This window comes from Ailuropoda melanoleuca, chromosome 1 (genome assembly GCF_002007445.2).
Source record: "Ailuropoda melanoleuca isolate Jingjing chromosome 1, ASM200744v2, whole genome shotgun sequence".
Classification (NCBI taxonomy): domain Eukaryota; kingdom Metazoa; phylum Chordata; class Mammalia; order Carnivora; family Ursidae; genus Ailuropoda; species Ailuropoda melanoleuca.
Window position 1 is genome coordinate 126430475 of NC_048218.1, and position 55888 is coordinate 126486362.

Consider the following 55888-nt stretch of genomic DNA (forward strand, 5'->3'; position numbering starts at 1 on the left):
GAATAAAATGTCTAAAGTAGGTGTAAATAGTAAATTCTATGGCTTACAGTTTTAAAAGGAAAGAACAAACATGTATCTCTTGATACTGCCATGGTTCAGCACCAGGCCTGGAGACATTCTCCAGTGAGCGATTGTACTTTTTTTTTNTTTTTTTTTTTTTTTTTTTTTTTTTTTTTTTTTTTTTTTTTTTGGTAACATGGCTTTGTAAATAAAATAATTTATATGTTTGTAAAACAAAGTCTTCGGGTTTTTATAAAATTTAGATTTTCTGCTATTTCTTTTTTTCTTCTGGGTGAAAGTGTTTCCACCTGATGAGCCTTCCTGCTAGAACACACATCGAGAGAAGAGAGTGGATTCATTCAACAAAGATTTATGGAGCCTCCTGCAGTGACGGCCCCTGAGCTGGGCACTCTGTGCTCAGTGAGGAGAAACAGACACAGTCCCAGCTACTTTCTGGAAGCCACCCAGGGGGGAAGACAGTAAATAAATAAACACACGATCAAATGTGTAATTACAGATTGTGGCAAAGGCTGTGGTGGAAAGAATTGAATTCTGTGAGAGAGAAGAAGGGGAGAAGCCGCCGTAAAACGGGGGTGATAGGGTGCTCTCAGGGAGTCCCGTCTGAGGAAGTGAGCTGAAGGCACAGTGAGGGGGAGAGAATCCCAGGCAGAGATGGTCCAAGGTAGGAAACGCTGTAAGTTCTTAGAGCCTAAGGAAGATCCACTGTGGACAGAGCAGAAGGAGGGAGATGGACAGAAGTCATGGCAAGGTCACAAAAGGCCTCCTGGAGTTTGGATTTCATGCTCAGTTTGGTGGGAATCCTTTGAAGAGCTTTAAGTAGGGGCATGGCATGACCCCCCCCCCAAGTACTAGCTGCTGTGTGGAGAATCACTCGGAAGCTAGTTCAAGAGACCAGGTGAGATGTCACGTTCGTGTGGTCCCAGGATGATGACAGTAGAGATAAGGGAAGTGAATGGAATCGGGATATCTCTTATTAATATTAAATTGGCAAGTCTTGCTTAGGAATTGGATCTGAGAGTTGGGAAAAATGACTCCCAGGTTGTATTAGGTGGAAATGCCTGCCATTTCTTCAGATGTGGAAACCAGAGGAGGGATGAGTTTTTTAGGGGGCAGGCGGGAGGAAAGTTTGGTGAAGCTCAGAAGTCCTGTTCTGTGCACGAGTGTTGGCTCCTCAGTGGGGTCCCTGGAACACCGAAGCTGCTGGGCCAAGTAGGCATGACATACGCATGACCAGAAGGTTCAGCGGCTCTAAGTTGGAGGCAGCAGTCTGGGAACCTTCAGTATATGGATGACATTTATTTTTTTTTTATTTTTTTAAAGATTTTATTTATTTATTCAACACAGAGACAGCCAGCCAGCGAGAGAGGGAACACAAGCAGGGGGAGTGGGAGAGGAAGAAGCAGGCTCATAGCCGAGGAGCCTGATGGTGGGGCTCGATCCCAGAACGCCGGGATCATGCCCTGAGCCGAAGGCAGATGCTTAACCCCTGTGCCACCCAGGCACCCCTATGGATGACATTTAGAGCCACAAGCATGAGTGGGGTTGCTTGAGAGAATGTAGAGTGAGAAGAGCAGACATTGAGAGGTTAGGGGGAAGCAGAAAACTTGTGGAGAACCCTAAGATGAAGCATTCCCAAAGAAGAGAGAACCCAACAGAAAGTGGTTCCCTCTAAGCCAGGACTATAAGATGGTTCAAGGAGGGTACAGTCACCTGAGTCAGATACTGTAAGATCCGGATGGTATCGTGTTTGGAGTTATGTGGCATGGAGGTCATGGGTCACTGTTAGTTTCCTAGGGCAGCCATAACAACTTACCACGACGTAGTGGCTTAAAGCAGCATAAATTTATTCTCTCAGAGTTTTAGAGACCGGAAGTCCAAAATCAAGCAGGGCTGCCTTCCCTTTGAAGGCTCTAGAAGAGAATCCTTCTTGGTCTCTCTCAGTTTCTGCTGACTGCTAGCGGTCCACGGCATTCCTTGGCTTGTGGTTACATCCCTCCCATCTCGGCCTCAGTCTTCACATGGCTTTAGAACCCCCATGTCTTTCCCATGTCTCAGATTTCCCCCTGCCTTTCTCTTGTAAGGACATCTGTCAGTGGACTGAGAGCCCACCCTAAATCCTGGATGATCTCCTCTCCAAATCCTTTAATTCATTACATCTTTTTCCAAGTAAGTTCACACTCACAGGTTCCAGGGGTTAGGACTTGGACCTATCATTCAGGGAGTTACTATTCAACCCACTACAGCAACCTTAGCAAAGCAGGTATGATGGCATGGTGGGGGCCACAGCCAGACTGAGGCAGTTTGAAGGAAATTCAGATATGTTGGCAAATCTTAAGGAGATTAGAAGGCTCAAGAGAGTGTTTGGATTTGCTTCTTTTTGTTTATTGTTTTTCAAGGGAGAAGAGACAAGATTATATGCTGGTAAGACTAGGACAGTAGGGGAGGGGAAAAGCTGAAGAAGCAGGGGGTGATCAAAAAAAAGGGAAGGGCCCCTGGGTGGCTCATTGGGTTAAGTGGTTAAGCGTCTGACTCTTGGTTTTGGCTCAAGTCATGATGTCAGGGTTATGAGACTGAACCCCCCATCTGGCTCAGCGCTGAGCGTGGAGCCTGCTTAAGATTCTCCCCCTCTGGGGCGCCTGGGTGGCACAGCGGTTAAGCGTCTGCCTTTGGCTCAGGGCGTGATCCCGGCATTCTGGGATCGAGCCACATCAGGCTCCTCTGCTAGGAGCCTGCTTCTTCCTCTCCCACTCCCCCTGCTTTGTGTTCCCTCTCTCGCTGGCTGTCTCTATCTCCGTCGAATAAATAAATAAAATCTTAAAAAAAAAAAAAAAAAGATTCTCCCTCTCCCTCTGCCCTTCTCCCCACTCGCTCTCTCTCTCAAAAAAAAAGAGAGGGAAGGGAAGGCTTTGAGAAGGCAAGAAGGAGGTGAACCCAAACACATGTGTTTGTAGTGTTAAAAGAAAAACAGGCAAATTTTAAAAACTCTAAGAGTTTATTTAAAGCAAAAATGGATTTGAATCAGGCAGCGCCGAACAGACAGTGGTTGGGAGCGCGCCACCAACAGGGAAGAGACTTTGACAGAGAAAAGGTGGAAGCAAGGAAGTTCTTGGATGGACTGTAGCTTGAAGCCTCGTTGGCTGTTTGTGACTGATTGTCCTCAGTGTTTGGCTGTCGTGACCCTGAGGCATAGGCGAGCAGGGACTTACATAGGCCGCGGGGCATCAAAGCCCCCGCAGTCTCAGAGCCTCCTTGTTTAATGAATGGACCAGGAGGAAGAGGGGCCCTGTGTCCAGGGCAATGGGGAAGAAGTCAGCGTGCAGACTGGCTGTTGGGAAGACAGGGAAGACACACCTGGTGGCTTCCATTTTCTCACTGACCACAGGGTAACTTGGGTGTGTGTGGGAGCTTGGGAGAAGTGTGCGACATGTGAAGAAAGAATTAAGCAATTACCAGTGAAACTCAATTGCCGCAGCGTTGAGAGCACATTTGAGATTCGTGATCAAAGCAAGGTCCTGGCATGGGGAAGACGATCTTGGAGGGAGGTTTGAGCACCCGAAGGGCAGAGCGGGGCCATTGGAGATCCAAGGCAAATTAAGGCACATTTCTTATCGTTCTGCCTCACCCCCAAGTGAATATTTTCACTGTTGTGCAGAAAAGAAAACCAGGGGAAGCAGATTTGAAACTTGGCACATAGTAATCGCCTTGCAAATAAATGTTTGTACAAATGGATTATCCACAGTCACAAAACCTCGGTGTGTTACTTCTAGCACCAAGGACCTCATATATCCATTTGTTCTGAGCTTTGTCTCTGACTGGCCACCCATCACTGCATTGGCCCCGGTGACATTTAACTTCATTTTGAAAGGAGCCCATACATTCTGTGCTTTCCAAACCTAGACCTCTGAGAAGCCTCCTTCAGTACTAGTCACAGGCTCAGAATCACTGTGAAAACCAGAAGTGATCTTAAAGACCCTCTTCTACAGGGGAGGGAACTGAGACACAGAGAGGTCAAATGAGGTACAAAGACCACACAGCTGGCTGATGGGCAAGCCTGTTCTTTCGGGCTAGGGCTCTTCCCATGGTATCTCACTGCTTCCTGTAGAAATAAACTCTACCTACAGACTTTCCCATAACAGTGTTTTGAAATTCTGTGTGTCGGGGCACCTGGAACACTTAGTCGGTTAACCATCTGCCTTCAGCTCAGATCATGATCCCAGGGTCCAGGGATCAAGCCCTGCATCGGGCTCCCTGCTCAGCGGGGACCCTGCTTTCCCTCTGCCTGCCACTCCCCCTGCTTGTGCACACTTTCTCTCTCTCTCTCTCCCTGACAAATACATAAATGAAATATTTTTTTAAAAATTAAAAGAAAATTCTGTGTGTCTCCTAGTTGGCTTACTCAGGTCTCTGGAATTTCTTTTACTAAAATATTTGTCTCCTTTTTTATTTTTCCCATTACGCAGTAACAACTTGCCCGATGGATTATGTCTTGCTTTCTGAGTCGGTTGGGATTAGTCCGGTTCCCAGGAATGTATTTTAATAAGTGTATTTTCTTTTTTTTTTAAAGACTTTATTTATTTATGTGACAGAGAGACAGCCAGTGAGAGAGGGAACACAGCAGGGGAGTGGGAGAGGAAGAAGCAGGCTCTCAGCGGAGGAGCCCGATGTGGGGCTCGATCCCGGAACGCCGGGATCACGCCCTGAACCGAAGGCAGACGCTTAAGGACTGCGCCACCCAGGTGCCCAAATAAGTGTATTTTCTATTCAGTACATCCTCATAAGCCATGCACCTAGGCAAGTAAATGAGGAAAGTGCAAAAAAGCTGACTATCTCAAAAACAAAACCAGTACCACTGATGTCTGAGTCGGTACAGAACTACTGTGGGAAGCTTGCCCGCAGCTGGAGGTGTTGCACTCGTCATGACATCTCCAAACGCAACTCTGATCTAAGGTCATACATGTTGGAAAAGTTCTCTCAATTTAAGCAATTTTGGGAAGCTCTCTGGGTTTCCCTTTCACCTTCAAATATTTCAGCAAATTTCTAATCAAAGCAAGCATCATCATCACAAAAGCATTTGCTTCCTCTGAGACCTGAGCAAGCACTGTGGAAGCTGCTAGAAAAATAGGAGTTTGTGCAGCCTGTATTAGGATTTTCAGTTTCAACTCCCTTCACTTCCCTGTCTGATTTCCTAGCCAGTTATTCCTAACCCCTCCAACACACACACACACACGCACACACACACGCACGCATCTCTCAACTTTCCTGAGTAATCCGGACACCGTGTTGGGGGCTGATAGGGATAAGATAACAATTCTGTCAAATTATCAGAATAGGGTAAAGGCAGAGCTCCATAGAAGTGAAGCAGACAGGGAGGAAACCATGATTCACCTTCTTTTCTTTTGGAAAAAAATCAGATGCGTGTTTTGGGTTTTGTTTGCGATTTTTGCAGGTCTTTTGGCTCTGTCCAGCTCAATCAGCTGAGACAAGTCCACTGTGGACTAGATGCACAGTGCTGAGCACAGCACGGTCTGCAGAGAGGGCACCTCGGGGGCGCTCACCTTCAAGCGTGGAGGATGTTCCCGCCAGGTCGACATGGAGCCCAGCACCGTTCAACATTTTAATTAATGAATTGGCATTCACAGTAACCTTGGTGAATTCAAGCCTTGAATACCAACAGACAGATTTGTAGACTGGCTCTTACCTTGGCGGGGCACAAGGGAGGTTTCTGGAGCTGGAAGTGTTCTGTATCTTGACCTGGGAACTTGTTAAATGAATATAATCATTGGTGAAATATTTAACAGGTTGTAGGCTCAAGATTTGTTCATTTCACTGTGCACTTTGAAGTTGAAAAGTTTACACACAGACACAAGAAGTAAATGGCAGACTTGGAGGGATCATTGTGTCAGCAGAAAGAAGAAAGTTACGAAGTGGTTTAAGGAGAATACTAATGAGAGGCCCATTTTCACCCCCAAGTCCCCCAGGGACAGTAGGTGCCACAGAGGGGAGGGGGCAGCAATGGGTTGAAAATGGAGAAGGGGGGGCGCCTGGGTGGCACAGCGGTTAAGCGTCTGCCTTCGGCTCAGGGCGTGATCCCGGCGTTGCGGGAGAGCCCCACATCAGGCTCCTCTGCAATGAGCCTGCTTCTTCCTCTCCCACTCCCCCTGCTTGTGTTCCCTCTCTCACTGGCTGTCTCTATCTCTGTCGAATAAATGAATAAAATCTTAAAAAAAAAAAAAAATGGAGAAGGGGGTGGAAAGTGTCACTGGAGGTTGTCGGATCCCAAGGGAGCCCCATCACCTCCCCCATGCAGCCAAGGGACTGCTCTTTCCCTGTCCCCCAGCTGGAAACACAGGGTTATTTTCTAGAAAAACGGAATGGGATATGGAGATTCAGGATTAGGGTTAGAGGCTCAGCAGAGAAAGTTAGCTTGGGGTGGGATGGGGGCTGGGATGAGGCATGAGCTCGTCTCTTCTCATCATAAACTGTAGAATTTTAATTTGTTACCATTTGCATGTGTTGCTTTGATATTTTTAAAATTTGAGTAAGTACAATATCAGAGGCCTAAGTAATGGCGGAACATATGGGAGCCATGGGGTAATTGCACATGTGTGTTCAACAGACTACAGTGTTTGGTTCTGGGCTTGGAAGCTTACAAAGTCTGGAAATAGGACCAGAGAAAAACTGAAAGTGAGCAAATATAATTGATTACAATGACTTCACTTTCTGGAGCTGGTTAAAAATGGAACGCCTGGGCTGCCTTTAAAGGCAATCCTCCTTCACAGGGGGCCTTTCCCACTGGGCATTTTGTGTCGGTGATACACACAGGTTACACTGACATGCAGGGGCTTTTTTCTCTCAAGCCATGTATATTTCATGTTTCCTTGGACTTCGAATTTACTGTTAGGGATCCCTTTACAGTTCCAAGGAGCTGTCTTGTTCAATGCAACATGGTTCCTAAAATAGTGACAGGCATACAATAAATGTGGAATTCAGAAATGAAGCAATCGGGGCCCCTGGCTGGCTCAGTCAGTGCAGCATGAGACTTGATCTCAGGGTTGTGGGTTCCAGCCCTATGTTGGGTGTAGAGATTACCTAAAAACAAAATCTTAAAAAAAAAAACCAAAAAAACGGAGGAGTCAATGGTGTGTGGATAAATATCAAATATCCGGCTTTTGAGGGCGACAGGGGCAGCAGTTGCTGATTTCTGTGATGTTAAGACCCCCCACCATGGCCTACCCATTTCAAGCCATCAGCCCAAATTTGCTGAACACAGAGAGGGAGGAGAGGTGCACGGCCGAGTGTTCTGAGCCTGCACAAGTCAGCTCCAGGCCACCCTGATTTTGGCCAGTGCAACAGATGTGCTTATGACCAGTAATACTATATTAATTCATGTTAAACTACAAGCAATAATTTAATCCATGAGTGAGACCAGAGAGGAGAACTTTGCTGACACTTAGAAATGACCAACATTCAAGCCATCAATTTTTTTTTTTTTTTACCGCTTTTTATTTGTCTTTCAAACTTATTTCTATGTAAAAAGGGCATTGGGGCAAAGTGGGTATCTTAGTTTCAAAAAATAATAAAGCAATGATCTATCTTTCTTGTAAAAGCCATCCCTACTCTGTGGGCTGTGCTCCAAATGCTTCATTTGGAAGCTAATATATTCTTCCATTAAAATGTAATATCAAGCGTGATTCGGTTGCAGGACAACCCACAAAAGCCCATAGATCCACAATGCGCTTGAAGTCTGACATCGATGCAGTCGTGTTATTTGGGGAAACACATTCTCACTTTCAGCTAGGGAAGACAGGATTGTGTGCCCCCGGGCCACCACTATCTGCCAACTGCCTGGAGAGTCAAGACTTCACAATAACTGTGTGAGGTAGGCGAGATCTTTGCCCCCATTTCACAGATGAGAAAACCGAAGCTAATGGAGTCAAGTAATTTGGTGAGGACCACACAGCTTGTGAGCAGAAAGCCTTCTGGGAAAGGGTCCTTGATCCCCCAGGTAAATTGTGTGAAGAGTAAATCATCTGAGGTCATCCATCATACAAATAATTTAGAAGCACAAAGAATGTTTTTCATAAATTTTGTTCTGGGCTTCAATTTGTGGACCTAATTCAAGCTTCAACAGACCCAGGCAGTGTGATGGAAGTTAAATTTAGTCTCAGTTTATAAAACGAGGCTCAGTTTATATGATATTCTGAAATACAGAAGTGTCCTCAAAAATGAAACAGAAGAGGATTGCCTGGCTGGCTCAGTAGAGCACACAACTCTTAATCTTGGGGTCATGAGTTTGAGGTCCATGTTGGGTGTAGAGATTATTAAAAAAAAAAAAAAGTGAAACAAGACAGAAAAAGAAAAGAGTTCAGGTAAAAACTAGTGAAATGCAAATGAGGTCTATGCCTGAGTGAATAGTACTGTACCAGTGTTGATTTCCTAGTTCGATGGTGATGTTCTATGGTTATGTGATGTATTGTCATTGGGAAGAGCCAAAGGAAGGACACGTGGAACTTACTGCCTATTTTGTTTTTTAAGATTTTATTTATTTATTTGAGAGAGAGAGGGAGAGTGAACGAGCAAGAGAGCACAAGCAGGGAAAGGGGCAGAGGGAGAGGGAGAAGCAGGCTCCCCGTTGAGCAGGGAGCCCGGTGGGGCTCGATCCCAGGACCCCGGGATCATGACCTGAGCCGAAGGCAGACACTTAACCAACTGATCTACCCAGGAGCCCCGAGTCTATAGTTTCTTAAAGCTGCAATACAAAATCTGAAATGTTACCCCAGAAAGTCCTCCAGTAGGAAACCAAGTAGGACAGCCTGTGGACAGAGGTTATGGAGACTCCTGGGTTTAGCCAAGATTTCCTCTTCTTCTCATTTTTTTAAAGATTTTATTTATTTATTTGACAGAGACAGCCAGCGAGAGAGGGAACACAAGCAGGGGGAGTGGGAGAGGAAGAAGCAGGCTCCCAGCGGAGGAGCCTGATGTGGGATTCGATCCTAGAACGCTGGGATCACGCCCTGAGCCGAAGGCAGACACTTAATGACTGCGCCACTCAGGCGCCCCTCTTCTTCTCATTTTAACAAGACTGTTATGATAATAATAGCAAACACCTACATAGCACTTAGTACTACTGGGCACCATTTTTTTTAATAGCTTTACAAAAGGAGCTCACTTGGTCCTCAAGACATCCCCCTGCGAGATAGATAAATTATCCCCATTATATCCATGGGGAAACTGAGGCAGATATTTAGGTGTTTTTGCCCAAGATTGCATAGTTATTCACGGTCAATAGTAAAACTGGATTTTTTTTTTTTTTAGATTTTTTATTTATTTATGTGACAGACAGCCAGCGAGAGAGGGAACACAGCAGGGGGAGTGGGAGAGGAAGAAGCAGGCTCCCAGTGGAGGAGCCTGATGTGGGACTCGATCCCGGAACGCCGGGATCACGCCCTGAGCCGAAGGCAGACGCCCAACGACTGCGCCACCCAGGCGCCCCTAAAACTGGATTTTAAAGAGAGGTGGTCTGGGGCCAGAGACCACTACATCACCCTGCCTCACCTGTATTTTCCTGGAAAAATTGTGCTTTATATGATTTTTCCCTCCTTTTTAACAGCAAGTGAAACTCCTAGCTGAGGCTTCTCTGACTTACTCCTGGTTGAAAGAGAAAAAACAGAGAGGGAATCATCCCACGGTCTGTTCTGGCTGCTCAGCTTCCCTCTTAACACCGTGCCCCCCGAAACACACACTGACCGTGAGCTACAAAGCCGAGGGGCACGGGCAGATTGGCGAGTCAGATGCCAAAGCCCATGCTGCTTATGCCAGTGGTCCACAGCAGGGTGACCAAGGGCTAAGCTGACTTGGGACTTTCCTAGTTTTATCGTTAAAAGTTTCCCAGAACTGCTCCCTCGGGGTTCCGGGCAAGCAAGGAGAGTTAGTCACTGTGCTCTAGAACCACCCAGGAAGCTGGTAAAAGCTGTGATGCCTGAGACAGCCCCCCACGCCCCCCGGTCCGCAGAGCGCCTTCATCAGAGCCCCTGCGGGTGAAGGGGCAGACGCCGGGTCTGCTAACGGCTCCCCAGGAGGTTCCGGTGCGTGTCCTGGGTGGGGACGGGCTGTGGGACTATATTCTTGGGACTCCCGAGCAACATTTCTCAGACCTTCGGCTCGGGCCTCCCAGGCGACCATAAGGCAGGGCGTCAGTCCTGGCCGCCCACCAGGGTCGCCTGGGAGGCCTTTAATGCCCACCCATCTGGGAATGTAAAATGGTACAGCCACCTTGGAAAACAGTTCGGCAGTTTCTCAAAAAACTGCGCTCACCGTATGATCCAGCAGTCCACTCCTAGCTGTTCACCTGAGGGAAATGAAATCACATGTCCCCCAGAGATCCATACACCAGTGTCCGCAGCCCCTCTGTTTGTAATAGCTCCCCATTGAAAACAATCCAAATGTCTATCAGTGGCTGAATGGTTAAACAAATTGTGGTACCCCTGTCCCTGGAATCTTACTCAGCACTAGCAAGGAATGAAATATTGCAACAACATGGGCCAATCTCAAAAAATAATTATATTGAGTGAAAGACACTGAACCAAAAACAAATAAAAAATAAAAACAAAAAAACCCGTACTGTATGTTTCCATTTATATAAAATTCTAGAAAATGTAAACTAATCTAGAGTGATAGCTAGCAGGTCAGTAGTTGCCTGGTGATGGGGGGAGCAGGGTAAGGACAGGTGAGAGGGAGGAACTAGAAAGGGACACAGGGAAACTTTTAGGGGTAATAGATATGTTCCTCGTCTTGATTGCAGTGATGCTTTCATGGATATATACATACATCAAAACTTATCAATGAGTACACCTTAAAAATGTGCGGTTTATTAAATGTTAATTATACCTCAATCATGCGTTTAAAACAACAACAGGGGCACCTGGGTGGTTCAGTTTGTTAAGCGTCTGCCTTCACCTCGGGTCATGATCCCAGGGTCCTGGGATGGAGCCCTGCATTGGGCTCCCTGCTCAGCGGGGAGTCTGTTTCTCCCTCTCCTGCCCTTAACCATGACCAAGTTCTCTCTCTCTCTCGGAGAAGTAAAATCTTTAAAAAGAGAGAGAGAGAGATGGCATCAACAAGGAATAGCTGACTCCACTAGGGGGCATCTGGACACTTCTCTTGAGCATGACTTCCGGGAATTGCAGATTCGGGGCTTTGGCTGCCTGAGGGGTGCTGTGAGCGGGTGCACTGTGCACACGAATGTTGCCAGGCTTGTCAGAACAGAAAACACTCAGCGAGTTAGGAAGACGTCAGCAGGGTCCAGTGTGCTCTTCTCAGCCTGTCGGCCTGACTCCCTAGTCACAGGGCATCAGATTGCTGCATTTCGATGTCAAGGTTCTAGTGACATCGTTCAAACAGCATATTCAGGGATGGAGTAACCCATGGAGAGTAAATGAAGTTCCTACAGGGGGGCATCTGGGTGGCTCAGTCGTTGGGCGTCTGCCTTCGGCTCAGATCATGATCCCAGGGTCCTGGGATCGAGCCCTGCATCGGGCCCCCTGCTCGGCAGGAAGCCTGCTTCTCCCTCTCCCACTCCCCCTGCTTGTGTTCCCTCTCGCTGTGTCTCTCTGTGTCAAATAAATAAAATCTTCCAAAAACAACAACAACAAAAAGTGAAGTTCCTACGGAGAAGATCAAATGTCTTGAGCTTAGAGCACCAGGCAGAAATCACTGTCTCCAATGGACCACCACACAATCTTCTCTCCCTCCATTAAGGAACATTCCTGACATTTTTTAAATAGAGATTTTATTCATTTATTTGAGAGAGAGCGAGAGAGAGCATGAGCCAGGGAGGAGCAGAGGGAGAGAGACAAGCAAACTCCCAGCCAAGCACAGAGCCCCATGCAGGGCTCGATCCCACCACCCATGAGATCATGACCTGAGCCCAAACCAAGAGCTGGATGCTTAACCAACTGAACCACCCATGTGCCCCTTGACATTTTTGACTTTGCTTCTCCTGGACCTCAGGCCAGTCATTCAAAAGACACCATGACCAGCCCCCTCTGTCTTCTGCTTCCATAACCTCTATCCCCTCTGAAGGGGTCCCTCTCCAATTCAGCCCCTCCGCCATTGTCCGGCTTCTGCTGAGCTGAGCCAGAGTCACTTTCCTAAGTGATCACGCACCTTCGGGCAGCCCTGAAAGGGGCAAGCATTCGGGTGGCCATGATTTCGAGGGGGACGCACACGTTAGGCTTTGCTGTTTGTTCTTCACCGTCACCTCCATCGGGGAACATAAAGCGAGTTCCCAAAGTCAAGATCAAAACATGCTGGAGAGTAAGAGCTAGCCCTCATCAGCAGTTTCAAGTTCTTCCCAGAACCCAACAAGAACCCGGGGTCCGAGCTGGCCCTCGGGCCCACAGGCCCCAGAGTAATGCACTGGGGCTTTGTCGGCTTCGTTCCGACAGGGCTTTCCAAGCTCTGGATAATTCTGTCAGCAGGCCCCCCGCAGGCTGCCGGCCACGCCTCTGTGAGGAAAGTACAGCTGGCCTGGATAACGGCCCCTGTCATTCCATGTGAATCCCAGCTCAGTGCTCTCTTCCATCTCTTCGGTATGTGGGGGTGGGGATTCCACGTATGATCTCGTCAAAGGGTTGGGGGGGCTACAAAGCTAGCCAAGCACTCTCCTACATCATCCTGCAACAGTCTCCCTCTTAGACACCCAAGCGGCGCTGCCAGTGTGGGTGCAAGATGTTCACCATCTCCGAGAATGACTCCTCCTCCTTGGAGCGCCTCCTCCAGACTTTGGAGACAAAGAGCCCTGTCCCTCCTCTTTGCTCAAGGTTGTGCCCATCACCCAACCACTGGCCAGAAAGCCTCCTTCCCAAGGGGGGCCTGACCTCTGAAGATTCGGTCCGTTTCCCTGGCATGCCCGAGGCTACCTTCTGTTTCAGACTTGCTTCAGTCCCCTGGCATTGACTTTGTTTCCTCATTTCATCCTCTATATTTCAATTGCTTAAAAATTATTGTTCTTAAATGCTGAGTACATTTTTAAATTTGTAAAATATATAAAGTATGAAGAATCATGGTCCATGGGCACCTGTGTACCCACAACTCAGGTAACATAAAATCATATGACCATTACCTCTGAGGTCCCCAGAATAATCTTCCAAAATCCTATTCCCTTTCCTCTACCCTCCAAGGCAAACACTATGCTGAATTTTGTGTATAATTTCCTTGCATTTCTCAATAGATTTCCTACATGTTATAATCTGTAAACAATATATTGTTTAGTTCTGTAGTTTTTTTTACCTTTATATAAATTGATTTTTACAGTATATATTCTCTGGACAATAGACGATAAGATGCTTTTGAGATTCACCCATGTTGTTGCAAGTGGCTACAATGGGTCATTCTATTGTGTAATATACCACTTTTTTTTAATCCATTCTTTTTTTTTTAAGATTTCTTTTTTTATTTGTCAGAGAGAGAGAGAGAGAGAAGCAGGCAGAGGGAGAAGCAGGCTCCCCGCTAAGCAGGGAGCCCGATGTGGGGGCCCTGGGATCACACCCAACCTACTGAGCCACCCAGGCGTCCCCAGTCCACTGTATTCTTGATGAACTTTGGGGCTGTTGTCAGTGTTTGCTATTACCAACAGTGCTGCTGTGAACATTCTTGTACCTATATCCTGGTATACCTGTCCAAGAGTTGTTCTTGGGTTGGAATTTCTGGGTCATAGTGCAGAAACATGTTTATATTATCAAGATAATTCCAAATCGTTTTTCCAAAATGGATGTTCCAGTTTACGCTCCCATCATCACTGACTGTTTCGTTGCACTGTATCCTTGCCAGCCCTTGATACTGTCCAACTTCCTAACTTTTACCAGTCTGGTACATACAAACTGGCATTTTCTTGTACTTTTAATTTGTTTACAGGATTGCTGAAGAGGCTGAGAACGTTTTCGTATGTTTATTGGCCATTTGTCTTTGCTCTCCTTTAAGTGCCTGTTCTGGGATAACTCTCTGTTGAGCGGCAAGAGCACAGGCTTCAGAGCCTGGCCCTCAAGGACAGAAGTCCCAGCCTAGAGTCTAGTTTAGAAGGTACAAGGACGATTGAGGAGCGGCCCTCCTAGGCTAGGCACCTGCATCCCATCTGACTCAGTGACTCTCCCTCAAAACTGTTGTCGGAGGCTCTCTGTCTGATAAGATCAGCTCCACGCAGCCTCGTTAAGCAGCAGAGATGTTGGAGCTCAGGATCCCAGCATGCTTCCTGACCCTTGATCCCGTGGAGAAAACCGACTGTCTTCCTGCCCCGTTGTCCAGCCTGTGCTGCAGGCCGCTCACACCAAAGATGGTACTTAGGGCTCTCCACTGTACGCTCTATAACCTCACAGGTTCCTTCTGTTATTAGTGCATCCTGTGTTATTAGAACCTGAGGTCTCGTTCGTTGGATCAACAAGTACTGAGCTAGGTGTTAGGGACAAAAACAGGAAAAGACAATCAGGCCCAGCCCTCAGCCAGACTGGGGAACCGGGCCATCCGCCCACAAGGGACTCTGCACCGGTCACTCTCACCCTCCGCGCAGGCCCCACTCCACGCCCCCCAGGCTTCCCTCTCCGCCAAGTGGAGAACTCCAGGCCCAGGTCGCCCTCTACGGGAGGCGCGGGAGGCGCGTCACAGGACCGCGCCGGGAGGAGGGGGTGGAGCCGTACATCCACGACCGACGCCGCCTGGTCGCCTAGCAACGCCGCCTCGCAGAGCAATGCAGGCAGGCGGCAACCGGGAGCTGGAGGCCAGAAATTATTTGGAAAAACATCGGATTATGGAGTTGCTGAACTATCTCACCAGTGCCCTCCTCTTTTTCCGGCCAGGTAAGAGTCTTGCCTACCACTCGGCTTTCGGTCCCACCCGCCTCCCTGCCGGGACGGTTCCCAGAAATTCCCAGTACAGCCTTCCCTGCACGCCCGTGCCGCCGGCCCGTTCCCCTCCCCCGCCCCACACACGCCCACTCTCCCGTGCTTGAGCCCCTCTGCCAACGAACGCCGTGGCCCTCAATCAAACGCGTCCTGCTTGAACGGCCTCTTTGTGGCTACCACTGGCCAGGTGCGCGGGACTCACGCAGGTGGAGGCTCGTTGTGGGTGGGCGAGAGGCTAGAGGAACGTCCTCCTTAATACTCCGGGAGCGTGGGCGAGGACCTGCACTTCAGTGTCCTCTTCTGGAAAATGGGGATAACAGCGAATTTATGGACTTGTGGGGAAGATTAAATGACTAATATAGAAATTAACCCTATGCCTGACAACCAACAGATGTTTCATTTTGATTTTTATAAAAGTATACGGATGGGGTTTAAAAATCAAAAAGCACTCCAAGGCTTATAATGAAAAGCAGCACTTCCCTCCCTGTCCCAGATTCCTACTCTACAGAATGATTCCCAACTCCTTTAGCTCTTTACCTTGATATTTCTAAATCACAGACTAGTACTGCTACTTACTAAGGTCCCCCCAACCCCTCAGGTTTAGATTTAACTTTATACTGTGTAAGAGGAAACTTCAGCTCTCTTACACAATGCACGTACCTGTGCGCGAGCACGCACGCACTCACACCTGTTCCCACTCATCCCCACCTTCCCAGTAATGTTAGAATTCAATTTTGGTTGTGACCAGTATTCAGAATTTACATTATTATTAGGCAACTATCCACAGCTAATCCATGTAGCATGCTATGATTGCATTTCCTTTGTTGATTTCCCTGAAATTAATACTACATTTTAAATGTTTACTTAAATTTTCTGTGTCATTAGCACTGATTCATTGATACCCTCTTTTGGTCACCAGCAGAGATTTCCTCTCAGTAGGAAAGGAGATTCATCCTGTAATCACCACCCCCAATGCATCCCCCAGCTCTCTGTCTTCCTGCTCTGGGCTGGACTGATGGCCCGGCTGGATGGCTGTCATTCAGGGGTTTCCCTCTGACCTTAATCCTCTTCACCCATCTCCTGTGCTTCCAGCCTGTTTGTTTTATGGTGCTTCGGTCTCCCTCTTTTTTGCTTTATCCACCCCCTTCCTCTACAGGAACATATCCTCTCGTGGCTCCCTGAGAGAGAGTGCTTTGTTCGAGCAGTAAATATTTTGAGAACTTACATATGTGAAAATGTCTCACCTTACACTCAAACATGATGATAACTAGGGTATATACAATTCTTGGTTAGAAAATATTGCTCTCAGAATTTGGAGGGCATTGCCCCTTTGTCTAATAATTGCCACTGTTGCCTTGAAGAGTTTGATGTCATGATGTCATCGGATTCTTGACCTGTTTAATAGATTTTTTTTTGGTCTGGAAGTTTTTAGGATTGTCTTTTTATTTTATCCCTGGTGTTCTAAATATTTATATGCCTCAAAGTGGGTTTGGTTTTGTTTTTGTCTGTTTTTTCTAATTTACTGTACTAGTCGGTACTTAGGGGTCTTTTTTAATTTGTAGATTTTTTTTTCTGTTTCCTGCTTCTTTGCTGGCCTTTTTCTCTCGAGCTCTTTATGATGTCAACCAATGTAGTATCTCGAGGATTTGTTTTTTCCTTCAACATAAAGGCTTTGGACTCGTTTGGCAAAAACAATTCTCCTATAGAAGGCATGGTGGGGGAAGAGAATCTAAGATACAGATTTTCTTAGCAGAGGACAGGAAGGGGAAGTCTGGTAGTAATGACACGGTTAATAATGTAATCCCATCACATTCATAATTTAAATAATTATCAATGTAAGAAACTGAGATGCTGTTACCCCCGTAACAATGTGAACTTTTTTTTTTTAAAGATGTTATTTATTTGAGAGAGAGCACCCACAAGCAGAGGGGAGGGGCAAAGGGGGAAGCAGACTCCCTGCTGAGCCGGGAGCCTGATGAGGGACTCAATCCCAGGACCCTGGGATCATGGCCCAAGCTGAAGGCAGACACTTAACCGACTGAGCCACCCAGGTGCCCCACTATGTGAACTTCTTGAAACATCTCTACAAACTCCAAAGGGGGTGGGGAGGGGCAGGGAAAAGGTGAAGAAATACTGAGGAGAAGCTAGGGAAGGGTTTGGCTGGCATCCAGGGTACAGGGCAATGCCTCTCCAAGTTCCCTGCCCGGATCCTGCTAATGGCAGAGAAGAGGGGACTTGTAACTTTGGTGTCTGAGACCTTAGCCTGATGTTGCCTGACGAGTTTCTTTCGAGTCACCATAAAGATTTACAAGTTTTGTTCTTCTGTAGATATCTCCATTTCTTATTATAAAAGTTTCATATTACTCACCAGAGTGTGATTGATTCTCAGGAAGAAACGCTATCTTTACCTTGGGTCTTTACGAAGCCTCTGGCATTATGACACGTATCCCAGTTTGAAAAGCTTTAATCTTAAGGGATTTATGGAAAATAAGACTAGACAGTTTGATTGCATTACTACTGTTCAGAGAACAGGTCTACAGTCCCACATCCTCAACTCCAAAATTCTATCTGAAAACCAACAGATTTTCATAACTCATTTAACAACAAAACCTAACATAACCTGAAGTCACTCGGTAGGAAAACGTGTCACTTCCCAGTGACAATTCTGTGCTATGGAGGGAGGGAGTATAAATGCTTAGGGGAGGCCTTTAATAAAATTAGAATTTCATTTTTAAAAAGGAGCCAGTTATAGTAACCCAGATGAGAGATTCTGCTTTGGGAATGGTTAAGTGAGGATAAGAGATCTTTGAGAGTTATGGAGGAGAAAAACTCAATAGAGATGATTAGGGTTGATTAAGTTGGGGGCTTCCAGATGCTTCCCATATTTGAGTTAGTAGAGTGTGGTAAAGCCTGCAAATTCTAGGGAGCACATTGCCTGGATTCATACTAGCTGTGGGTCTTGGGGAAGTGATTGTTATGAGGAATACCAGGCACATAGTGAGGGTTCAGTAATTATTAGCTGCTGTTACTGAGATGTGAACTTGAGGTTTTGTTTTCCTTGAAAAATTGATTGTCATTATCAGCTGAGCTTTATATAACTTAGGTTGTTAGTAACATTTGGATCTTCCCTTCATGTTTTATTTTGTAATTTTTTTAAAGATTTATTTATTTATTTGAGGGGGAGAGAGTGCACGAGCAGGGGGAGGGGCAGAGGGAGAGAGAGAGAGAATCTCAAGCAGACTCCGAGTCCAGGGCAGAGTCTGACAGGGGGCTTGATCCCAGGACCCTGAGATCATGACGTGAGCCAGGCGCCCCCCTTCATGTTTTAAAAGGTTACATCTTTAGGGGCGGCTGGCTGCCTCAGTCAGTGGTGCATGCAACTCTTGTGCTTGGGGTTGTAAGTTCAAGCCCCCTGTTGGGTAGAGAGGTTACTTAAAAAAATATTTCTTCAAAGTTAATATCTTCATTATTTCTGTTTTAAGTATTTTAAAAACATTTTTAGAAGCAGGCAGAGCAGGGCGCCTGGGTGGTTCAGTCACTGACCATCTGCCTTCAGCTCAGGTCATGATCCCAGGGTCCTGGAATCCAGCCCCAAGTGCAGCTCCCTGCTCAGCAGAGAGCCTGCTTCTCCCTCTGCCCCTCCCTCCCTGCTTGTGTTCCCTCTCTCTCGTGATCTCTCTGTCAAATAAATAAATAAAATCTTTAAAAAAAGAAAAAAAGAAGCAGGCAGAGTATAAATTATAGACTCTAGACATAAACATTATAGCATCTCATGTAGTCTAAAGGGTATACAGTAAAAATCCTTCATCAGAGAAAGACACCAAGTTCCATTAGGCTTATTTACTTTATCCTTTAAAAGTAGTGAACTGAAATTCAAATTTGGCCTTTCTCTCCTTCTGAATTTGATAAGCAGTTCAGAGAGAAGTGACAGAAGACTACATCCATGATGTGATTGCCTTTAGTAACCCATTTGTTTCTATCGTCTGTTAAAATTTGTACAGAAAGGCACAAGAGAGATCTAAAAACATAATCACAATGTGTGGATGCCATTTGAATAAGTGTTTACATTCACTTTTACTTTTTAAATTTTCTTTACTATTTTTAAAGATTTTATTTATTTATTTGAGAGAGAGAATGTGCATGAGTAGGGGGAGGGGCAGAGGGAGAGGGAGAAGCAGGCTCCCTGCTGAGCAGGGAGCCCAACATGGGACTCGATCCCAGGACCCTGAGATCATGACCTGAGCTGAAGTCAGATGCTTAACTGACTGAGCCACCCAGGCGCCCCTTCTTTTTTTATTTTTAAAAAGTGTTCACAATTCATTAAATTTGTAAGACAACCTAATACCATAAGACTCCTAGAAGAAAACACAGGGAAGAAGCTCCCTGACACAGGTCTTGGCAATGATTTTTCAGATGTGACACCAAAACACAACAAAATAAAAAAAAACCAACTGGGGCTACATCAAACTTGAAAGCTTCTGCACCACAAAAGAAAGAATCAACAAAATGAAAAGGCAGCCTATAGAATGGGAGAAAATATTTGCAAACTATTTATCAGTTAAGATCTAAAATGTATAAAGAACTCCTACAACTCAATAGCAAAATATCTGACTTAAAAATGGGCAAGGCATGGTGCCTGGCTGGCTCAGTCAGTATAACACCAGACTCTTGATCTTGGGTCATGAGTTTGAGCCCCATACTGGTGTAGAGATTATTAAAAAATAATAATAACCTTAAAAAAATGGGCAGAGTAACTAAATAGGCATTTTTCAGAAGAAGATATACAATGGCCTGCAGGTACGTAAAAAGATGTCTAACATCACTCGTCATTTGGGGAAACGCAAGTCAAATCCACAATGAGATACCACAATGAGATACCGTGTCACATCTCTTAGAATGGCTAGTATCAAAGGCAAAGATAACAAATCAGAATGTGGAGAGGAAGGAACTCTCGTGCTCTGCTGGAAGGACTGTGAATTGGTGCAGCCACTGTGCAAAACAGTGTGGAGGTTGCTCAAAAAAAAAAAAAAAAATCAGAAGTGCTGTGCGCTCCAGCACTTCCGCTTCTGGGTGTGTGTCCGAAGGGAGTGAAAACAGGGTCTGAAAGAGAGAGCTGCACTCTCATTTTATTGCTGCATAATTCCCAACAGCCAAGAGGTGGAAACAGCCTAAGTGTCTACAGATGAATGCATAATGAAGATGTGGTATATTTATACATCAGAATATTATTCAGCCATGAGAAAGAAGGAAATCCTGCCATTTGCAACGTGGATGCCCTTTGAGGATATGCTAAGTGAGCGAAGTGAGACAAGACAGATACTGCATGCTGTCACTTATATGGGGAAACTAAAAATGCTGGGTTAAAAACAGAGTAGAATGGGGAGTGGCGGGGGAGCAGGAGAGCTGCTGTTGAGGGGCACGTACCTGCAACTAGTAGGCGAGTCTTGGAAACTGAATGCGAGGCATAGTGCTTACAGACAGTAATACTGTATGAGAAACATCAAACTTGCTGAGAGAATAGATCTTAATTATTCCTGCCCCAAAAAAGAAATAATTATGTGATGTGATAAAGGTGTTAGCTAGTACTACAGTGACAATCATTATGCAAAATGTACATGTATCAAATCAACATGTTATGTAAACTTAATGCTACATGTCAGTTATATCTCAAAAGAAATAATTATCTTTTAGATACATGTTCAAATATTTATTAATGAAATATTATTGCTGCAATTTACTTCAAAATAATACAGGAAGAGGGGACCCGGATGAGATGATGGTGAAATGAGACTGGCCACAAATATAAACAGCTAAAGTTGGTTGATGGGTTCATTACACTTTCTTACTTTTTTATATTTATGAAATTCTCAAGAAAAAGTCTTTTTTTTTTTTTTAAGATTTTATTTATTTATGAGAGAGGGAGAGCCAGAGTAGGAGCTGAGGGAGAGGGACAAGCAGACTTGGTGCTGAGTGCTGAGCCCGACGTGGGGCTTGAACTCAGGACCCTGAGATCATGACCTGAGCTGAAATTACGAGTCAGACGCTTAACCGACTGAGCCATCCAGGCACCACAAAAAGTCTTTTTTTTAAATATTTTATTTATTTGACAGACAGCACGAACAGGGGGAGCAGCAGGCAGGCAGATGGACAAGCAGACTCCCCACTGAGCAGGAAGCCCTATGCGGGACTCAGTCCCAGGACCCTGGGATCACGACCTGAGCTGACAGCAGACTCTGTGTGTGTGTGTGTGTGTGTGTGTGTGTGTGTGTGTAGTGAGTGGCACTTATCATCTAAGCTTCTCCATCTTAACCTCTTTGTCAGCTTCATCATAACTGACCTGCATTATTTCTGGAAAGATGGATCTTTTTTCATCTTTCATGTTGCTTAAATGAAAGATAGCTTACTTATCCAAAATATTGCTTTTATGTTAGAAGTGAACATTTCATGCTTCCTAACTGGAAGACTATATTAATCTAAGAGTTTGTTTTTATTTACATTTATCCCTTCTTTTAGCTGGCTGCCTTCTTCCATGCATCACGCTGTACCTTTTTTTTTTTTTTTTTTTTTGGTTTTCGACACTTGTCTGCAAATTAGAACCACCTGAGGAGCTTTTCAAAAAATGCCCAGGTCCCATATCTTGGATAGAGCACTTTATATATGTAATTAATTGTCTAATGTCTTGTTTTTCTTGTAAGCAAGGTCTATGACCCCAGTGCCTAGTACAGTACCTTGAACTTGGTTATTTAATAATTGTTAAATGACTATTTCCATTTGTGATATATCTTAATTTTATATCAGGAAGAATTGGAACTATTCTTTTACAGAAAAACCAAGAGAGTATTTAATATCTGTATTGGAACGACTGAGAATTGCCAAGATAACGGGCGTGGCTTTCCCTTTCTTTATGGATCACTGTAACATTGTGTCTATGTTTGAGATGATGGACACTTCAGATAAAGGCACCATATCATTTGTGCAGTACAAAGAAGGTCAGTATCATCTACCCACTGAAGTAATAGTTTGTGCTCATTCCTTAACTCTCCCTAGTTGAAAATAATGCTCACTTGTAAATTTTCCTTTCTTCTCATTGATTTTACAGGCCTAAAAACCCTGGGTCTGTTGAATGAAGATGAAGTTTTAAAAGACGATGGACATGCAATAACTTTGGAAAAATTCAGAGCTGAAGTGTAAGTTTATTTTTACATGGCTGATATTTAAATGACAGGACATGACTTTGAAGTACAATGAATACCTACCTTTTGACAGAAACATTTCATTCCCTTGAAACTTTCAGCTGTCTAGAAAGCAAGGAGTGACAGTCAAGTCTGGAATTAGGCAGTTTGGGGGCAGCTTCATTCTTTTCTCAGTGGGAAAGCCCAGCAGTTCTCAAAGAATGAGGGAGAGAAGCCCCAGTCTGCTAGAACTAACAGAAAAGCTTTGAACTCAATACACTAGTTGGAAAATCTCTCTATAAGATATGGAGCAATAAAGGTTCTCTCAGAGTATTTCCTTGGTTATTTATCACCAAGTACATGTTTATCGATAGTATAGGTTGTGGGCGCCTGGCTGGCTCAGTCAGTAGAGCATGTGACTCTTTATCTTGGGGTCGTGAGTTCAAGCCCCATGTTGGGCACAGAGCTTACTTCAAAAAAAAAAAACCCAAAAAAAACCAGGTTGCATGCCAGCCTGACAATTTTCGATTTGAGGCATTATAGCTTGAAAAGTACTATCTAAATGCTAAGTCAGAATAAAAAAAGGAATGAAATTTAATAGTTGTAGGCTTCTAACAATGTAACTCAATTCCTTTAAATATTTTGTTCTCTGAGGATTTATTAATCAAGAAATCATTATGTAACAGAGTCCAGAGGCAAGGAAAAGTCGGAGGGGGAAAAAAAGCTAAAGATTCCCGTCTCATTATCACTTACATAAATATTAAACAAAAACTGTTTAGTTCCCATCCCTACCCCGGGGGAAAGACTGAAACACAGTGCTCTGGCCTGAAATGTTTCATCCAAAAGAAAAGGCTGCCCACTGTCATAGGGAATGGAGCTAGGAAGGATTTTATTTATTTATTTTTAAAGATTTATTTATTTATGAGAGAGAGTGAGCGTGCGGGGGTAGGGCAGCAGAGCGAGAGGGAGAGCGAGAATCGTGAGCAGACTCCCCACTGAGTGTGGAGCCCAATGCACGGGGCTTGATCTCTCAACCCTGAGATCGTGACCTAAGCTGAAACCAAGAGTCCAACGCTCATCCGACTGAGCCACCTAGGCGCCCATAGGAAGGATTTTAAATGTAAGGACATTTGTGGAAAATGAGAGCAATTCTGTTTTAGTCACCATCTCATATGTTTTCTTACAGGAAATACAGTGAATTTCCAAGCCAAATACAGGAACTTCAATTATAAACATGCATTCTAAATTGATCTTTTAAAAATTTATTTGCTGTGTTTGATTATCTACAATAGTCTCCCTTAATTAGCAAAGGAAATTGAAAACTCGTTGTGATTTATTATCTCTGCTCTTGTATCTTATTCAACAGACATACTTAGCATTTCTATTTGTAAATGGAATTACTCTGAGTTTTCCTGGCTTCTGAATTTTCTGTTTTTGTTTTCTTAGGAACAAGAGGACTGAGGAAATATGGTCAGCATTTTAATAACACCATAAGTCCAAGATAATAAATGATTCTATAAAATAGTTTTCAGTTGTCCAGTTTCATTAATTCAGAATGTCATCATATACCTTGAAATCCAGCTGGCTTCCTCTTTGTTAAAAACAAAAACAAAAACTCCAAAACAAAAAAAGATGCATTACTTTCCAGTGTTAGGCCAGTTTGTCCTCAGGTTAAGTAGAATCTCAACATCTTGTTGAGCCAGTTTGTAAATTCCAACTTCGTTTAGTGCCGCTGTGGCGGAAGGTCGTCCTGCAGCGGTCTGCAGCACATCTTTCAGAAGTAGGGCAGAACCAACGTTCAGGTTCAAAACAATACAGGCTTCTTTTACACTGTTGGAAAAAAAAAAAAGGCAGAAGGGAAATGAGATATCCATTATCTGTATCATCCACACTATTCCATAATATTTTCATTTTCAGAAACTAAACAGCCTCCCTGCACTGCTAGTCCAAATGCCCTCTATGAAAAGTATGTATGGATTTCTTATTTGGCTCTTTTAACACATTAGGACTATGTATTTGTACAGTGTATATTTCATTAGGTTACTATAATGTAATAGGACCATTGTTTTCAATGTATATCTATTACTTCCCAAAATATAATAATGATACTAACATAATAGCCTTTTAAATGTAGCTAAGACTTTAGCTAGATTAGAATATGGAAAGAGAAACAAAAAATTCAGATAACTTACTAAAATAAGCAAAAATAAATCTTTCATTTTATAATAACTTTATAATAACTTTAAAAGGAATACTTTATAATCTCAAATTCCCCCCCAATAGTTTAAATTTTAAATCAATAATTTCTAAAAATACTCCTAAGACTTTATCTTACATACGCTTATAGTTATGCTTAGAACTTAATTTAATACTAAATAGTTAAGAAAACAAATCTTCAGGCCTGGCCTACTTTAGGTACTAAGCATATTTTTAATTTCTTTCACTTCTTGAATATGGCAGAATTGCACTCGTTTGCATTTTCTCTCTCCAGTAACAGGCAAATCGGAGCATTAAACCAAATGCAAGAAACAAAAAACCCAACACATAATTTAGATCCAGTTCTGATAAATTTGGGGGGTCATGAATCACAGATTGGGTATACAGTGCATGTTTTAAAATTTCAATTGATGCTCTATTTATCCCACCAAACATCACTGGAATCCGAGAGATTTTAGAAAAAAAAAAAAGGAATCCACCTCCCCTAAAGACTTGATCCATTAGTAGTCACTGTTAAATATTGAGCTTACTGTTTAAAATAATTTTCCGGTCTCTTGCAATAGTGGGAGAACAAGGGGAAGAGATTCCGGGTCATATCAAACTGCAGCTGAGCCGCTCCTCCTTCATTGAAGTGATTAGCAAGAATGATCTGAAACAAAGAGCAGTTCGTGTAGCGGTCGCCTTTGTCCTCACGGCCCTCACACGCGGTCTGCTCTTACTTACTTCTTGGTAGATGTATACATCCAGCTTCTCCACAAGCATTTGCCAGAAAATTTTAAACAAGGAAAAGCAGAGCTGCTGCTCCAGCTGAAGGGAGCGGTCTCTGATGGTGAGCAGGAGTGGGCAGGCCGAGCTGGACAGGGACATCACCGCCTGCTCGGCCTGCGACGGCAAGGACAGCCACCTGCAAGACACAAGAGCGGCACGGCCTGTGGCACCTGAAATTGGACTGAAAGATTTTCAAACTTGGTGTTTTTAAAGATTTAACAGATCCTTTTGAATTCCAGGAAGTGCACTTTGGATAAGAAATGATGTACAGCCCAGCATGAAAAGCTGTCTCAGAAAATAAATATATTTGGTGGGGGGCCTGGGTGGCACAGCAGTTGAGCGTCTGCCTTCGCCTCAGGGTGTGGTCCTGGCGTTGTGGGATCGAGCCCCACATCAGGCTCCTCCACTATGAGCCTGCTTCTTCCTCTCCCACTCCCCCTGCTTGTGTTCCCTCTCTCGCTGGCTGTCTCTATCTCTGTCGAATAAATAAATAAAATCTTTAAAAAATAAATAAATAAATAAATAAATATATTTGGGGCACCTGGGTGGCTCTGTCAGTTAAGCGTCTGCCTTCGGCTCAGGTCATGGTCCCAGCGTCCTGGGATCGAGTCCCCGCGTCGGGCTCCCTGCTCAGGGAGGAGTCTGCTTCTGCCTCTCCCCTGTTTATGCTCTCTCACTCCCTCTCTCTCAAATGGATAAGTAAGATCTTAAATAAATTTATACTTTAGTTCTATATTAAATATTCTGCATGTAATGAGGATGATACATAGTTTTTTTAAATCCCCCAATTTTAATATGACTTACTGATATAAAACAGGCAAACTGTAACCCGTATTAGCACTTAAGACATCAGCTAACTTTGTGACCTGATTTTCAGCAAAATCACAGGGACTGAAAACACTTCCATACTGATTATGAATACTCTGTGTGACAAGGACTGTCCTCACCCAGTACAGCGTGCAGCAAAGCTAACAGAGACGTGCACACAGAGCCAGGACGGGGCGGGGCGGGGGGGAAGGGTACAAGGCGGGCACAGGATACGACAGGAGCACCATGCTTTGTGAAGTGGGTGACAGGCCCTTCAACCCCACGTCACACACCAGCTCTGGACTTACAGATACACCTGAAGGCTCGATTATGATCCATTTATTCTAAGAATGTCTGAATATATTTTGGAAAGATTTCCATCAAAAGGTCAAAGATTGTAGTGCAAAGGGCCAAATTCTGCTGTCTAGACACCTTGGAAATCTGTATATATCCTCTTTCGATTTTTTTTAAGTTTTTATGTTAATCACCAGTGCTTATCACAAGTGCCCTCCTTAATGCCCATCACCTATTTCACTCACTCCCCCACCCACCTCCCCTCTGGTGACCATCAGTGTGTTCTCCATAGTTAAGAGTCTGGTTCTTGATTTGTCTGTTTCCCCCTGTGCTCATTTGTTTTGTTGTCTTAAATTCTACATATGAGTGAAATCATATGGTATTGATCTTTCTCTGACTTATTTCACTTAGCATAATATTCTCTATCTCCATCCATGTCTTGCAAATGGCAAGATTTCATTCTTTTTTATGGCTAAATAATATTCCATTATAGTATATATTCCTTTATATATACACACATAAATACACACACACACACATATATATCCATACGTATTTATGGATAAAGATATATATCCATTCATCAGTTGATGGACACCAGTTGTTTCCATGATTTGGCTATTCTATAATACTGCTATAAACATTGGGGTGTATTCATTCCTTTGAATTAGTGTTTTTATATTGTTTGGGTAAATACCCAGTAGTGCGATTGCTGGATCATAGGGTCTACTTTTAACTTTTTGAGGAACCTCCATACTGTTTTCCATAACGGCTGCACCAGTTTGCATTCCCACCAACAGTGCACAAGGGTTCCTTTTTCTCCGCATCCTTGCCAATACCTGTTGTTTCTTGTTTTTGATTGTAGCCATTCTTACAGGTGTGAGGTGATACCTCATTGTGGTGTTGATTTGCATTTCCCTGATAGTCCGTGATGTTGAGCATCTTTTCATGTGTCTTTGGGCCATGTGGATGTCTTCTTTGGAGAAATGTACGTATCTTCTGTCCTGTTTTTTTGTTTGTTTGTTTTTTAAAGTAAGCTCCATGCCCAGCATGGAGCCTAACACAGGGCTGAGATCAAGAGTCAGACATTCAACAGACTATGCCACCCAGGCGCCCCTGTCCATTTTTTAATTGGACTATGTACTTTTGGATTGTTGAGTTTTAGAAGTTCTGTATATATTTTGGATATATAACCCTTTATCAGATATGGATTTGCAAATACCTTCTTCCATTCTGTAGGTTGCCTTTTAGTTTTGTTGACTGTTTCCTTCGCTGTACAGAAGCTTTTTATTTTGATGTAGTCCCAATAGTTCATTTTTGCTTTTGTCTCCCTTGCCTCAGGGGACCTATCTAGAAAAAAGTTGCTATGGCCAATGTCTGAGTCACTGCCTGTGCTCTCTTCTAGGATGTTTATGGTTTCAGGTCTCACATTTAGGTCTTTCATCCGTTTTGAATTTATTTTTGTGTACGGTGTAAGAAAGTGGCCTAGTTTCATTCTTTTCCATGTTGCTGACCAGTTTTCCCAACACTGCTTGTTGAGGAGACTTTTTCCCATTTTTCTTTCCTGCTTTGTCGAAGATTAACTGACCATATAATCATGGATTTATTTCTGGATTTTCTATTCTGTTCTATGATCTATGTGTCTATTTTTGTGTCAGTAATGTACTGTTTGGATGTCTATAGCTTTGTAAAATAACTTGAGGTCTGGAATCAGGATGCTTCCAGCTTCACTTTTTTTTTCAAGATTGCTTTGGCTATTTGAGGTCTTTTGTGGTTCCATACAAATTTTAGGATTGTTTGTTCTAGTTCTGTGAAAAATGCTGTTGGTATTTTGATAGGGATGGCATTAAATGTGTAGATTGGTCTAGGTAGCACTGACATTTTAACGATGTTTGTTCTTCCAATCCATGAGCATGGAATGTCTTTCCATTTCTTTGTGTCCTCTTCAATTTCTTTCACCCATGCTATAGTTTTCAGAGCACAGGTCTTTCACCTCTTTGGTTAGGTTTATTCCTGGGTTATCTTATTATTTTTGGTGCAATTGTAAATGGGATGGTTTTCTTAATTTCTTTTTCTGCTTCATTATTGGTGTATAGAAATGCAACAGATTTTTGTACGTTGCGTATCCTGTGACTCTGCTGAATTCATTACCGGTTCTAGCAGGTTTTTGGTGGAATGTTTCAGGTTTTCTACATACAGTATCAGGTCATCAACAAATAAAGTTTTACTTCTTCCTTACCTATCTGTATGCCTTTCTTTTTGCTGGCGGATTGCCGTGGTTAGGACTTCCAGTATTAGGCTGAATAAAGTGGTGAGAGTGGACATCCCTCTCTTGTTCCTGACCTTAGGGGGGGACCTCAGTTTTTCCCCATTGAGGATGATGTCACTGTGGGATTTTCATATATGGCCTTTATTATGTTGAGGTATGCTCCCTCCAAACCCACTTTGTTGAGGGTTTTTATCATGATGAATTTTGTACTTTGTCAAATGTTTTTTCTGCATCTATTGAAATGATCATATGGTTATCCTTTCTCTTATTGATGTGATGTGTCACGCTGATTAATTTGCAAATACTGAACTCTTGCAACCCAGGAATAAATCCCACTTGATTGTGGAGGATGATTTCTTTTAATGTACTGTTGGGTTTGGTTTGGTAATATTTTGTTGAGGATTTTTGCGTCTGTATTCATCAGGGAGATTGGCCGGTAATTCTCTTTTTTTGAGGTGCATTTTCTGGTTTTGGTATTGGTATGGAATGAATTAGGAAGCTTTCCTTCCTCTTCTATTTTTTTGGAATAGTTTGAGAAAATAGGTATTTATCATCTTTCAATTTTAACAAACTGGACTTGAAGAGTAGAGTTGTCAGAAAATACATAAGGACTTACCTTTCTTTTTTATATAATTTTGCAGCTTCTTTAACTTCTCTAAAAACATGGTCTACTTGGCGGGTCAACATGTCATGCTTTAAACGTTCCAGCAGGTTAATCATGTCATCAAAGACAGAACTCTCCATCGAGGCTAGCTGTCCCAGCTGCAACTTACTGAGGGTGTTATTCTCTGCAAAGACCTCCAGTGCTGCCTGTTGAAGTTGTAGGAAGAACTGAAAGCAAAAATAGGTTAACATGGTCATTAGGATACTTCTTTTTTAACAGCTTGAAATATAATTCATGTACTACATCTTATTCATTTAAAGCGGACAATTCATTGGGTTTTAGCACATATTCAGAGTTGTGCATTTATCACCAAAGTCAATTTTAGAATGTTTTCAATACCCCAAAAAGATACCCCACACTTAACCATCATCTCCCAATCCCCTCCCTGCCTGTCCCCCGAACCGTAGGCAACTACTATCTTCCTGTCTTTGTCGACTTGCCTGTTCTGGACGTTTCATATAAATGAAATTATACATTCTATGGTTCTTTGTGACTGGCTTCTTTCATTTAGTATGTTTTCAAGGTTTATCTAGGTTGTAACATGTATCAGTAGTTAATTTCTTTTCATTGCTGAATAATATTCCATTATATTTACATTTTACTTATATATATATTTATATTTTATTTATATATGTATTTATCCATTCTTCAGTTGACAGATAATTGGGTTCTTACCACATTTTGTCTTTATGAATACTGCTATGAACATTTGTGTGTAAGTTTTTTGTAGACTTATGTCTTTTTTTCTCTTGGATATACCTAGTACAAGTGCTGGATCACATGTAATTCTATGTTTAACTATTTGAGGATATGACAGGCTATTTTCCACAATGGCTGCACCAGCCATGTGTGACCATTAAAATTTCTCCATATCTGCACTAAGAACACTTACTATCTTTTTTNACCCCGGGGGGAACCAAACTTTTTTTTTTGGCCCACTTTCCGGGTACCGGGTTTTTTTTTTTTTTTTTTTTTTGGAGATTGAGAGAGAGTGTGCATACAAGGAGGGGAGATGGCAGAGGGAGAGGGAGATAGAGAATCTCAAACAGACTCTTCACCCAGCACGGAGCCAAACATGGGGCTGGATCTCACAACCCTGAGATCATGACCTGAGGCGAAATCAAGAGTCACTGGCTTACCGACTGTGCCGTCCAGGTGCCCTTGTATTTACTCATGTTCTAAGGCATTCAGAAGTATCAAATAGTATTATTTTTATTTTTAAAAAAATTTTTAGGGGGCCCCTGAGCGTCTGTTCTCAGCAGGAGTCTGCTTAGGATTCTCTCTCTCCCTCTCCCTCTGCCCCTCCCCCGCACCTCTCTCTCCCAGTCTCTTAAAAAAAAAAAATATATATATATATATGGCCACCTGGGCGGCTGAGTCAATTAAGCATCTGACTTGTGATTTAGGCTCAGGTCATGATCTCATGGGTTGTGGGATCAAGCCCCATGTTGGGCTCCACGCTCAGCATGGAGTCTACTTGGGATTCTCTCTCTCCCTCCCCCCACCCCCCGCTCTCAAGCATGTGCGCACTCTCTCTCAAATAAATAAATCTTAAATAAATAAATTAATTAATAAATTCAGGCAGACCAAATCTGTCAACACACAGAATTCTGTGGAAAAAGGAAAGATAAATAAAATTCCTGGACGTAAAAGGCCTTATAATACTTGCTAACCAGACCCAAGGTTTTGATTTTTAGACTTATTTGAAAGATACTTCCCACTATAAGAAATTAATTTTTTTAGATGATGGTATTGTGGTTATTTTTTTTAAAGGAGTTCTTTTAGAGATACATTTTGAAATATTTATCATGAAATATATCCACAATCTTCAAAATAATCAAGGGTGGGGGGATAGAGAAGAGGCTTAAAACAAAATTGGTGTAAGAAGCTGGGTCATAGGCATGTGGGAGTCCCTTTTATTATTCTACTTAAGTTTTGTTTCTTTTTTAAAGATTTGTTTATTTGAGAGAGAGAGAAAGCAAGAGCACAAGCAGGAGGGGCAGAAGGAGAGCAAGAGAGAATCCCAAGCCTGACTCAGGGCTCAGTCTCCCCTGAGATCATGACCTGAGCCAAAATCAAGAGTCAGATGCTTAACTGACTGCGCCACCCAGATGCCCCTCTATTTACTCATGTTTTGAAGGCATTCAAAAGGCAGCCAATATTATTATTATTTTATTTATTTTATTTTTTTATGTAATCTCTACGTGGGGCTTCAACTCACGACCCCGAGACCAAGAGTCACATGTGCCACCAACTGAGCCAGCCAGGTGCCCCTCAGATGCTATTATTTTATCTTTCTTAAAGTTCTGGATTTTATTGATTTTGACACCATTATTCAATCTTAGCTTTTTCTGAGATGGCAATTACCATACATGAATATTTCCCAAGTCTAAAGAAGAAAAAGGTTCATTCTATAGACAACTATTTCATGAAAGGTTGGCTTTCTTTTCTAATGATTAAAATATTGGGGGGTGCCTGGGTGGCACAGCGGTTAAGCGTCTGCCTTCAGCTCAGGGCGTGATCCCGGCATTATGGGATCGAGCCCCACATCAGGCTCCTTCGCTATGAGCCTGTTTCTTCCTCTCCCACTCCCCCTGCTTGTGTTCCCTCTCTCGCTGGCTGTCTCTGTCTCTGTCAAATAAATAAATAAAATCTTTAAAAAAAAAAAATAAATAAAATAAAATAAAATAAAATAAAATAAAATAAAATAAAATATTGGGATTATTTAACCATTTGAGACTTGAGAAAAATATGTAATTTAATCATACCCCCTAAATTTGGCCTGATTGTTATTCTACCTAATGTGTAATTTCTACACACTATAAATTCAACATTTCAAAAGGTAAAACTATTAAAACTACTAATCTATTATTTAATATAAAAGCACATTAATGGAGCAGCTGGCTGGCTCAGTCAGAAGAGCATGTAACTCCTGATCTCAGGGTCATGAGTTCAAGCCCCATGTTGGGTGTAGAGATTAATAAAAAAAATAATAATAAACTTAAAAAATATATATTAAAATAAATGAATAAAAGTACATCAACTTACCACATTGTCAGCCCAATCTGCTAGTACTGTTGAGATATAGTTCACAGCATTGAGAATTGCACAGTATCGAAAGCCAAGGGAAGCTCTAGTCTCTTCTTTCATCACCTGAGTTAATCGTATTCTAAAATCATCTACTAAGTCCTTCTGTAACTCCAGGAACTGTAGCTTTCTGGAAGCTGCGGGAAGATTTTTATATCTGTCTGTGGAGAAAGTTAATAAGACATATGAAGGTCTGTGTTCTGATCATGACACAGTTAGAGCTTTTCCCTACTGACATTGTTTGGTACCTTTGTCAAAAAATCTATCAATCGTTCAAGTACGGACCTATTTCTACACTTTATAAGGGTGTGGGTTTCACAGTATAGGTACTTATCAAAACTCACTGAACTATATACTTCAAATTTGTGTTTTTCACTGTGGATAAATTACATCCCAAATTTTTTAAGGCATGAGGAACTTGTAGGTGCGTGATTTGTGATGGTTCAACTTAAGACTTTTCAAGTTTACGATGGTGCAAAAGCCATATGCATTCATAGAAACTACTTCAAATTTGTTATTTGGATCTTTTAACAGGCTAGCAACATGGGGTACAACCCTCTCATGACCCTGGGCAGTGGGAGCAAGCCACAGCTCTGTCAGCCACGGGATGGTGAGGGCAAACAACTGATGCACTTACAGCCATTACAGAATGGTTGTACCCACACAGCCATTCTGTTCTTCGTGGTCAATACGGCATTCAATAAATTACATGAGATAGTCAATACTTTATAATAAAGTAGGCTTTATGTTGGATGATTCTGCCCAACTAATGGCTAATGTAAGTGTTGTGAGCATGTGCAAGGTAGGCTAGGTAAGCTGTGACATTCAGTAGGTTAGGTGTATTAAATGCATTTTTTATGACTTAAAATATTTTCAACTTAGGTTTATCACCCACTGTGAGTCTAACATCTGTATATACAAAAATCATCCCACTTCTTCAACAACAAAAAAATGACTTATTTTTTTAATGGGAGGAAGGGGTGCCCAGGTGGTTCAGTTGGGTAAGTGTCTGCCTTCGACTTGGGTCATGATCATGTGTTGGGCTTCCTACTCAGAGGGGAGCCTGCTTCTCTCTCTCCCTCTGCTCCTCCACACCAACCCCCCCCCCACCGCTTGTGCTCTCTTTTAAAAATCTTAAAAAATATTTATATAAATAAAAAATAAATAAATAAAGGGAGGAAGAACTACAATAGGTTAGAAGATATATACTTAAGAATTTAGGTGAGGGGCCCCTGTTGGCTCAGTTGGTTGAGCGTCCAACTCTTGGTTTCAGCTCAGGTTGTGATTTCAGGGTTGTGAGATTGAGCCCCCATCAGGCTCCATGCTCAGTGCAGAGTCTGCTTGAGATTCTCTCTCTTCCTATCCTTCTGCCCCTCCCTCTCAAGCACTCTCTCTCTCTCTCTCTCTCTCTCAAATAAATAAATAGATAAATAAAATAGTAAAAAAAAAAAAAAGAATTTACAGGTGAAACGATGTCTGAAATGTTCTTTAAAATACTCCAAGAAAAGAAAAGTTGGGGAGAAAAAATATAATAAACTTTTTTACCTTAACTTTTAAACTTTAATAACAGATACCTGAGGGTTCATTATATTAATATTACTTTTGTGTGCATTTGAAAATTTCCCTAATAAAAAGTTGTTGTTTTTTTTTAAATTTTTTAAAAGCAGTTTTTTTTTTTAAGATTTTATTTATTCGACAGAGATAGAGACAGCCAGCGAGAGAGGGAACACAAGCAGGAGGAGTGGGAGAGGAAGAAGCAGGCTCATAGCGGAGGAGCCTGATGTGGGGCTAGATCACATAACACCGGGATCACGCCCTGAGCCGAAGGCAGACGCTTAACCGCTGTGCCACCCAGGCGCCCCTAATAAAAAGTTTTTTAAAAAACAAGAGTTTTGGGGCACCTGGGTGGCTCAGTTGGTTAAGCGTCTGCCTTTGGCTCAGGTCATGATGCCAGGGGCCTAGAATCGAGCCCTACATCGGGCTCCCTGCTCAGCGGGGAGCCTGATTCTCCCTTTTTCTCTGCCTGCCGCACCCTCTGCTTGTGCTCTCTGTCTCTCTGTCAAATAAGTAAATAAAATCTTAAAAAAAAAAAAAAAGACTTTTTAAAAGATTTTTTTGTGTGTTTTAGTGTTTTTCACATTCTTAAGAATTAAGAATATGGAATTATTTACTGGCTAGGCTCGAATGATATTTCTTCAGGTGACTACACAGGCCTAAGAAATGGACAACACCATGGTGGTATCGAGGGCTCAGGCACCTGGAGCACCAGCAAGTCTCCAGCGGGACAATGCAGATGAGTACCAGCCAAGCAGGGCTAGAGGCTGCTAGACCCTCCTCCAGCCAGAACATTCTTGCACTGTAAGAAGAGTTCCTATTACTATTCTAATCCATAAAGTAACTTTATTATTGTATTCTTCTGCAATCTTTTTTTTTTTAAGATTTTATTCATTTATTTGAGAGTGAGCACTAGAGAGAGAGAATAAGCAGGAGTGGGGGGCAGAGGGTGAGGGAGAAGCAGGCTCCCCACTAGGCAGGGAACCTGATGCAGGACTCAATCCCAGGACCCTGGGATCAGGACCTGAGCGGAAGGCAGACACCCAACTGACTGAGCCACCCAGGCGTCCCTTCTGCAATCTTTTCTATATCAAAGAGAAAAAAACAATATTTAAAATTCAGGTCAATCTACTGAAGACACTTAAGCTGAATGGCAAGAGAATTCAGGTAATAAAATTAAATTCTCATTTAATTATTTTTAGGTAACCATTCAGGAATTTTCCCCTCATATATACCAGTGTTTAAGATCTTAAATTATTAAAAGTCTGAAAGCAAGAATATTGTGCTAGAGTTCTACCAAAATAGAAATTGTATTTGAAGACATTTTAATAACCACTATATAATATTAATTTTGTTGAACTACTTGAAAAAGTATCATATGAAGAGTCAGTACTTTTAAAACAAAGTTCTATCTTAAAAGACTTCTATTTACCAGTTATCACCAGTAGTAGCGTCATAAAAGTCTCTGCACAATCTGGAACTTTCATCTCATCCACATCGGTGATATCCTTATATTGGGATATCCAGGCAGCTTCTGATGAAAGCATTGAGTCCATTTTTTGAAGAGCAACTGAAATGCAGAAGAAAGGAATATGTCAATTAAGTAGTTACAGTCATTCTTAATTCTCAGCACAATTTTTAAATTTTTTTTTCCTAGACTTTTTTTTTTTTTTAAAGATTTTATTTATTTATGCGACAGAGATAGAGACAGCCAGCAAGAGAGGGAACACAAGCAGGGGGAGTGGGAGGAAGAAGCAGGCTCATAGCAGAGGAGCCTGATGTGGGGCTCGATCCCATAACGCCAGGATCACGCCCTGAGCCAAAGGCAGACGCTTTAACCGCCATGCCACCCAGGCGCCCCCTCAGCACAATTTTTAGGAACGGCTTTTCTATAAAAAATAAACAAATCCACAACCTCCTGGTTGCACTGTATTTAATATGCTCTGGTTTAGGGTTGAACAAGATACTTGACTTCTCCCCGCCACCCCTACCCCAAAGCTTCAAAGTATTTAAACTGATTAGACAAGCTACATCCAACAGCTTCTACCAAGAACAGAAATACTGTAGTACAGCGTGCAGGACAGCTAACTCTATACTCTACTGCCTTGACTACCGCACTCTGGAAACAGGCACAGTGTCAGTGTCGATTCAAGAAAAACTGAAGTTTGGGGCGCCTGGGTGGCACAGCGGTTAGGCGTCTGCCTTCGGCTCAGGGCGTGATCCCGGCGTTATGGGATCGAGCCCTACATCAGGCTCTTCTGCTGTGAGCCTGCTTCTTCCTCTCCCACTCCCCCTGCTTTGTGTTCCCTCTCTCGCTGGCTGTCTCTATCTCTGTCTAATAAATAAATAAAATCTTTAAAAAAAAAAAGAAAAAAAAAAAGAAAAACTGAAGTTTGATGGGAAGAAAATAAGGCACCTTAGTAAACCCTCACCAAGAAAAATTCAGATGACTCTAGTTTTCTACCCAGAGCTGGTGAAGAAAAACACCAAAAATTAATATCCACAAAAGGAGACAATTCTCCCCACCCGATGGCTACATGAACACTTACATTTTCTCTCCACAGTCAACCATCTCTGAAAACAGGTTTCCTCTGATAGAATGTGCATACAGTTGGCAAAAGTCCCAGGATAGCCATAAACACTGTGTAGCTCCCTTTCAAACAAAAGCACCTCATCCACCAAATGACAGAAGAGATTGTCATCATAGAGCAAACACGGAATATCAGCAGCTAACTTCTCAAGAACGAGCATCATAAGGCCCCGGGAAAATTCGAGCTGAAAGAAATACGTAAGCATAAGGTAATGCAGATGACAGGTTATTTGTGGACACATCCAACTCTAAAACTGGAATGCTTGGGACTGAGTCTCTTACCCTAGCGTTTACCGAAGGGCCCACTTTGTCTAATATTGGCTGAATCTTCTCATCTAGAAACTGAGAGTGATTCCCGATCCACATAAGTACCTGAGCCAGGTACCATTCAGGCTAAGGAAAGAAGTAAAACAGTTTGAATTCTTAAGTCATTCCAACTAGAAAGTTACAATTAAAGGGCTCTACTTAATTGTATATACATAGCGCTTACAAAAATTAGTTGAAAATTCCTATATGTAAGAATGCAATTTCTACTCTGAACTTTAAGGTCATGCAAGGCTTAATAATCAAATGTTTCCCAATGTACTCCCAACAAATTCCCAAACGTGGCATAAGTCAATAAACTCATAAATTTACAATACCATATATATATTGAAAATGTAGCACTTTGGGGATATCTGGGTGGCTGAGTCAGTTAGACATCTGCCTTTGGCTCAGGTCATGATCCCAGGGTCCTAGGATCCAGCCCTGCATCAGGCTCCCTGCTCAGTGGGGAGTTTGCCCCCCACTCTCAAATAAATAAATAATCTTTTAAAAATAAAATAATAAAATGTAGCTCTTTGGAAATACGTAAAATGGTGAGCATTACAGAGATCTGATGGCCTTTAAATTTTTTTTTTTGCCATAACATTCCAAAATAACTTTTAAACTTGATTTTCTTCTGCTGTCTTTTGAAAAGGTAAATTAAGAAAAAAACAAAGCAAAACAAAAAAACCACATGCCTTAAAACAGGTATAATCATAGAAAAGTAAATGTAAGTAGCAGCTTTTAATATTGTCCCTAGAGCTGATTCTACAGACCTTCCAAGTTTTGTCGGGCAAGTATTCAAAAACATTTACTGAATGGTAAATCCCTGTTGTATGCTAGATGCTGGACATACAAACACGAATGATGGGCATCTGTCATCTCAGGGACTGTATTGTTTAGGCTTGATGACAGAGTGGAACCAGACTTTAGAAAGGAGTCAACATAACTCACAATTTTCTCACCTTTCTTACTGCTTCTCTGCAGTGCTCGGTTTATTGCTTTGTCTCACTTACTACTTACTAATTGATTCTACTCTTCTTCCCACCAACACCCCATCCAAAAAAGGAGGAGCCCCATATATGCGAAAGAATAAGCTGAATTTAAGAACCAGAAAAAAAACACTGTGGCATTTGTGGGGCACTGTTTACACCCGGCCCCACATACTTCACTGTGCAATTGCTCCTTCGGGTTCATACATAGAAAGAGAAGCAGAAGTCAAGATAGTCAAGTATTAGCTGTTGAATAGATTGTTGATGCTAAAATGACTTGTGCTGTACAGGCGTGGCATGCTAACGTGCGAGCGAATTCCAACAACCTCTCAACACAAGTCCGGAAACAGATCTATTGAGGGCAGTGACAAAACAGGAATTTAGCTCTTTAGAGAAAAAACAGAAATGTGAATGGAATCAGATTTTAACTTAAACCAGAGAAAGTACAGAACACTTCACATTTGCTATTCATAAAACCCAAGGACACAAGTTGAGAAAGCACACCTTGCTTATAACATTCGTCTGTCGGTTCCCTCTGAAGTGATACCTGAACCTCTTCTGAAGGGGCATCAGCATAATCTGGATGGGCAGAACGACAGATGGGGATGCAGGAAGACAGTATTTTTCTGGAAGTTGCTTTGGCTCAGTAAGTAATTCATCTCTGACATAGTTGAGTCAAGGGAAAAAAAAGTATATATATGTGTGTATATACATATATATACATGATATATTTTTCCAATAAATATATGATAGTCAAATTATAATACAGATAATTTTATATTACATATGATTTCCATAAAAAGTGCACAAAAATGTTATTAGAATTAATCTATCTTTCCTAAAATAAAAAATAGTAGTAAGGAAGGAGACACATTCAAGTAATCACTTTATTAACATGAAGTTACTGAGGTCTCCTCCCAATTGCCATTTTTTTCTCTCAAGAGAGCAACATGTGAGGTAAACTTGGGTCAGTCGTATTTCAAACTGACCGTCCCCCGCCCCACATGCAATTGACTCTGAGGGAGAATAATCCACCACTCCATGGGTATATATAGATCAAGTCCAAGCCCAGTACTCCCGTTTGGCTTCTTGGCCACTTTCAAGCAGTTTTACTCTCTAGCCACGAATCCATTCTAGAAAAAAAGCAATTTTAGTAAGTTTTAACTCCAACAAAGATACGAGGTTTGTAGTTTCAGAAGCTGACAAAACAGTGTCTCCAGGTTAGTGTATATCTCAGGGGCACTGGCTGGTCGACTCAGGGCAACAGTTTGAGCCTGGGGGGGTGTGATGAACGGCCAATGAAGTTGGGCCAAAATTTCCTCAAAATCACTGTAACAGAAAAGTAACACACGTATTTCAGTTAAAATACAACGATCACCAAATATCCATCTGAAAGCAGTTACCGTGAAATATGGGTGAATTCCTTACCTTGTAAGTTTGTCCTTGAGGATCTTATGCCAGAATTTAACAGTGGCTCTCATGAAAGCAAGAAGATGAGTACAAGATGATTCCTGAAGCTTGATGTCAAGTTCTGCCATATACACGAGAGTAGAGGCTGCCTCTGGGACGTTATTGGTCATCAGATATTGCTGAATGTTATCGCTGCGAAATGAGGCAAAGGAAACTTCAAGGACAGTTTGTTCAAAATAATTCCAAATGCAGAAAAACTACTTCTCCCTCCTATTGTACATGAAGTTACATACAAGGAAAAAGGAAGCACCATCTAGAAGTGGCTTTTTTACCAATGTGGCCAAAGCCAAAATTTTTCTAAGAAAGCCAGAAATCAAGATTTCCATGTAAAACCAATTAATCAAATTCTTTGAAACCAGCGAAATAGATCCCATGAGCTACCATTTTGCTTATTTGACTTTATAAAGCAAACACTTTATTTAAAAATTAGATGTTGCATGTCAGCTATACTTCAATGAAAAATAGAAATTAAAAAATTAAAATGAGATGTTTCTTTAGATAAAAACATATATTCCAGGGGCGCCTGGGTGGCACAGTGGTTGAGCGTCTGCCTTCAGCTCAGGGTGTGGTCCTGGCGTTGTGGGATCGAGCCCCACATCGGGCTCCTCCACTATGAGCCTGCTTCTTCCTCTCCCACTCCCCCTGCTTGTGTTCCCTCTCTCGCTGGCTATCTCTATCTCTGTCGAATAAATAGATAAAATCTTTAAAAAAACAAAAAAACCCCATATATTCCAGGGGTGCCTGGGTGGCTCAGTCAGTTAAGCGTCCAGCTCTTGATTTTGCCTCAGGTCATGATCTCAGGGCCGTGAGATCAAGCACCCCCCCACTTCAGACTCTGTATAGGGGCATGGAACCTGCTTAAGAGTCTCTCCCTCTGCCCCTCCCCAGCTTGCACTCTATCTCAAAAAAACAAAACAAAACAAAAAAAATAATAACGTATTCCATAGCTTAAACCATCTAAGAATAAGGAACAAAAAAATTACTTTTTAATTTTTTTTATTACTTTTTAATTAAAATGTTTTTAAAGATTTATTTGAGAGAGAGATAAAGAGTGTGTGCAAAAGAGCAATGGGGAGGGGCAGACAAAGAGGGAGAGAGACTCTCAAGCAGACTCCCCGCTGAGCACAGAGCCTGACAGGGGGCTCGATCTCAGGACCCCGAGATCATGACCTGAGCAGAAATCCAGAATCGGATGCTCAACTGACTGAGCCACCCAGCTGTCCCAGAACACTGCTCTTTTAAAAAAGAGAGTGTTACAGAATGAAAAGCAGGTTAACGTTAGAGAGAAATTAGAAGAAGAGGAAAATCTCAGAAGCCCAAAGGAAGCCAGAAATAGAGATTTATCACAGAAGAGAGAAATAGCTGTGCTCTACTTGATTATGAATTTAATTCCTATTTCTAATATGATTTCCAGGTCAAATTTCTCTTTTAAACAATTTCCACATCAGATCAAAGCTATCCATAACCATAGTCCTACTTTAATTAATCTATTACCTTGGCTACTATAAGAGTGAGACTTTGGAACAATTTATTCTACTTAATAAGGTTATTAATATTGCCCCTTATTGGGGCTCCTCTGCTATGAGCCTGCTTCTTCCTCTCCCACTCCGCTTGCTTGTGTTCCCTCTCTCGCTGGCTGTTTCTGTCTCTGTCAAATAAATAAAAAAATAAAATAAAATAAATAAATAAATAATAATAAAAAAAAGAATATTGCCCCTTATTGGTATTTTCTTTCAGACAGGCAAGGGATAGTGAAGTAAAAAGAAGCAAGGTTTAAAATTTGTTCACTGCAAATAATTTATCTAAAAAAGAAGGAGACGGTCTAAAAAGCTTAAATTAATTCCTGGACTCACTGGTAACACTACAATCTTCGGCATATCACTCTTTGTGTAAATGTAAAACTCAGATGCAAAACAAAGATTTTCACACTGTACTGGTAGGTAAAATTCTTTAAAATCTCGGGAAACATGAAGGACAAAGTGATACTGCATTACTCTTTGGAAGACATAACATAACATTAACTGTGATACATTTACAATGGGACATTAAGACTCTTGGATGACCTTTCTTCCTCAAGTCTTCCAGACAACATGAACGGTTGCTGACAACTCTCGAGCAAGAGTAGTTAAAACAAAGCAGGATGGAACCATGCAGTTTGGAGGGGCTGGGGGACTATATAATGAAACCAAAAAATCTGCCAATCTAGGCAGAAATCTTAATGTAGCTTGTCTGAAAGGCAATACCAGACACTCACAGTCAACACCAGTGAAACACACTCAATTCAGAAAGAAGTATGTACTTCTTTTCCCCCTACCCACAGGTAGCAAAACTCTGTTACTCATCTAAGAATACTGTGTAGCTCTTGTTAGATGATTTCCACTGGGGGCTCCTGGATGGCTCAGTCAGTTAAGCATCTGCCTTCAGCTCAGGTCATGATCCCAGGGTCCTAGGATCCAGCCCCGCATCAGGCTCCCTACTCAGTGGGGAGTTCGCTTCTCCCTCTCGCCCTGTTTGTGCACGCTCTCTCTTTCTCACTCTCTCAAATACATAACATCTTTTTAAAAAAAGATTCCCATTAAAAATAATTCAAATTTTAGAGAAAGCAATCCATTTCATCAAGTGACCATGTCTAAAAAGTAACAATAGAGAACTTTACCACATTGAAGAGTTTTATTAATTTGGTTTTATAAATAATGGTTTTTATCATGTGTTCACAACACAACTATAGGACTTAAAATTTTTACTTACTTTCTTTCAAATGCAAATTAAGCTCCCTGAAAAGTTTATGTTCATTCACAATAAAGGAAAAGAATCATTATCATAATGCTATTTTCATAACAACTAGTAAAATTTCATTATTATAATCTTTAATTAACTCAATTATTTAATGGCATGCATGCACTCGCTAAGACAGAACCTCAAAGGAAAATAATAATTATGAGAACAAAGAGGCCCTTTTTACCTTAGTTCTTCAATTTGTGAAATCCATTTAAGGTAAGCAAGATGGCGCTCAATTTCTTCAATCTGGTTGATCATGGCCCCGAGAGCTTCCATCCAGGGCTGTGCAGTCAGCAAATGGCTGTTAATGGAACTGAAGAGATGAGTTTCTTGCTCTAGAAACTGATTAAGGAATTGTTTTGATTCTTCTGCATTTTTTAAGGCACTCTGAATTCTTTTAGGGATTTCTGATGAAATCGTAAGTACCTGACCATACCAAAAAAAAAAAAAAGAAAAGAAAAAAGAACAGCAGCAATCAGATAAAATTTTCATAACCCTTTTATTTAGACCATTACCTTCAAAATACATGTTTGTTATAACAGAATTGAAAATTATCAATTATAAGCTTCAAAAGAAAGGTGTGATTTCTGCATCCTGTACCAACGAAACCTAAACACAAAATGCTGTATGTGGAGTGTGTGGGGAGCAGCCCATCGCCCCAGTAAGTAGCTCTGGATCTGCCTTCATGAGGCTCAGCACTTTCAGAAGGTCCAGCCAGAGAATATTTTTATGCTTTATCTACTAAATACTTTCCTTCAAAAACGAGTGAGGCTCCGATTCTAAAAGTCTGAATATCTGTATGTTACAAAAGTTACCCAGGTGATTGTGATTTAAGTCCAGGTTGAGAACCACTGACCTGTAAGACAATATCCAGGTAATGCCTTGAGATATGGTATTTATTAATTCTTCTTCTAGCATATGGAAAAACATATGCAAACATTAGGTATCAAAATAATATAAAGACTATTATAGTGGAATTTCAATTTAATTGACACTGATTAGACATTTTGTACAAGGCCCTGTGCTAGGAATAGACAGATAAATAAGACATAGCATCTGCCCTAGAGCTCAGTTCGTATGGAAGAGAAATGTAAGCAAATACCTCCTGTATCATGGGATTAACACAATAAAAGAGAGATGCTAGGTGTAATGACTGAGGTAGTGCTTCCCAAACCTGCATGTACACAGGAATCACCTAGAGATCCGGTATAAGACCAATGTGCATGCATTAGGTCTAAAGAGGGGACTGGGATTCCGCGTGTATAACAAGCTTCCACACTTTGGATAGCGAGGTTTTGAGGTACAAGGCAATTGTGCAAGGCATGGCTCCTGCACACATCTTCGCAGGATGGGTGGCTATTTTCTGGGGAACTTTAGAAGGAAAGGGCATTCCAGGCAAAAAGAACGGCTGTCATGATCAGAGAACAGCAAAGAGCTGGGTAAGGCACAGAATACAGTTCAAAAAAATGGAGAAAGAAGAGTCTAGATTGGTAGGGAGAGACGAGATCGAGATCACAGGAGCATCTTGGGCCTTAGAAGTATGTGGGCTTTTTCCAACATGCAATGGGAAACCAGTGAGAGTTTTTTGTTTTTGTTTTTAAGTAGGCTCCATGCCCGGCATGGAGCCCAACGTGGGGCTTGAACTCATGACCCTGAGATCAAGACCTGAGCTGAGATCAAGGGTCAAATGCTTAGGGGCGCCTGGGTGGCACAGCGGTTAAGCGTCTGCCTTCGGCTCAGGGCGTGATCCCGGCATTGTGGGATCGAGCCCCACATCAGGCTCCTCCCCTATGAGCCTGCTTCTTCCTCTCCCACTCCCCCTGCTTGTGTTCCCTCTCTCGCTGGCTGTCTCTATCTCTGTCAAAGAAATAAATAAAATCTTTAAAAAAAAAAAAAAAAGAGTCAAATGCTTAACCAACTGAGCCACCCAGGCACCCCAAGAGACTTTAACAAGGGAATCATTCAGTTAGATTTATGATTTAGAAAGTAATGTGACAAAATATTATGTTTTCTCACCTAATATTTGCAATAATAAAAACTGGAAATAGCAAAAATGTTGACCAATAAGAGACTGATTAAATAAATTATGTACAGCTATAGCTGAATACCATAAAACCATTAAAAAAAGAGAAATCTATATACATTGATATGAAAACAAGTGGTATATTACATTAATTATAAAAAGTCAAGCTATGCATATTTAAAGTATATATATGCTTATATATACACAAAAGATTTTAACTACATTTTATATAGATTTGCTTATACATAATACAGTTTCTATAAAGAATAAAAATGAAAGATAGTTACTGCAGGGATGAGAAGGAAGCAGAAGATGGGCAAACTGCCATCAAGTGCAGGAGAGGCTGCAGCCCTAAACTGGGGTGGTGGCAGCAGGGGCGGGAGCGAGCACAGACAGCAGAGATGTGAAGGGGGGCAAAACTCTGATGTCTTGGTGATGAGGTGGTGGAGAACAGGCAATCTAGGAGGGCTCCTAGGTTTCAGGCCCGAGTGACAGGCAGATGGTGGTACATTTTCCAAGGAAGGGAAAGCATCTGAAGAGACAGATACACTGAATTTAAGGTTCAGTTAGGGACTTTGGCAGAAGCTTCCATGGTCATCAGGGAAACGAGCCTGATTGGGAAGTGGAGAAAGACATTTAAGATGACTTTCTGAGGAAGCCTAACAGTAAAGGAAGGAATTAACACTTAGTAAAAGATGAGGGCAGGATTTTTTGTTTGGGTTTTAAGGAAAACATCTGGGTGTGTCCCCATGCTGAGGGGACAGGACTGGCTGAGGAGCAGAGAAGAAAACTATAAAAGTGTGAAGCAAGTTCACTGAGGTGGCAGGTGGGATCTGAGGCGTGAGGACCGCCTCAGATTGATCTTCGGCTAAATTAAGAAGTAGAAATGGTTGCAAATAAGTTTGTGGGATGTGGGGTAAACTGTTCAATAGATTCATGCTGAGAGTGCTCTTAATTTGTTCCTTTTGGGAAATGGAAAAGACAGAATGGCCACATGGGGTAGGTATCTTGGGGGAGAATTCAGAAGAACAGTTGCGGGGAGTGGCAGAGGAGTCGACCTTCCCAGGGAAGGAGCCACGGGAGGACTGCCGGGTGGGGCTGAAGACCACTCATCTGGGCTGGCATCCATGCACTCCGCCGTGTGATTTCCTCTGACAGGCCCAGCACGGCTTGCCTGCAGGAGTGAAAGAGGAGGATGGGGCAGGGCCATACTCAAAGGACTTGTGGTAGACATGGGGGAAAGACAGGAAGATGGGAGGGCTGAGGTGCTGGGGATGGGAACACAGGACGACTGACAACCCAGGGCTAAACACCAACATAGCCACACACAGTTTACTTAGCCTAACGTAGTAGTTACAGGATGTAAAGCTTTTATCCTTGACAAACACGAAGTTTCAAGTACAGGGATCCACTTATTTAAGATTACATTCATTGGGTGTTTTAAAAACTAATAATTTTAAGTAATATGTTCTCTGTAAAAAGAAAATGTGAAAATACAGAAAGATGTGAAGAAAATAAATCACCTGTTAACCCACCACCCAGAAATAACCATTGTTATGTTATACTCATTTTCATGTTTTCTCCTTATGAGTGGGCATATACAAAGTTTGGAATGATGGTGTTATAACATTTTTATATACCATGAAATGACTTAGTTGTAGAAGCACTTTAAAAGTCACTGTATGAAAAGCTACTTAAAATGTTAGCGGTCATTATGTTTTTAAGACCTCAAGCATATCAGCAGGAACTTTGTCTTTTTTTTTTTTTTTAAGGATTTTAATTTTAGGTAATCTCTCCACCCAACATGGGGCTCAGACTCACAACCCTGAGATCAAGAGTCGCACACTCCAACGACTGAGCCAGCCACGCGGCCCCAGGATCTTTGTCTTTTACATAATTCATAAAATACCTAGCATACTGTAAGTCTTAAAACCTATTAAGTTTTAAATGATTAGACTATTTGTCACAAGCTATATCTTCAAAATTCCCTATACACTGGTTATGTTTATATTATGTGTATACTTATGATATTATTTCAATGAGTTTTAATACTTGCCTGTTCTTCTAACTGCATTTTATTTTCTGTCATCTGTACTATGAGTTTATCAAGTTTCTTTAAAGATTTAAGGTCATTTCCAACTTCCTTTTCTATAAATGCAGACACGTAAGAAGGGAGATCACCATTATCTGTATCTTCATTGACTTGTTCATTTCCAACAAGAGCTGTAATATTTATGTCACCTAAAACGAAAGAATAACGTCATTCAACATTACTAAGTACCACGGGGTTAAAGCAAATACAAAAGATATACAAAGCAATGTATCTACCTTCAAAAGTTAGTAATTTAAAGAAAACACTATATATGGTAGGCATATGTATGTTTGTGTATATATATATATACCATATATACACACACAAATACATATATACACACAAAAACATCAAAATGAATATATGTAGTGTATATACATACATATGCATATATATGGATTTTTTGTACACACACACACACAAATACCCAAATGAACAGCTATAAGGCAATCTATCAGTCAAGTACTACAAAATGTTTAGGAGTTGAGGAAATTCAGAGTGAAGGAAAAATCCCAAAGTCTGTCCTAGTAACCACGGGTTTCAACAGATGTTGGCATGACAATGCAGTTGCAAGCAGATATTAAACTTTTCCAGAAGACTTTTATCTTACAAATCTATTTTATTACCAGAGAAAAGAAAGATCAAGTCTTATTTTACTGATGCAATTTTTATTATAGTAATATATTTTCAAAACTTGTAAGGAAACAGATAATGTGGTCTAGAATAATACCAAAGGACTCTGGTTTTAAAATGTTAAAAGGGGGAAAAAAAGTATTGAAAGATTTCAAGTACATAAAAAAAAAAAATTGAAAGGCTGACCAATGAGTAAAAACTCCTCCTTATGTAACAGTAAAAAAGTTTTAGGGGCTCCTGGGTGGCTCAGACAGTTGAGCGTCCAACTCTTGGTTTCCCCTCAGGTCACGATCTCAGGGTCGTGAGATCAAGCCCCACATCGGGCACCATGCTCAGCGAGGAGACTGCTTGAGATTCTCTCTTTTCCTTCTCCCTCTGCCCCTCCCCCTGCTCATGCTCTCTCTCTCGCTAATAAATAAATCTTTAAAAAAAAAAAAGTAAAGTTTTAAAAGCTTCAAATGCCATTATACAAAGACATGTCAGAAAAAGAATAAAAGGAAGTGTGAAAGAAAACACAAATTACTAAGAAAAATTCAAAATGACTAGTGCAACCACTAAGTTGTACAGTGTGAAGTGAGACTCCTTTCATGGCAGATAAACTAGACTTGGACCGACCCACACTGTACTTATTTAAAATGTGACAAAAGCAGGTGACTTGGAACCCTGAGCCATTTCGAGGGAAGAGTGGTAGCAGAGGCAGCACGGACCATGTCGGAGCAAACAATGCCCAGTGAAAACACTGTGTAGCTTTGCTCCCACCCCATTTAGTAGGTGGCATTTCCCAAAGAGCCCATTCCTTATTGCATGCTCAAACACCCATCCTTTCCTATAATTTCCAAGTCAGCTTTTCACTCTGCAAGCATCTACACCTTCTTCCACTATCCACGATGCTTAAGAAATAATTAAGCCATTTAAGCTGCCTCTAATTCTTTATGGAATGACGTAAGATTCAAATACATAAATAATAGATTTTCAATTTTTATTCCAAGAGACAAATTTCTAGTTAATCCAATTCAAAGGAAATTAAATTCTCTTCCACTGTCCTCAATTCGTGGACCAACAGAACTGCTCCTCTTTTCCGGAGTATCTCCAGCTCACCTTCACTGGCCATCTGTGCCAGGCTGGACATGCCTACACCCCAGAGAAGCCTGAAGGCCACAGCGGTGTGCTGGCAAAGAAGGTAGGAGTGACGTGATCGGCAGCAACTGCTGTAGCTCTTTCCACTCCAGCCCTATGTGCTAAGATACACTGTTTCCTTTGAAGTATCTGTTCCATGTGCAGGCTATCCCCTTTTGCTTACTCACGGTATCCTTCTTGGAGGCTAGGAAACTTGGTATGATGGTGGCTGGTTTTCCACAATTTGAATTATTCCACAGACAGGGCTTAATCTCCCTAGATTTGGATAGTACTAACAGATTTAAAAAAAAAAAAAAAAGGTGGGGGAACCTGGGTGGCTCAGATGGTTAAGTGTCTGATTCTTGGATTCAGCTCTGGTCATGATCTTGGGGTTGTGAGAACAAGCCCCACATTGGGCTCCATGCTCAGCGGGGAGTCTGCTTGTCTCTCTCCTGTCCCCTCTGCACCCCTCCCCCCGCTCGTGCACTCTCTTTCTCTAATAAATAAAATCTTAAAAAAATAAGGATAATGTAAAAATGTAAGAGGAATAGCCATTGATCTCCAGATCAAAATAAGTGCTATAAAATAAGGTCCCAGAGAAAAAGCAGACTTCCTAGAAACCAAACCTTAGAATAACCCTGAACATACAGTGCATTTCTCCACTTCAGGTTTAACTAAAGGATTTGGTCCTCTCAAACAAACCATTCACGGTGAGTTTATAAACAAATTAAAAGCTTGATTGTACTAGCATATGTTTAATTACAGAGACTACAGCAATTTCTTAAAAAAAAAAAAAGTGTGTGTGCAGGAGAGATAAAGCTGGGGGAACAATAAGAGCCTCCTGGGGAGCAATACTGGTTGAACTTCGCCTCTGTTCTTCCCGGAGCTGCCCTTGTAAGAACTTGGCTCTCTACCAAAAATGAAGTTTTAAGAAAGCAGCAACGAGAGAAAGGCAAGAGGTTATAATCAGCCTCATTACAAAACAACTGTTACTTCTGATGAAATGAAAATATGAATATCTAAAAAAAGATATGCCTAAATGCAAAATGTAACTGTCAGATATTCAATTATTTATGTAAAGATTAATAGAATATATACCAATGTGTTTAGTAGTGGGAATGTTCCTACCCCAGCCCCCCAAAACCCAATTTTCCTTCGTTCTATTCAACTTATAAGAATTAAAACCTTGTTTGTATGCTATGAGAACTAGTAACTCACTAGTAAGTAGAAGCAAAACTAGGAGAAATCTATGCCTCAACTTCCCAACTATAAATTATAATATTTGCCAAGCTTAAAGGTTATAAATGGGATTAAAGTCCATGTTTCCTGACTCTCAACCCAATTTTCTTATTTTTTTCCTTCAAATATGAGAATTGGATGGTCTGCATCAAATTTTATTAATACAGAAATCCACCTACCATTACGTACAGGAGTCACAGTGTCCTTTTTTTTTTATCTTAAAACAAGAGCATTGCGTGGTGCATCTGCAGACACCTACAGGCAGGGCCATGTGCAGAGGGACTGGTGAATGTTAAGGTTGCTGTAGCTTTGGGAGCAAATTCTATCTTCACTTACTTTTTTTTTTTTTTTCAATTAAAATTTTTTTTCACCTACTTTTAAATTATATTCTTTTTTTCATTAGATTTTCTTTTTTTTCCCCAAGATTTTATTTCAGAGAGAAAAAGTGAGCAAGCACAAGCATGAGTGCGGGGAGGGGCAGAGGGAGACGCAGACCCCCACTGAGCAGAGAGCCCAAAGAGAGGCTTGATCCCGGGACCCCTGGATCATGACCTGAGCTGAAGGCAGACGCTTAACTGACTGAGCCACCCAGGCGCCCCTTTAAATTATATTCTTTTCACATCACCATTTAAATGCAGCATAGTACACTCTTAGTCAAATGATATATTTTTTAAAGATTCATTTATTCATTTATTTGAGAGAGAGAGAGAGCATGGGGGAGCAGAGGGAGAGAGAGAAGCAGACTCCCCACTGAGCAGGTCGCTGAAGGCAGAGGCTTAACCAACTGAGCCACCCACGTGCCCCAAATGGTATTCATTAAGATGACACACTAATGATCTGCAAGGTTTTTATGACTCTCTTCTTGTTTTTTTGTAATGAGCAAAGATGTTGACCAAGCCACCAAAGGAGGGACAAGGACAAAGTCTATAGTCTGTGTCTTTCATTGTACTAAATGACAGCTCGGTAGGCATCAACTTCCAGGCATTGGAATGGGCAAAGGTGGAAAAGGAAAAGGTTTAACTGAAAGATATGGTGTACTCTCCAATCCTTTAACAAAGGAGCGAAGTTGTGGGAGCTATGCCTGTCAAGTGCTATGGACTACTTAGAGCTTTCCTTCTGAGGCAGACTATATCAGCAGGCAATATTAATGGCAAGCCTAACTCCTAAAGCCATTGTGGTAATGCGTACACCCTTCGTCCTAGCACTACTCATTCCTAGACTATTTGCCATGGTCAGAAGTACCAAAAACCCTCTGGTGAAATAGCTGTTACATGCTTTTCCCCTCCCTCTCCTAATAAATTTCACTTCAAACGCCCCTGAAGATGCCTTGATTTCCAAAAGGTTGCCATGCTTAGTTCATTAAAGTAAAATGACAAATGTCCACATCCCTGACATATGCTCCTGTCCTAGGTAGGAAATGGAGGTATCAACGTTTTTCCTCTTCCTTGCCCAGACCAAGATCCAGGAAACAAGTTATCCTTTGTACTCTTCTTCCCAGATCAACTTTTTTTTTTTTTTAAGATTTTATTTATTTATTTGACAGAGAGACAGCCAGCGAGAGAGGGAACACAAGCAGGGGGAGTGGCAGAGAAAGAAGCAGGCTCCCAGTGGAGGAACCTGATGCAGGGCTCGATCTCAGGGACATGGTATCACGCCCTGAGCCAAAGGCAAATGCTTAACGACTGAGCCACCCAGGCGCCCCCCCCATCAACTTTTAATGGCAAATTCACCAAAGTAAAGTACAACTAAGCAGTTGCCATTTTGACTCCAGTTAAGGTGGTGGTCATCTCTCCTAGATCATTAGCCCCTCCAAATTCCTGATGCTTGTTAAGTTGATGCTTCATTAAAGTAACAGGCAGGCCCCAATTGTTCTGAATCCAGTATGAGGGGCAGCACTCCCGTGAATCCACACCAGTCCTTGCACTAAGTAGGGATCAGGAAGTGCTTATCTCCAAATGGTGCCATATTTTTCAATTTTAGAAAGAAATATACATATATAATTATAATCAGTACTTAATATTATGTAACCATATTGTACAAAAGAGAGAGATTCATCTAAAAGATAACAGGCTAAGGCACTTCGCTGCAGACCCTGGAGGGGGCTGAGTTTTGGAGAGATGGCTGGGTAGAGAATGCTAAGGTGTTTCCAGTGTGCTTACTTTTCTCCTCGACGTCCTTCCTTTCGTCACCACTTTCAGAACAGCACTAGAAGAACAGGGGTAACGAACACATTAAGACTGAAGAGATAGGTGGAACTCATACAGGATTCCCAGAGGGCATCCCCTGGAGCACCACGAGGTCCCAGACACCTCCCGTGGGGCCTCCTTGAGGGGCCAGGGCCATCTGATGCAGGTGGCCCTTGGGACCACCTGATGCAGGTGGCCCTTGGGACCACCAATGCCACCTCCCCAGGATGGCTGGAGTTACCGCGCCCAGCTTCCAGGGCCACGTCCCTGGAGCGATCTATCTGTGTCATCTCACCAGGATCACCAGAGCCACCACCTTGGGACCACCTCCCCCGGAAGGTCCGTGCCACCTCACCAGATTGCAAGGGCTATCTCCCCCGGGCCACGGAAACCACATCCCCAGGCCTCCAGGGCCACCTTACAGACAATCTCCCTTGGGAGATCTGTGCCACCTCACTGGGTCACCAGCGTCCCTTCCCCGGGTCACCAGGGCCGCCTCACCGGGGCTGCCGGTGCCTCGCCGATCTCGCCGGCCGGGAGCATCCCGCCTCCGCGCGAGTCCTCGGCTCCATGCGCAGCCAGCGTGGCTCGTAGAGTTCGGCGGCCGCCCGGCCCAACACCCGCTCAGCCTAAGAGACTGCGGGGATGGGAGCCACCGCTACTTCCCCTCCGTCTTTCTGGTTTCTTCCTCTCTTCCCAGAGAGGTCCTGCCCGCGCAGCCGCCAGGAGTGCGCCATGGCTCCCCCTGCTGGCAGGAGGCCGGCCCGGCCGCTCAGAAAGCGGGCGCCGGCCCCCGAGGCTCTCCCTTCTCAACCTCGGCAAAACGTCCACCTCTCTGGGCCCTCAATGGGCCCTTTTAACCTGAAAACTCGTCGCTTTTAGTTTGAAGACGTTTTCTTGAATTTTTTGTTGGCGACCACTTCTTCCCTAACCTCTGTTGGTTTTTTCTTCTAGAAATCTTTTTCAGATTTTGGATCCCCTGGAGTGGTCCTCTAATTATTTTTTTCTTTCGTATTTTTCATTTCTTTGTCCTTTCCCTTCCATTTACTTCTCCTTTCACAGGATGCTTCTGGAAGTTGTGCTCTGTTAAAATGATGGACTATACAAAGAAAAAAGAAGAGATAGGACATAGGAAACAGAAAATACAATGCAGGAGAAAAATGAATTGAGAGTCCCTGACAACCATCACCAGACATGGATTGATGCAGGTCCAGAAGGCTCCAGGAGAGACTACTTTAGACAGATGACACTAATAGAACAACTCATCTATCTAAGTCTTGGGAGGCCAAGGTTGAAACAATCATTAAAAAGTTTGGGCTTGGCTTAATGATGAATACTAAATCAAAATAAGATAATTATTAACTGCAGGAAAAACAAAAAGCTGAGCAGGAGAAGTAATCTTAGTATACTACTTCACCCAAGATGTAAGTAATGTTTACCTAGTCATAATGAAGTAAACACAAACCTATTTAAAAAGGACAGTATAACTAGATTGAGCAGATAAAGAGATGAAAAGGGTGGTGGGGAGGGGGCGCCTGGGTGGCACAGCGGTTAAGCGTCTGCCTTCAGCTCAGGGCATGATCCCGGCGTTCTGGGATCAAGCCCCACATCACTCCTCTGCTGTGAGCCTGCTTCTTCCTCTCCCACTCCCCCTGCTTGTGTTCCCCTCTCTCGCTGGCTGTCTCTATCTCTATCGAATAAATAAATAAAATCTTAAAAAAAAAAAAAGGAAAAGGGTGGTGGGGGTAGAGGAAGGAATGGGGAAAGGAAGAAGAGCTAAATCCTCATCTTCCACTTAGTGAAGTCAATAGGTAACGCCTAAAAGTGAAAAATCAAGAAATAGCCATGCAAACATTTTATATGGAGACATGGAGGTAAGTATCACAATAACCAGTTAAAAGAGGCGAAATGGGGGCACCTGGGTGGCTCAGTCGTTTAAGTGTCTGACTCTTGATTTTGGCTCAGGTCATGATCTCAGGGTTGTGGAATTGAACCCCACCTCAGGCTCCACACTCAGTGGGGAGCCTGCTTGGGATTCTCTCTCTCCTTCACCCTCTGCCCCTCCCCCCTCTGAAATAAATAAATAAATCTTTTATAAAAAGGTGAAATGACTGCCTTTGAGGAGGAGAAAATTGGGAAGGGGGTAGGGGGTACAGTCTTTGCCCTCTCATTGCAACTTTTAAGATTTCTACAGAATTATTTGACTCTCGCAAACATGCAAGATCTGATAAAAATAAAAACATTAAAAGAAAAAAATTGCTCTAAACTCAAATTTTTCTTCTGAGGAATTCACTTTCTGGCAAAGGAAATAGAAATGAAAATAAATAAGATTGAATGCAGTAGGCTCAAACAACAGAAATGTTTGCAATGACTGAGGGAGCATAGAAAACAATTGACTACTATCTGGGGAGTCTAAGATGGACAGAATACTAGGCAATAATAAGGATGAAATAGGAGATCCATTGTGTTTGTTAGGCACTTAGCAATGCATAGTGCTCGTGTGGGTTAAAAGCAGGATCCTGAATATTATACATAATATACATGTTAGAATGTAATTTGAAAGTCAAGGAGAACATTTAATTATTAAATGATTATTAGAGGGAATTGTAATTTGGGACAGGCTTTGAGTGCTTCCGTATTATTCTAAGTATAAAAGCCAATAAAGAACGGCAATTTTGAAAAACAGAAAACTAAATATGCATGTTTCACTTGGACCTTGTCTAACAGACTAAAATGCAAAAAGGTTAAGTTTTGACCATGGACCTAGCTAACAGCCAAAGGAATGTGAATATTCTTTTCTTCCATAAGCAGCTATAAGGAGTTGGGCCACTATCTCAGAGAAGATACTTTTTTTTAAGTACACAAAAGTTTAAGGTTTGGTTGGGATCGAATTTTTACTGTGGCTGTTATAAAAATATTTGCAGTTTTTGTCATTGGGACATTAACCTATGAATTAGCAATAGCCCAAGGACACATGATTATACATGTATTAGAGACAAAACTGTCCGTGGTACTGTACTTAATTGAGGTGACTGATCTTACAGAAAGGCAATACAGAATCCTACCAGTCTTAGTGAATTATCCATACTGAGTATGGATAATGTAAACCCAGATTTTAGGGGTGCCTCAGTGGCTCAGATGGTTAAGCATCTGCCTTCTGCTCAGGTCGTGATCCCAGGGTCCTGGGTTCGAGCCCCACGTCGGGATGCTGCTTGGAGGGGAGCCTGCTTCTCCGTCTCCCTCTCCCTCTGCTGTTCCCCCTGCTCATGCTCTCTAGCATTCTCTGTCAAATAAATGAATAAAATCTTTAAAATATATATATAAACCCAGATTTTAAAAATAAGTCTATAGATGCTATAGAAAACAACATGGGGTTGTTCAAAAAAATTAAAAATAGAATTACCGCATGATACATCAGTTCCACTTCTGAGTATATACTACAAAAAATTGAAAGCAAGTTCTCCAATAGCTATTGGAACAGCCATGCTCATAGCAGCATTATTCACAATAACTGGAATTTGGAAGCAATGCAAGTGATGAGAGATGACAAAATGTGGTTATATAAATATGTAATGGGATGCTACTCAGCCTTAAAAAGGAAGGAAATTCTGACACATGTTACAACATGGATGAATAGTAAGGAAATAAGTCAGTCACAAAGGAGCATATACTGTATGATTCCACTAACATGAGTTCGCTACAACAGTAAAATTCACCCAGACAAAAAGTAGCATGGTGGTTGCCAGGCGCTAGGAGGAGGGGAGACTGGGGAGTTATCACATAGATTTTCAGCTTTGCAAGATGAAAGGAGTTCTGGAGATGAATGGTGGTAATGTTTGCTCAACAGTGTGAATGTACTTAAGGCCACCGAACTGTACACTTCTACCATGGTTAAAATGGTAAATTTTATGTTGTGTGTATTTTACCACAATAAAAAAAAAAAAGTCTAACAAATAAAAGAACTTGAAATAACACACAGGTTTTTCACCAAGGATTGAAATTTGGCAAAATATTAAATGTGCAAAAGCTACTTGAAGGCCCAGATTTGGTTGCAAAACGTGTGCTACCTGAAGGGCCCGGACAGAGTAAAGGACTTGATCTTCCTTCACACAGAAGCATAAACTTGCTAAGGATCCCTTTTCCTGAGGCAGATCCTATTGAGGAGCCGTCAAGCAGGAGGGGTATATCGAAGGAATGGGAAAATGGTTCTCTTGGATTCTCTGCACTTTGAAGGAATTATATATAGAACAGTATAGTCCCTAAAGTTAGTCTTTTCATTAAGTTGGCTGCGTGTGGAGAGCCACGCAAAAGGGGCTTAACTATGCGGAAGAAACACTAAAATACATCAAACATTCGTAAGGCCATAGCCGCTTCAGAAGTCCTAGAGACTGCCTAAAGGACTCCTTGGTGCACGATGAAATCACTGTTTGCCCGGGTCAAAGCCCAGGCGAATGGGCCCCAGGGATCTCCCCAAACCTCAGGGGGCCAGGCCGCACGGCTGACGCTGGGACACTGGGCGGCGGAGAGGGGGCGGGGCCTTGCCCCTCCGGGCCGTCGTGGGGGCGGGGCCGGCGGCGGAGGCCGGACTCCGCCCTGGGGGTGGGGCCGACTAGCGGCGGCGCGTCGGTGCGCCGCACGTGTGGGAGCTCGGTCGGGCGAGCCCACCCGCGCGCTCCGGGCCGCTCGGGCTGAAGGCGCTGACCGAGCTGCCTATGCGGG

General features: G+C 42.3%; 2 protein-coding genes across 3 annotated transcripts; one reads left to right on the forward strand and one right to left on the reverse strand.

Moving 5' to 3' along the window:
• Positions 1-14633: 14633 nt before the first annotated feature.
• Positions 14634-23658, forward strand: EFCAB10 (EF-hand calcium binding domain 10). The gene is made up of 4 exons (XM_002913629.4): positions 14634-14870; positions 21740-21904; positions 22015-22102; positions 23534-23658. Exons 1-4 carry the CDS (start codon positions 14762-14764, stop codon positions 23568-23570), a joined length of 399 nt encoding a protein of 132 aa, XP_002913675.1. The 5' UTR covers positions 14634-14761; the 3' UTR covers positions 23571-23658.
• RINT1 (RAD50 interactor 1) lies at positions 22089-51860 on the reverse strand. 2 transcript variants are annotated; one of them, XM_011233011.3, is made up of 15 exons: positions 51671-51860; positions 51143-51188; positions 45960-46144; positions 42065-42306; positions 39061-39234; positions 38812-38961; positions 38137-38293; positions 36620-36730; positions 36297-36522; positions 35180-35317; positions 32155-32354; positions 29059-29273; positions 25028-25208; positions 24835-24953; positions 22089-23917 (listed from the first exon to the last, which is right to left on the reverse strand). In XM_011233011.3, the coding sequence occupies exons 1-15, from the start codon at positions 51710-51712 to the stop codon at positions 23725-23727; spliced, it is 2379 nt and encodes a 792-aa protein (XP_011231313.1). In that variant the 5' UTR covers positions 51713-51860; the 3' UTR covers positions 22089-23724. The 2 variants fall into 2 exon arrangements, with proteins under 2 accessions (XP_011231313.1, XP_019662245.1); XM_019806686.2 differs by lacking the exons at positions 45960-46144; positions 51143-51188; positions 51671-51860 and adding an exon at positions 40597-40750 and having other exon boundaries at positions 42065-42202.
• Positions 51861-55888: the final 4028 nt, after the last annotated feature.

Excerpts from the sequence above, each read along its gene's own strand:
- EFCAB10 (XM_002913629.4), top strand. The coding sequence starts at position 14,762 with ATGCAGGCAGGCGGCAACCGGGAGCTGGAGGCCAGAAATTATTTGGAA. Across the intron at positions 14,871-21,739 it reads CCTCCTCTTTTTCCGGCCAG|AAAAACCAAGAGAGTATTTA; the intron begins GTAAGAGTCTTG and ends ATTCTTTTACAG. Across the intron at positions 21,905-22,014 it reads ATTTGTGCAGTACAAAGAAG|GCCTAAAAACCCTGGGTCTG; the intron begins GTCAGTATCATC and ends TTGATTTTACAG.
- RINT1 (XM_011233011.3), bottom strand. The coding sequence starts at position 51,712 with ATGCTCCCGGCCGGCGAGATCGGCGAGGCACCGGCAGCCCCG. Across the intron at positions 42,307-45,959 it reads AAATGCAGTTAGAAGAACAG|GTACTTACGATTTCATCAGA; the intron begins GCAAGTATTAAA and ends TGGTATGGTCAG. Across the intron at positions 24,954-25,027 it reads ATGTATACATCTACCAAGAA|ATCATTCTTGCTAATCACTT; the intron begins GTAAGTAAGAGC and ends TCTTTGTTTCAG.